This window comes from Argiope bruennichi, chromosome 7 (genome assembly GCF_947563725.1).
Source record: "Argiope bruennichi chromosome 7, qqArgBrue1.1, whole genome shotgun sequence".
NCBI lineage: Eukaryota > Metazoa > Arthropoda > Arachnida > Araneae > Araneidae > Argiope > Argiope bruennichi.
The window spans coordinates 7,666,303-7,719,682 of NC_079157.1; the positions used below are offsets into that span (position 1 = coordinate 7,666,303).

The following is a 53,380-nucleotide window of genomic DNA, read 5'->3' on the forward strand; positions in this document are numbered from 1 at the left end:
CTTTTAAAAGGTTGACCTGCTTTTACCAGTATTGCTTTATTATTACGTATGCTCCTTTGACAGCAATTGCGTTTTTCAAAGGTTGCCGTAGAACTATGGCATCATAGCTGTTCTTTTCATGGAATGTAATTTTTTTCGAAAGAAATTAAATAACTTAATTTTTATAATACGTTGAAAAAAACTTCACTTGCTCTTAATAACAGTTCTGATAAAAGTATTAAAAGTATTTTCTCTTTTCTCCAATGGGGAAATATCACTTCATTCATTCTTAAGTGTTAAACATTGAAGGATTTGACTCCTGTTCTAAGATTAATCCATTATGAAACTGTTTTATGGTGTCAGAAATTAGAAAATAGCAGTTTGTACTTACAAAAATATTGTTTTCATAAAGATTCTATATAAATTAATATGTTTAAAAATTTATTGGTAAATAGTTTATCATTTGGAAATCGCATTGTGGCGGAAACGCTAATTATTCAGCTTGCACACGTGGAATTCCTTTTTGTGAGAACATGATGTTGTTTTGATTAGGAAGTTTTGAAGCCTCAAAAAGCGTAGGCAAGAAAATAGCGATTTACCGCTTTTGAAGCTTCAATTTTTCGCTTTTTGGGTTATTAGAATATAATGCAAGAGATTGTCACATTTGGCTATTTATCGTTAACTATAATTACAACTTGATTTCCAAATTATTCTTTCTCTGAATTCTTACGAATTCTGTTAATTAATTTAAGTCATTAACCAGTGTAAAACGTATTGAAACAATCACGAGACTATCAGATTTCGCATGCATCGATATTTAGAAAAACGCTGTGTTTTTTTGATCAGTCGAGCTCCAAAACTTTGTTTTCCAGTTAGAAAAATTGAAAATAAAAGTTTACAAAAATAATCATTATATAAATATATATATATATATATATATATATATATATAGAGAGAGAGAGAGAGAGAGAGGGGGGGGGGAGGGGGTATAGAGCCCGATAGAGAAGTATCGTGATTGTTTCAAACCGGTTTAAATTGATAAATGACAAATTATTCAATACAAATAATAATTTGAAAAATAATAATGTTCTCACATGATAACTTGAAATTTGCAATCGTAGATTTCATTTTTTTTTTCGTTCTAATGCGGCGAAAAACAGAGGAGAAACAGAAATTTCCACGGGCTGGATGGGACGGCGTAAAGGCTATTAAAATAATCAATAAAGTAATTAATTATTTTTATTTATGCTACTTATTTTACTAGAATTTATGTCATTTATTAATAATTAATGAGAATGCTTATATATGTGTATGCGTGTTGGTTCTCCATATGCCAAAATATTTGATTTATACGAATACGATATATACGAGATTTAGCGCATATTTACTTCAGACAAATGCAACATGCATTTCGAAGTGATTTGTTTTTTTAAATTCTATTTGAATTTTTGATTAATTAAAATTCAAGCAAATTTTTTTTTTCATGTTAACTTCCAAAAATTTTAACGCACAATAACTATATTCTCATAGTTTTAAAGTTCGATTAATTATTTTTTCACTGGTATCATTTTGGTTGCTGGAATATCCTTGAATCTAAAAATAATTCACTTTTTGAAGATATTTTTATGTGCTTTTTATTACAATATCCTCATTGTTATGAATGAAAACCAAGTCATTTTCATTGTTGATTTTAATATTTCCTCTTAGTATTTTTCTTATATTACTGATGCTCACGCTTTCGAAATTTGGCTTATTCTCCAATATTGCATAAATTCTTGTTTAAAGAAAGTTCATAATAAAATTTGTAAATACACTAGCAATTTCAGCTAACGCTTAACTTCAAAATAATTAAATTCAGCATACCAAAGTAATTAAAATTTAGCGCATTTATTTTCAAACATTTTGAAGATATAGATATTTTATCTCGACGTTTTATTTTCTAAATGATGCACATAATTCTTTGAGCCAGATAAATTTTTACAGAATAATAGTCACATATATTATGTAAATTATGATAAAAATTCGATATAGCATCTAAAGAGTCTATACTAAATAATATTCCCCTCTATTTTTTTTCCACGAATATGGCTTCGATTTTTTTTTACGAATATTTTACTGTAAAATAGAAGCTCAACCAGTTTCTTTTCGAACCTGGACTTCAAATTGTAGATGAAAATTATTAGAAAATGAGAGGAGTCTATCTGGTGCAATGAGCATCTATATATACATAAAACGCTACCTTTCATGGCACAGAAATTGGGATTACTAATAATTGTCGAATGGCAACAACTAAATATAAACAAAACATCAAAGGAATTTCAGGTTGCATTATTCAATGAACATTTTTACAGTTGTACTGATTCAAAAGCTTCGTTTAGCTAATGAATGGAGTTCAAAATATCATTAGAAGTGTTCTGAAGATAGTTCACCATGTCACTGAAGAGGACATTCAGTCAGAGAAAAGGAGATATAAAAGAAATCATGAAATAGGCTTCAAACAAAAAGTTCAACCAAGCGCAAAAGTAAGCTTAACCACTGTCAGATAAGTTATCGTAGTAAGACTTAAGATTAATGTACGGTTTCTCGCCAAGCATGTCAAAATCGTGCCAGTCGTCCAAAAACTCTAAAAAAAATCTGCAATCCTGAGCGTACACCAGAAATGCTAACAAACGGCTTTTAAAGTTGCAATAAAAAATTGTCACGTATATATTTGGCAAGAAATCGCTCAAAAAATTTTCAATTTTGCGCCATATATTAATCTTAAGTCTAACCGTAATCCCTATGACTTCCCTTCAAAAACTGATACTTATATCTTAGAAACAATTATTTTAAAGTGCTTTTTGTTTTATATTAAGACTAAAAAAATTACTGTTTTAATAATATAAAATTCATTTTCGTACAATTTTTCATTTCACTTTAATAATATTTTTAATTTAATTTGATGCAATGACAGAAACAATGTTTTCACGGAATGCAGACTTTCCATCAGAACATTCAGGCGCATGCTTTTACCAATCATACAATCTATAGAAGGATTTCCATTTCCGCTTTTATTTCGTAATATATACTCTTTGTAAATTGCAGTAAACTATTTTAATTGAATTCATGTGTTTTAGTCGTATTAAAAAATTAGTTGAAATGTTTTGCTTAAATAAATGCATCCCTTATTAATATTAATTTAACAGTCTAATAAGTTAATAATATGGGTGAACAAACTGGTCGATAAAGACGGCAAGTAACTGAGTAATAATTCTAAAACAGTACTAATTTATAAAACTTGAAAACCAAAAATACCTTGAAGAAGTCTTTAAGATTATGTTACGTACATAATATTTAATTGTAACTTCAAGAAAACTAATAATATCGGAGGAAAAATTAGACACTAAAGGCGACTAATACGAAAGATGAAAGTGGATGTGTGTGCCTATGTTAGCTCTATAAAGCTACAAAATTAGATGAAGATATATTTTGGTGGGTAAAAATGTACATCTTGGAGAAATTTTTCTTAAAATTTTAATTAATCAAAAATTGAGCAAGATTTCAACATTGTCCGCGATAGCTCCCGAAAATATAACTGTACAAAACTAATAATGTTCACTAAATTTTAAAAGTTAAAATATTGTCTATATAATAATAATGATTTATTAATCGTTGCATAGGTTTTCTGAATTTTTTCACATTAAAAAAATAATAATTTCTGTGTTATTTTTATCAAAAAATTGTGTAATTTAATTAAAATTTAAAATTTTTTCAGTGCTAGTCAAAATACAGGGTGTTTATAAAGTCCCGGGCCCATTTTGATGTTTAATAACTCGTAAAATAATAAAGATATAAACAAACTTATGGCATTTATTGATGGAATAACTCATATATTTTCCTTTTCAGGTTTGAATATTTTTACTTTTGTAAATATCGTCTGCACGTGTGGTTAATTTCAGATAATTTCATTTTCCAGTCTAAATATCTGTACTTTTCTAAATATCGTCTGCTTATTAATTGCATTTTTCTCTCTTTTGTTTTTGGCAACTATTGCAATGTTATGTTTACTTTTGATGTGTTTATTCTATGTAGTAATTTTGTATGTGATGTTTTATTCGAGCGGATATTAAGGAGAATGCGTACACCACAAGAGAAAGCACAGATTTTATGGTGGTTCATAGAAATGAAATCGATAGTGCAAGCACAGAGAAATTTCAGAAGAATTTACCAAAAAGATCCTCCATCCAAAAACAGCATCTTGCGGTGGAAAAAGAATTTTCTAGAAATTGGAAGTATCGAAGATAAGAAACGTTCCAGACGTCCTTGCACAAGTGATTTTGATGTTGATCGTGTCAGAGAGACATTTTTACACAATCCTAGAATATCTGTGAGATCAGCGGCAACAGAATTGGATATCCCAATTTCGACGGTGTACAAGGTTATTAAGAAAAAATTAAGACTGCATGCATACAAAGTTCAAATTGTTCAAGTTTTGGAACCGAACGATAGGCCTAGGAGGATGGCCTTTGCAACAGATATGCTAAAGAGGATAGAAGATGATGCTGATTTTCTGAAGAGCATATTGTTCTCCGATGAAGCATCCTTTCATGTTTCTGGCATTGTTAATCACCATAATAAGCAAATGGCTCTGTGGATGCCGACATGCTTGTCGCTACCTGGCGTGAAATTGACTATCGAATTGATATTCTCCGTGCGACGAAGGGGGCACACGTGGAAGTTCATTGACAAGGGTCATGAAACTTTTTGAGTCTATTTAACCATTTATGTTATTAATTTAAATCTATCTTTATTATTTTATGAGTTATTAAACATCAAAATGGGTCCGGGACTTTATAAACACCCTGTATATCTGAATATGTTACATGAAGAATAAGAAATTCTAGCTCCAATACCACGAGCTACTTGGAAGAAAAGTTGTCGAACAGTTACACCTTTAACAGCATTATGATTGCATAGAATTAGATTCTGTTTGGATGTTTCGTATAATTAATGAATAAGTGTAAGGCTATTAAAATGATATAGCTTTGATTTCTGCCGCAATCTAATGCTTATTACTATATTAGTACTATAGTATTATAGATATTGGGTTATGCATTAAAAATGTAATACAAAGTAAATGCAAAGTACACACTTTCCAGATGCTATAGAATAGTAACAGTCAAAGACACGAACCAACTCTACGTACAACATAATGTAACGATGAAGTTTGTGTCTCGTCCTAGAGAGAAGTCACGTTGACGCATGTGTTCCAAGTGAATGCTCAATCGAAATGTCGGCGTCTACAGTGGATATGGGTGTTTGTGTTCAATTTTGCAAAACGAAATCCGCAACTGTTGTGCAATAGCCTTTTCGATCACAAAAGAAATTCCAATTTGAAAATCTATCTATCAATGGCATGGAAAATTTAAAAATACGGGCTGTTTGTGCAACGGTTTAGGTCCTGCATAACTATCTGTATCGCAAAAAATCGTCTTTAAGAGAATTAATAGAAAGTGAGATTAAATTTAGATTAAAAGAAAAAATAAACCATAATAAAATTTTAATTTCTATTGGCAATGATTTGGATATTTTTATTGCTAAATTATCTAGAAAATACCATTGGCCGACGGAAGATTTCGGGGAATGGAAAGAGAGAATTTTAGAGGAAATTAAAATAAAAATGAATACTGATACTGACAGATCTAAAGTACGAGGGATTTATTTTAGCAAAACATTTAAAAACGAAATAAAAAAAATTTAAAGAAAAAATTGTTATTACAGTAATAGATAAATCCGCAAATAATTTGTGTTTAATTTGTAAATATTATTATAAAGAACTTTTAATTAATGAATATAACTCTAACGCAACTTATATTTTAAAGAACACCGGGAAAAAGGAATTAGATAAAAGAATGCTAACTTTCGCAAACAAAACCAAAATTAAGACTTGCTCTCTAAACTATCCTTATTTATTCCAAACAGTTAAATTTCATAAAAATCCATTAAAATTCAGATTCGTTACTTGTAACTCTGGCAGTTATAATTACTATACGGGAAAACATTTCTTTAAATGCCTAAAAACTATCCTGCACAAAATCAAAGATGAAGACAACTTTATAATTTCTAGTAACAATCAAAACAAACTAACTCTAGTAACAAAATTAATACTTATGATTTCGAAATTTTATACACCAATCTACCTCGGGAAAAATTAAGAAAGGCCTGTACTTTTTTATATGACGAATATTTAAATGAAGATGTTATACCTAAAAATAACTGTCTAGAGTTATGTAATTTTAATATTACTGAAAATTATGTTTTTAATGGAATTAATTTTTATAAACAAATAAAGGGCATTCCAATGGGAACAACTTTCTCAAGTGCTTTAGCTAATATTTTCCTACATTACTATGAGAAAAAATAATTAAATAAAATTTAATAAACGGGTGGAGGTATATTGATGACCTACTTTTGATAAACTTAGACAATACTAATATTGTTACCAATTGCTATCCAAAAGATTTAATTCTAACAGAAACAAATAAAAATCAACTTGAGTCTACCTTTCTGGATTTAAAAATCGAAATTGCTTATGATAAAGCAATAGTTGGTATCTACGATAAAAGGGATGAATTCAACTTTAGAATAACAAAACTTTGTAATTATCATTCAAATCTAAACTCTAAAATTTTCAAAAATCTAATTTTCTCACAATTTAACAGAATTAAAAGGGTTTGCAAAATTAAAATTCCTATATTGAAGCATGAAATAACCTCATTAAAAATTTAATTAATAATGAATTTCCAAGAAACTACTGTAATATTAACTTTTTGATTAAACAAAATATAATTTGGGATTAATCCTTTACCTGAAATAAAAATAGAACTTTCTTGCATATTAGATCACTCAATAGATGGCGCTGGGACACTACAATTGTTTTTTTTTCCTTAAATGCATTAGCTTGGGGGTGTTTAAAAAAAGCGGGAATCACAATCGATAGCTTAAAATTTCCTTGCCTGCTGTTGGTATGGCTTTCCTTTTTTGTTTCATTACTAGTTTGAGTGTTATAATATGTGTTTGTTTGTTTGTTTTTTTTTTTTTTTTTTTGCTTATTAGTGGATGTAATCTTCTAATTTATTGTTTTGTATTTTCCTTTCTGTCAAAATAGTATATCTCTTGGGACTAATTTCAGGGGATTTTCGGCTCACGAGGAATCATTATTTTACTTTTTAGTCTGCATTCCTTCACAGAAAAAATCCCTTTTTTTTAAATCCCTGATTGAGGGTTACCCTTGAAAAAGTCTTCAGGTCGGATTCTTTTCTTATTTGGTTTAATTTGAATTTCCTATTAACTTGATTTTTATTACTGTTGTCTCAATTTTATTAACTAAAAATACTCATATCCTATCGATTATTAATATAATGTTTTATTAATTTTAATATAATATTTTGTCATATTTCAGACTAGTTTCATATAATTTGGCTGAAAACTTTGTATTTGGCAATGAAACAACTGAAGAACATTTTTTTAATGCATGTTGTTTCGATAAGTAAACATTATCGAAGTTTAACATTAGCAAAACCGCTGATAAATGTTATAAATCGTAATCAGAATTCTGTAAACGGAGTAAGGCAAAATCATTTTCTTCTTCGTCAATTTGAAATTTGTCTCTTAAATATTCCCATGGCAAAACCTTCATGGTATTTCAACCTTCAAGCATATTTCTTAAATACTACAAATTTTAAGCCGATTCGTCCAATTTTGCTGCAGAAATTCAGAAAAATGAGCAAATCGGAAAATGTTAAGATACATAAAAAACACTATATGGAAAAATTAAAACTAGCATGTGATACTTTCTTTTTTTGGCATATAAATTTAATTAAAATTTCAAATCAAATGTATGGATATGATATGGATAAAAGAGAAAAGTGAAATAGATTCAGAAATTTCAAAATAGTTAAGGAAACATTTTAATATTAATGGTCATACATTTTTGCCCAGTTTAAAAAACAAGCGAAAAACGACGAAATAAATGGTAGCGAAAGATAAAGAAAGTTTCAAATTTTATTGAATTCCACAATACATTTCAAGACAAATTTATTTATTAAACAAGACAAATGTTATCAATATTTTCAAATGGCAGAAAACTTGAAGCGGAATGTGTAAACCATCTGTGATTAGAATTTGCCAGTTCCTTAAAGAAACTGAGATATAAAATCACGTGAAGATACATCAAAATAAAGGTAGTTATTCTAAATAGTTTCAAATTTTTTTGATAAAGACTTGAATATGAGACAATATCAGAAAAATTAATACGGTTATCCAGATTTACGCTTATGAAAAATTTTATCCAATTTAATAATTCAACTTAGAATCAATCTTCGTTTTAGAAACAAATTTATCTTCATTTTACTAATAAAGTACAATATTAAATAAAATTTAATCTCATTAAGAATTCTTGAAATTGTAAATAAGACATGTAAAAGAATTAGGGACAAATGGATTGATCTTACTTTTAAAAACTAAATAAAAGTATATTCTTCTGATACAATCGATCGATTGCTTTATATATCAAGAATAGTAAACTGTATAATATGTTGTCATGCGTATTGAAGTCTTATCATTAAAATTACATAATAAAGAGATATGTTTTTAAAAACTAACAGTTTTTGAATTTAAAACTAAGATAATCATATAAAAGACAATAGATTCAATTTGGAACAATTCATACTTTTTTTGTTGGACTGGAAACAGGAAATCATATATTGAAAGAGAAAAAGTAATTTTTCTGAAAATTATAGATGATGAAAAGTGTTTTAACTTATGTCACATAATCTCCCTTATCGAATGGTTCGATTTCAAAGTTTATAAAACATGCTGACTCCAGCATCATGAATTTAAAAAGTATAGCAATTATTTTTTGTGTTAATTTCGAGCGTTTGCCATTTAGCTTTTATTTGAAAAGGAAATTTATCTTACAAGCTAAGTATTTATTACATGGTTTTTTCTTGTTCTGTGGTTGTTTGCTTTCCTCTCCTTCTTAAGCCCCTTTTAAAATTCTGAATTTTTCGGAAATTCTTCTCTATGATATCAGTAAAAGACCACACTGAGACACCTAGCCAGCAGCCCATTAAGCCACCTATGTAGCTGAACAGCTCCTCGCTCTAATAATGAGAAAAAGCAAAAATGAAGATGTTACATGGAAATATTTTATCATGAATTAGAAGCACTAAATACTATGATAAGTAAGAAGAATAAATAAAACAGATAAATAAAAGAGACAAATCCTTTGTTTAAATGTTTAGTAATTAATATAACATAATTGAATGTGTTACCTGAAACTAAAAGAAAGTGTCAATTTTGTAATTATTTTCTTATGAAAGTTCACATCTATGTGATTAGATAAAAATAAATCTTTTAATTCAATCTGTTTATTTCGTTTCAGTAAGAAATATTTTGTTTTCAGATAAATAATCAGGAAAATATTTATTTCGATGAAGCTCCTGTAATTATATGAAAAGTTCCCATAGAAATGATAATTAATATGCTGCACATAAATATTATAATTTATACTATTATATAAAGCCAGGAACGCACTCGATAAGTTTTATGTTTCGGATCGTTATCCTGATAAAATCGCAAGTTGTTGTCAAAAGAAAGTTTCAGCACATATTGTTATAAATTTTTATTTAAAATGTCGAAGCATTTATTCTGATCCATTCAACTTTCAATAAAATGCAGGGTTCCTGGGCCAGTAGCTGAAAACGAGCCCCAGACCATTACTGAACCATCATCATGCTTCAAACTTGCTTTCAAATTTTTGGTGCGCAATTCCTCGTTCGACTTTCTCTAGATATATGGCTTGCTATCGGACCCAGAAATGTTGAATTTGCTCTCAACAGTAAATAAGACATTTTTCCAATAAGTAAATGCCTTGCTTTCACGCTCCTTGCGAATACAAGTCCTTATTTTGAGAATTTAAGTCTTGTGTCTGATTTTCCTTATTTATAAAAAGCTTTTGTCTGGCTTTTCTTTCATTGAGATCTCCTTATGGAGTACATTTCTTATTGTTGATGGACTGATTCTTTTTCAGCAATAATAAATAGCTTAGGTGCACGAAGGAACATAATTACTTTTTACTTTTCCTATTAAATATCGCTCCTTTGCTTCTTTGGAAAGCTTATTACGGATAGGCTTAGGCTTATTTTCCACCTAATTATTGGTTCTGAAGCGTTTTATGATGCCATAAACCGTTGAATGACTTCTATGGACAATCTCCAATATTTCTGGCGCATACTTTCCATCTTTAGCATACTTAATAACCAATTTTCTTAACCCAATGCTCATTTGTCCCCTTTTTTCTTAACATTTTAATTAATTTAATATTTATTTGCACAGTAAATGAAAATAACACAATTTAGAAATTCCCCTGAACAATTTTAACATTAACCATAAAGACGGCAATAATTTGTATACGGGTTTCAATTATTTGGTGCTTAATTGTAAGATGTCTGAATTCGGCTTACGGACTCTTTTACACAAATTTCACTTTTATGCCTGAATTTTTAATTATAATTTATGAGTAGGCACTATTTGGTTCTGTTTTTAGCTTCACTGTTAAAAAAACCCCTTTTAGTGTTTTTTCTAATTCATTTTAGTGAAAATATTTTGGCAGTGCAAGTCTTTTCCCTATGGTGTCCGAGTATGGCTTGTAGTGAACTGTATGTTCAAGAGTAAAATTTAATTGGCTTATTATACGCGACATTTAAAGTTTGGTGAAACGTTTTGCATTCATCCTCATATTCATGCAGTTTTTTTTATATTAACATAATTTCATATAAATGGACTTACACTAAACATTGGAACATGAGAAAGTACAAATATGTCTGGATTCCGGATGCTCACTTGGATATTCATAGGGCTGCAAAAACACAGAGCCTTATTTAAACATATTTGGCATATATTATTTTTATTATGCCTCAACATTTTGAATAAAAAATATATAAAAATAAATATTTAAACAAAATGCTTTTGCGCCAAAAAAAATAAGATTAGCAACTTTAATAATGGTTTATTTTCTAATTGGTAATTTGATATAATAATAAAAAATATATAAAAATAAATATTTATACAAAATGCTTTTGCACCAAAAAAATAAGATTAGCAACTTTAATAATGGTGAATTTCCTAATTGGTAATTTGATATAATAATAAAAAATATATAAAAATAAATATTTATACAAAATGCTTTTGCACCAAAAAAAATAAGATTAGCAACTTTAATAATGGTGAATTTCCTAATTGGTAATTTGTTGATAAGTATAAGGCTATTCATAAAAAATAAGACATCGACATATTTACAATCTTTATATTTGCAGATTTCGTCTAAATTTTATTTGGTTATTATTGTCTGTGCCAACAAAAAAAAAAAAAAAAAAAAAAAAACTAAAGGCTGAAATATCAAAATTCTTTGAATCAAAAATGTCCTATCAAGGAACATTCTGAAGTGAAGAAGCAATAAAATAAACTTGACACTTTTCAAATTTCCATTCCGGATGTCATATTTCGTAAGTTTTATGATGTGAGCATCAAAGTGCATACCACAAAAGTTCATCTCATCACAGCGCACTACCCTGTAAATTTTAAACTGCAACAACAACAACAAAATATTTAGATACCCTATTTAGGCCTATGGGAGTACATAAGTCAGATTTCGCGAAGATTGTACTCATTGTTTTGATTTTGCGGATGTGAAACCTGGAACACTTCTGCGCTAGAGCTCTGAAAAGTGTAACTAAGCGAGCATTGAAATGAAGGGCAAAAATAAGTAAAATCTTTAATCTTTTAAAATTTTATTTAAAAAAATCGCTATGCCTGTGTAGAAGATTTAACATGATCTAAGATGCATTACAAGAAGGTATGCTCAGATTCGTTATTGGCGGGCAATCTTTGAAGCCTTTTGGGTGTTTCGGGAAAGTTTAGTTACTCTTTGCACGCCATTTTTAATACAATTAATGTGCAAAAAAAACCAACTATAGTTATATTTAAAATAAAAAATAAGCTATAATAGATATATAATTAAAAATATCTACACTATTATATAAAACTAACGTTAGCGAAATTCAAATTAGAGAGCAGGGAATTCCGTGGAGCTCTAAGTAAAGATTGCCAAGATTACAGATTTAAAAAGAAAAGAAAAGAAAAACTCCAAAACTTCAGACCCATAGTAAGGGTTGGTAATTTCCAAGAATTCTGACCCTCCCAAACGCTATTCCTTGAATTGAGTTCATTTTCCACGAGAAAAGGAGAACTGTAAATTAAGACAAAGATGTTCTCTTTCAGGCACGGTGTCCCGCCCATAACATGATCGGTGCAGTGTTTCAGCTGATGGAACTCCTAATTTTATCCAATTATTATACTTATGCTTTCTCTATGAAAAATTCAAAAACATATAGAATGAATACAGCCAACAAAATAACATTGCAATTATTTTTCTAATAATTATTTTTTACTTGAAAAACATTAAAAAAATTCTTGGAAAAAAATGGGTTTTAACATAACTTGCTGTATCAGAAAATTATGGATCAGCTTGATTGAAATTTTAATCTATTATTAAAAAAGAAGGTTATTTTTAAACATATTTTTTCCATCCATAGTTGAATTTAACGATTTTGAAAGCGAGCAAATTTGAAGAGCTGTAAGAATTTAACAAATCCTTAAAGACTGAACGAGGACAAGTATTTTAAATTCAATAAGCAAGATTAAAAATGCTTATCATATAACTAAGGCGATTTATTGCAAAGGCGATGCCATTAATTCATTGGAAGTATTCAAAAATGATAGAGAGCACTCATTTAGCAGCTATAAAATCTAATGAAGCTTCTTGTAGTGAAGGAAAGCTTGTTCAAAAATTTATAAACGAATTTCGAAATGAAAATAGAATAGTAATATAATAGAGACACTTTTTGTAGTTGTAAAGATTACTGCATATTCGGATCCATATTTTATTGCTTAGAACCCAATGTACGAGCTGTATCCAGAAGGCAAAGCGAGGTGGTGAAAGTATCAATATGCAATTTCCACATATTCGCAAATAAATACTTAATATTGTTAAGAGTTTGTAATACATTTTTCTGCTGCGTTAATCTAATCGTCACAAGAGAGAATTACTGGTGTTCTTAATGAAAGCAAAATGGATTAAAGGTCAATGACCACAGATTTTAACGACACACTTGATCACCATTTGATGAATTGTCAGAAAATTAGCGACAGGAGTAAATTTTCTGTAAAACGCAAGAATTACGACCTTATCTATAATAGAAATCGAGACTGAAAATCCTTCTAGGGGATTCCATGTGGGATCAAATCTTGTCAGGAAACTTATATAAGCATAAGAGGCTGAAACGAAGTCAATCTCATAGCATGGACTAAATGTTGCGACTGATTACCGCTATTGTTGCTATTTATTCAGCAATTTGTCTGCTTTGGCTTTTAATTGGTGCCTGAAAGGCACCTATGATGACCCTGCTTGAGATCTGTGGGCATTACTCAAAGTCTGGGAAAATGAATCCGTCCAAGGAAGCTTTAAATGTCTTCTGGGGAAATTAAGTTTGAATTACAGTTTGAAGTTGTAGAAATAAAACCAATCCTGGAAAAGGAGTTAAATATAGTGGATCAACCACCCTGACAGAAATCCTGACGATGAGTGAAGAAACAAAACGATGGAGCTCTTTTGGACAGGAATAAAGATATAGAAATTATCATATAGTTATTATCTTAAAGATAGTTTTTTTTAGATTCTAAGTGGAAGATGAATGATGTTATCTCTTGCGTTTCAGAGAATATCACTCTTACAAAACCTAAAAAAAAACATTCAAAAAAGAATTTAAGGTCATTTACAATCCACATTTCTTTCGATTGTGGGAAGATACATAAGTACTAGCGAGATCTTTGTACAGAATATTATAATTTCAGAGGTCTTGATTTTAAGGCTACCTGCCTATTTTACATTAAAAATGTGCAATTGCCGCTTCTCCTACAGTCTACTAAGCCTTATAAATATCTCTTTAAAGAAATTATTGGGAAGGTTTTCTTTTAGAAAAGATCGATAGGAAATGTATGCTTGTTGATGAAAGTTGCTAACAATATTTATATAAAGACTAATGGATCATCGTATAAATAATAACCTGAATAACAAGAAGAACCAAATTATCAGCTAGATAGCAATCGCATATTACATTGTGCAGTCGGACACGAGCCGAATATTTTTCAGAGTTTAGAGATAGAAAGAAAAGTTGTGAATAAAGACTGATATTTGGATTGAAAGGCGTCCAGCAACTTAGTCATAAAGGCTTAATAGCGCAGCACATGAGATAGCTAATACTCAGTAACTAAAATCACTTCTGTAACAGCAACTATAACATCTTTTAAAAATGACCAATGGCCATAAAACATAGGGCTTCAATTTTAGATTCTTCATAAAGAAACATTGATGCAATGCATGTTTGCTTCAAAAACAAATGAAATAGCGCATGTTTTATATTCTTCGGTGGGCAAAATTTCCCCATCTTTTTCCTGATGTTCTAATACACGTTTTGAATTGTTCGTTTTTGGAGTCAGAGCTATTATTCGTTGTTGAGAATGGTTGCGGAAATATTCAACTCAGTGAACGTACCATATGATTTCAAAAAAGGATTGCACCCCATCGGTTGATTGAATCTAATCCCCATCGAACTTGAATCTAATCACCTACGTTTTCAAGTCCCCGCCACTGAAAATCTTTGAAAAAGTATGAATTCTGTAATAGTTTTCTTATCTCGAATGTCTGTTGATGCTGACAACACATCTCGGAAAAAATAAAAAATGGCATGAGTACACCTGGTTTCGCCAAAGAACGCATTTTTTTTAACTGACGAATGGCTAATCTCATTGATGAGTTCTTTTAAATATTTACATGAGGCAAATAACATTTTTACAAAGCTGGTGATGTTAAAATTACAGGCATAAATTTGTAATGTTCTTTGTTATAAAAGATAAGGAGCAGTTAGCTTGATCTTCCAGTATAAATTCCAAATAAAGCAATAGGGTTTGTCCATGAACTTTTTCTGCACTTGATGTAGGAGAGCAGTTTGTATTTTCTACAGATTCCAAATGCATTTTCAACCAACGCCTTTGGTTTTATCCCTCTGTATAAATAAATGTTTACTAAACAATGACTTGATCTTTCACAGAAAAAAAAGCAGAACCGAAAGTCTTTTTTAGATATAATTGCAGAAAATAGTACCAAATTTAATATCTAAATGTTATTTATGCGAAAATAGAGCAGAAGTAGAATTCATTATTTACAGTCGTACATATATAATATTGCGATTATGTATATAGAATATTTTGATTATTTTGCATTGCAATATAATTATAAAATGATTCACAAAGTATTTTCTTACTGTCCTCTTGCCAAAAGTTCTTGAGCTGTAATCGATCTATTCTGAAAAAGAAAATGAGATATTTATTGCTTAACGCTATAAGAATGCACATTTTTTATTGGACTAATATGAAATACGTTCCAAAGTTATTTTCAAGGCATTCGCGCAACACTTATTTTCCAAAGTATTAATTTCAGTAAATTTAGCTATTAATATTTCTTCTATAGATCACTTGTCGTATTAAATATTTTTGGATTATTCATTTTAATACAATCAACGCACATATATCTATTAGACGTATTTTCTATATTCATGAAATAGAATGCCTGTCAGTCTGAGTTTTTTTATTTAATCTTATAAATTTCTCACTTCATAGGAAATTGAAAGAAAATTTGGTCACAAATGTTCCTAAGCATTAGGAAATATTAAATAACAATTAAAAAGTTTATAGGTATAACATTTATAAATAAATAGGTTTTACGTTTTTCCTTCATAACTTTGGAACATACTATTAAAACATAATTATATTTCAAGTGGATTGAAATTCAAAGAATAAACTTTCCTGTGGCATTGTATTTTTTTCATGAATTTTTCTTTGAATTTCAATCAGTTATTCAAATTTATATTCGACACAATTGGCAGTAAGCCAATTTTTTGTCAAAATATTAAACATATATCTCGGTTTAAAACTTAGTACTTTTTTTTTAGATATTTTCATTTTTCCATCTATCACGTAGAATAAAAGCAAAAAGGAAAGAGCTTTTGCTCAATAATTTATAACTGAAGAAAAATTGGTGCAGTTTCCTTAATTCTGGGTCCTAATTTCATCTCACATTTTAGAACTTTTAAAATTTTAATGTATTCAATTTACATATCATAGAATTCTTTATAAATATATATTCCTGCATTTTTTCTATATATGGTACCAAAAAAAAACTTGGGAAATAACAATAAAATATTTGAATTTTTTTAACATTTTTAAAGTTTTATAATCTACTTACTTTTATATTCTTTTCGTAGAACCTCATATTATACTATATAAAACTGGATATGACTTGTGCTGTTGATATTTATTTTTTATTGTCAAAAAGGCATCTAATTTTTTTTTAAAAAATTGATTTTGATTTCGAATTTTTTAAAAAAACATTCCTACATTTATTCTATACATAGTTGTACAAAAAAAAATATATTTCAAACCATTCATAAAATTCTTTACATCCTAATTCAATAATAGCAAAAGTTGTAAATTCGAAAATAAAATCAGGCCTGAAAAATAAATGTGACATAAATATTTATTCTCTTGTCATACTACAACATCTGTAATATAATTTCATAAAATATTTAGATATAGGCCTGGAATTTGGCAGTAATAGAATGATTCAGTTATCATAACAAATAATAAAAAAAAATATCCGTTTTTCTTATTTCTTTAAAATTATATAAAGAAATATTGAATGTAACAAAGTTAAAATCTTCGTTTTTTGAATTAAAAAATTAAATACTGAAAAAAATGGGATATATAAATTATTATATTTTTAATTTATGCTTACCGTCTTTTCGTGTATAGTAAATTTTGCAATCTTATAATGATATTTCAGCTTCCTAAACAACAGAGGAAAGAAAATATTTGAACGGCATATTGTAAGTATACTATATAAAAATATATTATAAGACATCATTATAGAAAAATGAGGAAAATAATTAAGTGCATCAAAAAATTTTTATTTCTGAAAATGTGTGTTAAATTGTACACATGTGCGATTTAACTAGGCCTTGTAAGAATTGCTTCTTCCGAAATAAGCTTTTAAAAATGTTTGCCCTCAAAGGTATCTTTTTGTTGTTGCAGTGTTTACGTCTCTATAATATTTTTAAATATTTTGTGATTAGATGTTGTTGGGTATCAGGGACATATTGGGTTTAGAACAAATGAGAATGATGCTAAGGCGACCAAAAATCTCAAGGATAATCAACGAAAATTTGGTTCCGTTGATAGATTTTTAACAATCGTTAAAATATCTCATATATCGAGGTCAGTGTGAGAAAATCAATCTAACCATAAGTTGTTTCAAATTCAGCTATCCATCAAAAGTTTTAAAAGCTCTCCCTGTATTAGAAAGTATTTGGCTAGACTTTGTATAATCCCCACTGATTTGACAGAAAATCATTTTTTTGCATTTTGATCTGCCCCTATTTGCAATACTTGTAGTTGCAGTTTAACGATAAAGCTTATTCGTTGTGATTTCAAGAATTTTAATTGTTATGTATGTATGGTGCAACTATTGTAAAGTTACAGAACATTTTAGGAAAAAGGATTCGAGTCTATTAATTTGCTTTTTAATTTTGTCATTTTTCTCAAAATTTATTATTCTTCCCTCTTTGTGATTAGCAGTAATTTTGTGTTTCATCCATGCATTTAGGCCCATAAAAATAAATACCAACAAAATATATGCAATATTTTCTTGATCTGTTTATTATCAAACACGAAGAAGATTTTAAAATCAAGACTGATGTTATAATTGTTTCCGTTTTAAGACTTTTTTTAAACATATTTTTGAATTTTAATTCTTTTTGATTCAAGATGTGATTTTAATTATTTCAAATAAAGAAATTATTAATTAGTTTTAATGTTTTAAAAATTCTTCGATTTATATTTAAAATTAAATTTTGCAAACGTGTGTTTATTTTTATTTAAGAATTTTCATTTGCCGTATTGTACAAAGGTAAAAAATGAAATTTTTGGTTCTTTTCAAATATTGATATTAAATCTTCTTCCGCCGGAGCGCATCTTCCCCGTGATCTGAGCGTCCCGTGCTCTAGTCCTAGTTCGGGCATGGTTGTTCTTTACCCTGTGTTCTATCTGTGAGGTGTGAGAAAGAGTCTCCTTGTAAAAAGGGGTTGTGCAAATGAGTGTGTGAGTGTCATCTTCATATGGGCTAGAAGTTAGACTTCTGCCCTCGGGTGCTTAGGGCCCTTTTTTCTTAGAAGCTACTGCACTTCGTCAGTGGGCTTGTCTAAGTGCCATAAATAACAACAATTAGAAAATCCATTAGATTTTTCATTTAAGGCATTGAAACATTTTGCAAAATTTCTATTATTTATATGGTGATGAACTAAGATTTGCAACGAAAATAACCCCTAGGACAGCAAATATGACAGGGCGAAATAAAACTGAACTTTTGGTTTGCGAAGGATTTACTTAAAGTTAGGAGATACGAGAATATATATAAATATTATATTTCTCAGTTTCAATAATAATTTCTTTTTACTACACCCGTGATCAAAACTTCCTAGATCTTTGTAAAAAATATTATCTGCTTGAAATGCGAAAAAAAGATGTTCACAAGATTTGCAATTGCAAAGTTAAATAATTGATACATTAAAACGAACTGAAAAGGTCCACTGAAAATTATAAGAAATGGTATCATTAAACAAAATGCAAAAAGATTGAGTCTTTAAATGTCAAAAAAGAAACCATTAAGATGGAAAGTATTACTATTCAAACTCAAAAAAAAATCGATTCAATTAGAATACTTAAAAACATAAATAATATAAATAACATCAATCTGAGTAAAATTTGCCATCAACCAAATTTAGTGAGGTAATATTTTCATTTAAAAGATAAAATAAATTACTAGAGACTGATTGTGTTTCAATAAATCTAAGTTGAGCAAGAAATCGAAAAAGAAACTTACTCTAAATACTTTTTAAACATTTTAAATCCAAAAATTTCTTAAAATGAGGCGAATTCGTACTGTTGCTAAAGAGTTACCTTGTTGGTACTTACCTACAGTCTGGTTTACATTTTGCATGACATTTTTCCGTTATCTTTGACATGTCTTCAAATATGTCATAAAAACATTCGTCGTATTCTAGAACAAATTAGTAAAATTTTACTTCGAATAAAAAATGGAACAATTTAAATTATTGTTGTATACATGGTAATTTGTATATAAGTAACGAAAAAACATTACAGAAATAACCCCAAAATCGGCTATTTCCCACCGTGTCAGAGAGCCAAACGTAATTTGAATAAACGAAATCTTTGGTAATTAATTCGAGTATTGAGATGGACATGAAATATAACCCTGTCAATGCTTCTTACAACTTTAAGGTTATCACCCGCCCCTCTATCGAATCCAAACCTAATTGGTTTCTTAGCGTACTCAGGAACGGGTCTTCGCTAAGGATGATGGGGGAAGTTTTGTGAAGTCTCAAGGGATATTTGTAGGGAAATTCAGACGAGGCTAGGATGATGGATCTGTGTCTTGGGTTGTTTACTGTCTTGTTTTAATTGATTCTTTATTTATGTAATTTTTCTGGCACAGCTTCTGATTGTTGTTTTTGATGTAGGATTATAACTATTAAAAGCTTTGTACGCTTCAGCTCATATTTTTGATTTACTTTTTAGTGGTGCTTTTTTTTACGTGTTTGTCAATTTAGATCTGCTTTGTATTTTCCCCTTGTATTTGTGATATTTACTTATTTATCACTTTATATAATGGGATAGATATAGGATTTTAGATATAGGTACATTGTTTGATAATTTTATATGTCTCTGTCTACTATACTATTATATCTATTATGTCATCCGCCCTTTGGGCATTGTGATTTTTTTTTGTGCTTATGTGTGTTATTGCTTTCTATGTATACTTTTCAACTTAATCTCCTGAGCCTAGAATTGGCTTCCTAATTATTTAATCTAAATATTTTTGTCAAATGAACTATAATGTATACCCTTATTCACCGCCTATATTCTGGCGATGACTAATCCTTTTAGTAAATAAATAATGGTTCTTTCCTCGGCGACCTTTAAAGTTTTACACCCTTTCGGGAAGGTGGGTCAGACGTGGGGTAGACCAAGACCAACTTAAAGGGAATGAAATGTTAACAAAGCGTAGGTAACTCAAATTTATACCATTATTATAACCACCGAGATCTTGCTTATTTATTCTTCTCATTTCCTTATATGGTTATCCCTTCATTGGGATTATTATAGAGGTAAACTAATAAGCAAAATATAGTATTCGTTTGATGAATTTCAGTAAGTTGATTTGGCTTTTTTTCATTATCATATCGCATTTCATAGTCTCATAAAAATAGTAGTAAAATAGAAGAAAAATATCTGCTCCAGTAATGACTCTTTTAAGGCGTTTGCAAGCATTTAAAATAAAATTTTCAAATGGAAACGCTGATGAACCCGCCGTTCCATTTTAAATATTTGCCTCTGTCGTGGATGAATCGACGTGAACTTGTGCACTAATGTAATCTGGTGTTCAAAATTAAGAGAATTTGCATATTTTGTCGAATTTTATGAAAAGAATTGGACAAAAATTAAAATTACTAATTAGAAACAAAGATGCAAATCTGGTACTTAGAATACGAAAGCGCACACGTGTTTGTGGACGGATGAAGTCAAGGAAAAGACTTTCTAAGCGCGCTTGCCAAAATCAGCAGTCCGCATTCGCTGTCAGACGCGCCGAATGTCTTGGTTTTTTTTATTGTAGCTATCGGTTAAATTAAAATTCAAACAGTAAAATTGCGTTACCACCAAAGTTCAGAAGATGGAATGAGGTGGAGAATTGTGAATAGACTACAAGCAAGCCAGTCACAAATTCAAATTTGTAGGAATTCAATCAACGCCCAGTTCAGGATACCAGATTCGTCGAAAGAAAGCTGGGCAAAGTTCGTCAAAGAGCTTCGACGGCCAGAAAAAATCGCCATTTATCCTTTAAAGCAAGGCGTAACAGGAATGCTACAGCTTCTCAGCTCTCTAGTGAGTTGTATGCTGCAGTAGGAACCGAGGGTCAAGGGTGACTGTTTCCAGAAGAATTCATGCGGGAGAGCTGTTTGCCAGAAGAACTGTTGTTCCTCTCAGTTTTGCGAATAGAAGAGAACGTTTGAAATAGTACAGAGATCATTGAGTACGGATAAATGGGTAACCGTTCTCTTCACTGATAAGTTTCGATTCAACTTAAACAGGATTTTCACCATACTTTCATGTGGAGAGAATCAGAGACCTAGATACTGGAGGGCTGTCTACACTTCATCTGTGCAATCAAACATTATGGCAGCGGAAGTTTGATGATCTAGGCATGCATCATATTGAATGGCCGCCAAACCTTCATGTCGTTAAATGAGGCACCGTGACTGGTGTGATTTATAGGATGAGGACTTAAAAAGCTATGTTCACCTTTTCAGAAATGTAGTTGGACCTAATTTCATTTTAATGATTGACAAGGAGAAACCATATAGAGCTCATCTGGTTGATAAATTTCTAGAAAATGAGGAAGTTCACCGGATAGATTGTCCAACCAGATCTCCAGATCTCAACCCTATACAGCATGCCTGGACAGGTTTTGGGAGGACAATTGCAAATCGCAACCTCCTCCGAGAACCATAACAGGGTTGCTGAACGAATGGGACCAATTACCACAAGAACGCATAAACTCCCTTATTTCGAATATGAACTCGCTATGCGAGGCCTGTATATCTGCAAGAGGGAACCATACCCTCATTACATTAATACAATTACATACATTACTTCATTTTTTTTGTTCTATTCTTATCTCTGTTTCATACCTTCGAACTCTAATGAGTGTTACGCACCATCATGAATGTGTATTTGAACTGTTAAATTGTTATTTTTTGTATTAAATAAACTATATACAAACTAAATTTCATTAAAATCTGTGCAGTAATTCTGGAAATAATCGACTCAATCTTAAAATTCTCTTAATTTTGAACACCACTGTAAAATGTCTCTACTCCAGATTTGTCAAGATCCACGAAAAATTCAGCCCTCGTTCTTTATTCATGTTGGAATAGGTAAAGAGGTAAGGCATTTGGCTACAAAATTACATGCTACAAACTTAACCATTAATAGTGCGATACTTCTTAACGTAAAATGCAGCATAAAAAAATCAGTGCTTGCTGTGACAATATATGCAGTATTATAATATCTGTTAGCCTATTAAAGCACTAGTAACGAAACATCTTGCCATTAATATTACAGACTAGCTTATAAATTCAATAAATTCATTCCATGAGGGAAATATAAAAACTATACATCCACCTATACGGGTAATGATAAAATACAACTTACCTCCACAATAATTGTCGAGAGTTTCGTACATTCTTAGACCTGCGTTACAATCTCTGCATTTTTTATAATACTCTGCCCTGCATAAATCTAAGCAAATCTGCAGAATATAAGACAATACATACAATGCATATATATATATGTTACGGCCAAAGCCCGAAATCGGCCAATTCGCTTTTTGGCCAACGTTGCTGTAAACTTATCGGTCAATGTCCGATCTTTCTTTGATTTCGGACTTTGGCCGGCCAATTCGCGAAGTGGATTCGGACGATTGGCCAAAGTAGGAAGAAAGAAATCTAGAGCATATTGTGTTACACACTGTAAAATATGAAGTATTTAAAACCAAGCTTGTAATATATAAAAATATGATCTCGTGTTATTCTGTTCTCATATTAAAGAGATAATAGAAATTATTCAGTGAACGTATATACTGTAACAACGTGATAGCTTGAAGATTAGATTTGCTCCCTTCAAAATGACGAATTATATCTTGAGCAAATGCGTTGCGTATCGTGTATGAATACAAAGGCAAATTGAATACTCAATTTGTCAACTACCTTTAACGGTGATCCTTAGTCTTTTTCTGCTCCATAGACCTAATGTTAAAGATCCTAGATCAAATTGTCTCCCGAAATATCGCTTAAAAAATGAAATTTTTTGCAAAGGCAAATAGAAAATATAAATAAATTTTCAGAATTTTTTCCACTCTTACAGCTTAAAACAAATATGAAGGAAAATAGTTTTTATATTATTTAAAGACATTTCTTTGTTGGCACCATCTGTCGAATTTCCCCAACAACATGTCCTTATTTATATTTTATACATAAATGTCATTATATTTATTTTAATTTACTTTTAATATTGTTTTTTTTTATCCTTGTAAAAAAAGTCGTATTTTATGAATCCAATATTTCCAAACGGAATGTAATCTGGAAAATATAGCATTTATGGGGGCAGAAAAAAACTGACGATCACCCTTAAAACATTTCTTGAAAAACCCTGCACTTGTGCGAGCTACCCTAGTTGGCAGCGCATTGGGCTGCAGATTGAACGGTCTGTGTTCGAATCCCTCTGGGTCCAACCATATCAGTCGAGACTTCTTTTTGGAAATTTAGGTTTGCATAATTTCAGCAGATTTGGAAAAACACATACTCGTATTTGAATCCCTGTACGTATTCAAAAAGTGAGTACATGCATTTCTCAAATTTAAGTCTATTGTACTCGGAGATATTATAACTACATGAAGTACTCAAGAATGAGTACATTTTGTTTATTCTTAAGTATTCTGTTTAATGTGCCGCCTACCGATCATTCTACCATTATCATATCGGGCTTTGGCCAAGGATTCTCAGCCACTTCGCGAAATAGCCAGCCAAAGTAGAATATACAATATTAATTGCACGTACTTCGGACTTCCCCAAAACGTGAATTGGCCAGCCAATTCGCGAACTGACCGAACTTCGGGCTTTGGCCGTAACATATACATTTATACATATATTTTATTTAATAAAAAAAAATACTTGCGGAATTTTTCAACCGATATTTTTTAATAGTAAATGATTGCTATATGAGTTATAATTCAAAATAAGAAATGCACATAAAATTATTATAAATTTATATATTTTTTTACATAAATAAAGTATATATATATATATATCGGTCAGTATTAGCAAAAGAATAAATATAGAATCAAAAAGGAAGAAATAAAGAATCCGGCCTGAAGACTTTCTCAAGGGTTACCACAAAATTTCTCAATTTTGCCACAAAGCATTTTTTTTTTTAGATTTACAGTTTGCATATTAAATTTGATTCTGTAGCATCCATTAGTTTTAGCTGCAAATGTATATTAACAAGATATTTTTTTGGGTCCTTTCATAAATACTAAGAGATGGATAAGACCGGGCTTCTTTTAAATGCTATTTATTTATACAGAAATGCACTTTTTGAGCTGTCCGAAAACAATCGAAAATTTCTATCAATGAAATTATGAACATGTTACTATTTTTTTAAAAATATAGTATAAATACTCACTTCTTGTGAACGGGGTCCTGTCATGTTGTTCTCTTTGTTCAGTCCTTCGTAATCCATGCAATCTGTTTGATAAGGATAAGGAAGCAAATGATCTTCTTCCTATAAGTCAAAGAGTTTAATAATTATTAAAATTAATAAATTAATTTTTTTGTTTTCAGTTGTGATCGGAAAATATTTTTCTGAAATGATTGTCTTGAATTTTATCTTAATTCGTTTTAATCTTTTATTCTGATCATTTTTTTCCATGTTTTATTTAAAAACATAGTTGTAGAAGTTACATTACTAAATCGATATTAATCATTTTTTTCACACAAACGGTGTATTTTAATTTTAAGAACAGGGATGAAAAATGCATGAATAAAATGTAATAGAATTTTAGGGCAAAAACTCTAGAAGAAATCGCCTAATCGTGAATGCATTCAATGATATTACATGCTATCCTGTTATTCTTGATTGTTGTTTTTATGAATAATCCCCTTATACATAAAATGAAAAAGCCTAATTTAATGTTAAATTTAGTTCTACTTCTGAAAAGTTCTAATTTAATTTTGATAGATACCGAAAAAATAGTTTGCAGTCATTTCTTTTAAATTTTTAATTTATAAAAGTTATTAACGATGAATGACTGGAAATATATCCCGATATTAAAGTCCGATGAAAACGCTAAACTCAATTTTAATCAGGCGGATGAAAATCTGGATTTTAAACAAATCAAAGAATTATGCCCAGAGAAACTTCCAACATTATTTTCCACCATGTGTTTTACTTTTTTCAGCATCAGTTGAGCAATCTTCAGAAACGCATGCGTGCAAGATATTCTTTTACCACACATTTCTCCTTCAAATTACCATCTATTTTGGTACATATGAATAACTTTTTCGAAAACGACTATTCTCTTCACAAGACATCTAAAATTGTTTTTATGATTGCTTAAAAACATCCAGACGGTTTCTTCTAGGTGTGTTTCTTAAGGATTATGACGTATAATAAATTTTGAAAAAACAAATAAATCTTTGCTCAGTTTTAACCCGTAACTAGAGACATGAATTTCATCACCAGGCCAGAGACACGGAGTCAAAAAGACTTCATTGTTATTTTTCCTTTTTGTCTTTTGTAAACAGTATTGGAATTGATTTTGGAAACACAATACATTTTGGAAATCATGTAATTATCAAAAATATTTAAAATGTTAAATGTTATAATATTAAGTATCGGAAAGATGTTATAAGAAAAATCCAAACAATCTTTTAATGTGTATTTACTTTGCTTATACATTACAGAAATCACTAATTGTTAGAATTTAACAAACAAAAATAAAGAATAAAAAATTTTAAAATACTATTTTAAGAATATATTTTTATTCTTTCTGCATTATTCAAATTTAAAAGCAGCAATATAAAGCAGTACGTCGAGTAATTCCAGCATATCTATAAAGCAGGAATTCCATAAAGCAGCATATCTATAAAGCAGGAATTCCATAAAGCAGCATATCTATAAAGCAGGAATTCCATAAAGCAGCATATCTATAAAGCAGGAATTCCATAAAGCAGCATATCTATAAAGCAGGAATTCCATAAAGCAGCATATCTATAAAGCAGGAATTCCATAAAGCAGCAATGTACCATAACGCCGTGTAATTCCACTGTATCTAAATCACGCAAATCTGACTTCTCTTAATTTCTGTATTTTTTCCTAATTGCTGCAAATTTAAGATTTGTATATTTCGCAATCATGAGCAACATGTTAGTCGATAAAATGTAGATTCAGACTTCAAATTTCAGCCGGACAACTTGGGAGGAATTCTGCGCACCTTCAAAACAATATTGTGGTGAGGCGTCCAGGAATGTGAACTCACTAAGGGCTTCGCTTGAATCTATATTCTCCTTACCCATAGAAATAATTTTCCGAATCAACCATTTCATCTTCCTCTTCTCCTGAATCTACTTCCGATTTTATTTTTCACTTTTTTGTTCACTGTTTTCTTCATAATCGCTTATAATTGTTTCTGCATCGCTAATATCAGAATCATCTTCCGATATTTCGCATTTTTGCATTATAGATTCAAAACCATTGCATTACAGATTCATCAAAATCTAGATCATATGGCCAAATCTTTTTTCCTGGAATGACCTGTTAGAGCATTATTCATTCCTTTTTTAGCAACAATATGTTATTTTAGGAAAAGGAAGCGAATTTCAATGCGGAATACGTGGGAATTAACTAGTGCGTTATATACTTTTTCAGTCACAGTTTCAGAGACGTGGAGTCCATAAATAACAATGACTCCATAAATAACAACAAAAACTTTGGAAAAGAATAACTCGGTTATACGCACGTGCTCATACTTAGACTTTTAGCCAACAGACTGCTAAAAGAACAACTTGAAGGTACTGAGGAAATGATTGTATTCAAGGACAAAATCCATGTGATTAATTAGAGCTAATGAACCATGAAGAGTCATTTTGATTCTCGTCTCCAATTATGGGTCAAAATACATTTCTTTTAATTACCAATAACAATCAAAGTAAAATAGAATCATCCTCTACTTACTAAACGAGTCACTGTTACAAAGTAATGTTTTCCGAGTCTCAGACGTTCCCCACTGTGCACGGGGTTGATTGGCTCGAATGGACTATGAATAGCGAAGTATGCGTGCGGAAAAATCCAAGGTTGAAAAAGAACCTCTGTTGCTACGATATTCAAATGAATATCGAACAGAACCTCAGCGGAATGGACTTGCACACCTAAGTTGAAACGAAAGAATCTATAAATATCGTTTGTTCTCGTGTGTGTCAATAAAAATATTTTAAATTCTCGCAAGGATGTATTTTTTTCAGTTGAATTAAAAACCCTATTTCGCCCTACACATTTATTAAAATATCAAAAATGGATTTTAAATAGAAGTTATTTTTATTACAGCGGTTTCAGAGGTTTTTGAAATACCGAATTAGGGAATCAAAAGTTAGATTTCAACAGTATTTATTTTTCTCTTGAAATCATATAAAGAAAATTTTAATACAATCTTCTATTGTTCTTCTGAGAGACGGACATATGTGACAGATTTTTACCTATTTGACACACTTAAGATCGATGAAAAGTTTCCTAAAAAGAAAAGGTATTGAGTATGGAAAATATTTTTAAATTCATTGTTAAACCAAAAAGAAAAAAATGTACAACGCATCTTAATTTTGAATAGATTTTGAAGCCTGCATACTTTTTGTCTTTTATATAATTGTTTGAAAATATTTATCCATCTGTATATGTGGCCTTACTGTTATTTTAAATTATTTAAAATTATGTCCGATATTTACTTCTTGGTAGTTTTCAGAATATTCGAAATGACGTTTTATCATTTTTAATATTTATTTATTTTTAAATCTTAGTTGTCTTCATATTATTTCGATTATTGTTATAAATATAATGCATTTTTTTCCTGAAAAAAAACCCGGAAATCCTTCACATCCTGAACACCACGATATCGAGAGAAAAAAATGTATTGTTTTATTTTTGTTAGCAATTGAAGGCTATCGGCAAAATTAGTTTTTAATGAGTTTCGAAATATTTTTTCTTTTTTTTATTTTCAAACCATCTTATCCTGAATTAAGTATACCATAAATGTATACTATAAAAACTCAGATCTGGAATGTAACGTAAAGGGTGTCACAAAATTAACGTAAGATTTGAAATCGGCACCATTCATCCAGTAAAGTGTTGGTCACCCTATTAAAAACACCCGTTTGATAGCTGATTGTTTAGGGTTAGTAAAAATTGAGTGTTACACGATAGAACAACGTATTAACACATGATTTGAATTAAATCAAAAATACGTTTTTTTAAAAATTGTTACACTTTTTAATGAATCGTAAAGTACACAGGATTTTGATATGTATGAAATAATACATAATGCAAATGGCCTCTACGCTCTTCCCGACAATGCGTAAAATGCAATGGATATATGCGTATCATTGATGCAACTTTGAATTTTTTTCCTTCAATGCACTCGCGCTTATGAGCTTGTTGGCATAGACCTTTGTCTTCAAATAACCCCATAAAAAGAAATCCAATGGTATTAATTAATACGATCTGGGCGGGGGGGGCAATTCAGAAATTTTCGAACTGTGGCTGCCAGACTTTCATTATTTTTGAAATATTTTTTAAACAATGAAAACACATTGTTCTATCGTGTAACGCTCCTTATCCTATTACTAACCCAAAACTATCAGCTGTCAAATGGGTTTTTAAATAGGGTTGGTTGCCAACACTTTACTGCATGAATGGTGGCAAATTCAAAGCTTGCGTCAATTTTGACACACCCTTTATGATAATGGAAGAAAATATTGAATAGCACTGAATGAGAAACTGTCAATACTCAGAAACAATAATCTATCGCTGTTTCTACAAATTTCCCTTATAACAAAATATTATGTACTCTATGGAGTACCTTGAAATTAAAAAAAAATTCTGAAAATCAGCTTAGTATGCCTTGTCCATTCCCCTACGCTTATTCTGCTTTATGTAAAGGGGGTGTTCAAATGAAAACGTACGAAACGGCCCTATGGTTATAAATGAAGACTTTATTCAAAGTATACAATATAGACCTGTACACAACGGCCCGATTGATTAACGAGCCGAAAAATTCCTTGTTCCCAGAATTCCTGCGGCTGTGACGTGACCCAGTCCTTCACAGCGTCCTCGAATTCGCCGTCCGAGTTGAAGCGCTTCCCTTTCAGTTGTTTATTCAGGGGACCAAACAAATGAAAATTGCAGGGCGACATGTCCGAGATGTAGGGTGAATGGTCGAGCTACTCTCACTTGAACTTGGTCAGTTCCGCGTGTATGACCTTGGAGAATTGTGGACGCGCGTTATCATGGAGCAGAACCACACCCTCCGTAAATAGCCCCGATCTTTTGTTCTTGATGGACCTGCGTAGTCTTCAGAGTATCTCTTCAAACGTCGAATTTTTCAATGTGAACACAACGCCATCCTGTCTTCACATGCACTGCCACATCAATTGGACTGCGCTCTTTATAAGAGCATCTGCTCTCTCTTGCTCATACTGGCGCCCTCGCATGCTCCACTCTACGCCGGAGACTCCAGTCGCATCCCTAGATGTCTAGCTACGTTCTCCCATAGCGGCATAGGCAAATATGTTAACGGTTACATTGTGACGACGTTTCGTACCTTTTCATTTGAACACCTGTTGTAGAAGTGTAAAATAAATGGAAAGGGAAAGAACATTAATGGATTAGACTGAATATTTACCACAACATTTTATGATCAGGATAAATTATTAATTGTTCCAAAACTATTATTTAATATATTCATTATATTAATGAAAAGATAATGAAGAATAGGAAGAATAACTAATTAAAATTAGTGATGCAAAATTATATTAAATGAGGTAATATTTATATAATTATTAAAATGGTTCAAATTGATGACCATACCTTATCAAAGTCATAAATATTTTACCATAACCATACCTTTCAGAATTGCGAGAGATAAGCTGATAGAAAATTTTGATGAACATTTTTTTTGGTGAAATTATTTGAATTATTTCATTTCAAAGCAAAAACATTACAAATAACACTTACCTCGTTTCTCAAAAATCCGCTCTTTTTCATTGTCGTTCAAATGCAAATTATCACTATAACACTTAGCAAACCTTTCACCTTCAATTTTTACAAATGAAGTTTTCAAAGTCCTAAAAAGTTACATTTAAATATCATAAATTACACAGCTTATATAACAATACCTTTTTACTGGAAATTACGTTTGAAAGAAATAAAATTGGAGCGGCAGAAGTAACACCTACATTTAAAAAATCGTGCAATATTGAGAACATAGCTACCTCTTTCAAGATGAGTGATAATGGATATCTCAAATTATTATACATATAAAAGTATACATAACAAAAAAATTAATTTTAAACGTTCGGAGGTTTGCAGTTTTCTGGCATTAAGCGTGAAATCACCAATAACTTAAATCGAAGTCCTGAAATGGCTATCATGTTTGATTATTAATCATTACTCTAAAAGATTGGATCACTCTATCGTTCCAAGCATACTTTTAATATCAGAATTTAATAAGAGTTTCTTCATATCAGTTAATTATAATGTAACTGATACTTTCTTTAATCGACTATACATCGCTTTATGAAAATATGAAAAAGGAAATGTTTATGAAGTACTTTACAAAAAAGAGAAAAAAGTCCAAGAAATGAAAGCGTCGAGCTACAAATTCTATGATGACTTCGCAACTTCAGTCAGAAAAGTTCAGTGACCTTCGAAGAAGCATAAACGCAAGAAACTAGACGGATGAAATTTGGTAAGCGCCTTTCGGATGAAATTTAATTTCAACATTTTCAATAAAGAATTGAAAATGAAGTCCGTGTGTTTTCACTACGTATTAATGCGAACATAATGAATGAGCATAAACGCAAGAAGCACATTACGGAATAAATTTCATTTCAAAGATCGAAATATCAAGAATAGCTCTCTTATTGTTCCTATCTCCAAAATTCCTAGAGATTCCAGTATCATCCATTTTTTGCCAAATGGTCTCAAAAAATTTGTCGCCAAGCCCGTGGATCATTGTTTTGGCCATCTAATAGAGTTTCAGTGGTGGTGGGGTTTTCAGCTGTAACAGAAGCAGTGAATAGAACTGATCGTAAAATGGTCTTTCCATCGATGGAACTGTGCTGAGTAGAAAAGTTGCAGATTCGCAACAATATGCTTTTTCAATGAGCTGCAACAATCACGGCGGAGGAGACAGGCGATGGAATAAGATGGCTCCCAGTTTATTCTGGGATTTCCGGCTTATTCTTTGACATTCGACTGATTCTTTGTAGTAATGAAGTGACACAATCGATGATGAAATTTTATGTAATGTAGTGTAAACATTAAACTATAACGTTTAAATAAATGATTACGATTAAGATTAAGATTATCTCAAACGAAGTATTGTCGCAGACAAAATATCTATCAGCCTTGTAGACAGAGATATTTTTTCCCATTAAATAATTGTTTGTTTGTTTGTTTGTTTCTTATGGCACTTGCCACTGACAAGCCCGCTGTTACGAAGACAGCGATTTAAGCCTGAGGGGGACGTCTCTTATTTTTTATAGCAGCGCCAACTAGGGCCAAGAGTACGACTTTGCCACTCACGCATCATTCATTCGCTTGCACAACCCCTTTTTACAGGAGGGCACATTCACACATCTCACAGATAGAACAACAGAAGAACAACCATGCCCAAACCGGGACTCGAACCCTTGACGCCCAGATCACGGGGAAGACGCGCTACCCCTATGCCAGGACGCCGACTTAAATAATTGTAAACAATGATATAAAAATGAAAGTATAATGTCTTTACAAAGAGTCAACAAAAAAAAGCCATACCTTGGGTTAGGCTTAATTAAAAAAGGAACAGTATAGCTGTCGTTAGTCACCAGCTCTATTGCTTTCGAATGTATTGTATCTGCATCATTATCTGTGTAGAACCCAAGCATCGGAAGCTACATAAAAATTAATAAGAAGAAAAGGCAATTAATTGCAAATATGGTAGTAAATTTTGTTAATATTTTATAGAATAAGACAATAAAAAAATTTCATATTTGAAAATTAATTCATTCAGAAAACTACTGAAATCAGAGAGTCAATATACTTTAAATATTTACAAAAATTTATTTAAAAGCTTTTAAAGTGTAACGGCTCTGTATTTATATGCCAAATTATACTTATTCCTACAGCAAGTTCCATCATTGTCTTTTCCTGAAGTATGGACGAAAAAATGAAAAAGTCTGAAGTAGAAAATTCATTAATAAAATTAATTGATGGAGGAAATTAATTTATAAAATTAATTAATAAGAAAATAATGGTAATTGATAAAATTAATGAATGTTATTTTTGCAATTATCAATTAAAGATTAGATCGAGATAGGTTTTTTTTTTATGTGCATCTTCTAATACTTGTGGAAACAGATTAACAAAATACGTTCTTAATGAAAAATCATCGTTTCAATAAAATAAATGCAAACAAAATAAACTGCATGTATTTTAAAAGTTCATCAAAGTAATTAAGAAGCTACGCAATATTGGCGAGCACAACTTCAAGTAACATGAAGTTTGAATCTTTAACTACAATTAAAACTGAAACGCGAAATTGGAATAACAATTTAAAGGGAATCAAACATTTGGCCGGAATTAGTATACGTTGATATTATATGAGACCAGATGTACATTACGACAATTTATTTTTAAAATTTACTGTTAACTCTATAATTACCAGAGACCGGCATCATTTTGACTGATTATAGATTCTGGGCATACATTCATTCAGAAATCGGCAAGTTATCTTGACTCTTCCGGCAGTTTTAAATGTTAGTTATGCTGCAGCGAAAATATTTATTCAAAATTCTTCAATAATAATATGATTTCATACTACCGCAAACTGCGTGTACACGGGATATCTCACAAAAGTAGATCAAACATGTATTTCCTTAACTATTGCAATGAGACATTTATTTCCAATTGCAATGTTATATCATATAAGTGTGATGCTTTGGTTCAGAAAAAGAGAAATATATAAAAAGTAGGAAAATATGCCCCCCCCCCACCTCCGTATAGAAATATTTTCAAAGAGTAAAATATTTTCCTTACATTAATCTATAAAAACTCACAATCCCATGCTTCTATCTATAAAATTTGCTGCGATATTAAAAGACAAATTTATTGATTTAGAATTATTTTTCCATACTTCTGAGAGGTGTTTCGGCTGTAATTTTCAGGGATAATATACACATCATAAAATATTATAAAATGATCAGAATCAGAAAATAATAATGCATTTATTAATTGATAATTTTAAAAAATGGTCGGATAATTAAGTAACTGATGTACTTGAAAACGTGCCCAAAATTAATATCATCAACGCCTATAAGAAAACGCATTATTTTAACAATATTTCCGCATATGCGATCGAATTCATTTTTCTGACATAAAGATCGACTGCTTAATTCATCTGTAAACTTCTATAAAGCAGCTACCACAATATTACTAATAACTACTTTCACTATTTTTATTACAATTACATCTACTTTCGAATTTATATTCATATCAGAAGAAGCAAAATATTTGATAAACAATAACTTAAAAAAGGTGGAAAAGATCCATTACATAGTTAAAATGCAGAAACCTCTTGTTCCCGCATATTAATGTTGCAAATCATTTACTCTGCAAATAATCTTCACATTAACGGCTTTCGGGCTAACATATGTCTTTCCATTTAATGAAATCTTTCACAGTCGTGTGAAAAATACAAATTGTGACAAGAAAACAGCAGCGTTCTACTAGTTGTTCATTATTCCGTAAGTGTGCAGCGAACCTCAATTGCTGTCGCTGTTCCTGATTATAATTGCGCAGTGCATACAGTATTCGTGAATTGTTCTTGGGGTATGCTTACTGTTTTTTTTTAAATGTACCACTGTGAAGATTTCAAAATGAATGGCAACCGAAAGAAAAATTACTGTAACTATGGAGGAGTAACTACACGCTATATAGTGACTAGACTCTGGAGTAACTGCAGAAACCGGCAACTGCTTCTATGGTTCATCAGTACATATTCACACTCTACTTGGTTTGGGATAAATGGTGGGCTTAGTACTCAATAAGAAGTGAGAAAATAAGTATTATAGCAGTGAGTTTTGGTATTAAATTTTTGTTTTGTATAGTGGACAAAGAAACGAGTTCATAGAACTCCTGCATATCCGGCTTCTTTGTTATTCGGTCTATCCTTCTACTACATTAGGTAAGATAATTGGGAGTGCACTATATATGAAAAAAACTAGATATACTTTCTTAAGTCAGTCTCCAGTTGCAATTTTAAATCCATTTCATTTAAAAAAAAAACTCGCTTGAAAAGCGATAAAGTATACTTACCCGTGAAAAGCCAGTTCCATCACATAAATAAATATAATGGAAACAGAAATTATATGAGGGAGTAGAGACGTTCTGACACAGTGAAGAGTATTGGTCGCAGAACTTGTTTCTGGAGGTGCTGAAAAATCACATAAAGCCTTACAGCAAGATGAAAAGCAAGGATCATTAAGAAACTAATTTCAATTTTCAATTTTTAAATAATTTAAGCTGTTTTTGTGATTTTACGTATGCGCATTCACTTTCTTGTCTCATTAGCGTACGATAGGAGCCACGTTTAGATTGCAGAGTATAGCTTAGGCTGCATTTTAAGCATTTAAAGTGTTTAAAAAATTGAATATCCCGTGGAGTGTGAGTTCCGCTCTATCATCCACGTTTTTAATGCTTGGTAGCCAATCGAAATGTGCAGATAGTTTGATGAAATTTGCAAACAAAATGCGAAGAGTGAATCGATAGTAGGAATGCAAAGTTTCAATGAAGGATGTGAAAATGTTCACGATGAAGAACGAATTGGGCGGCGGTCTCAATGATAATTGCTCACATAAGTTGAAGGAGAACGAAAATTGAAGAACCATTATTATGATGCTGTCAATGCACTTTCCGTAAATTTCCTGCTTACTTTTTCATCATCGAAGGCGGTATTTTTTTGATTTAAGGACTTGCAAAACTCTTACCCCAATATGTGAATGCTTGAAAAATGGTAACAACTGTTGAGAGTTAACTTAAATATTGAACACTATTATGCAATAATAATGTTTCTCTAAAAATCATTTCGTTTCTATTTTAATTGAATAACGAAACTTCTTGTCTGATCAACCTTTGTATAAGGAAGAAGGAGTCTATGATTCGTTTCAATGAAAAATTCTTGCAAATGAATGCGGTGTATGGTTATATAAGATAAACTAGAATTTTCATTTTAAACATACTAAAGTTATCAACATTATTACATATTCACGCAATTACATACATTAAAATATTTTGTCATAAATTAAAATATTTTAATTACATAAATTAAAATATTTTGTATTATACCCGAAACATCGAGAATTTTCCCGACCCGTCCAGTAGGAACCGAGATACGCCTCGAACGTTCCTGATTGGTTGAGAGGCTTCTAGCCCGGCCTCCTGAGACCTATAAAAGGAAGCAGACGCAGCTGCCAGAGTAGTCGTAGTCGGAAGCGACAGAGTAGAGTAGTCGGAATCGGCGGTGAAGAACTGGTCTTCGAGGGATTAGCAGAGAGCGACGGAGTCAAGCTAGTGCTGAACTAAGCTGTGCGCTACTGTCTGCAGTAGAGTCTTGTTGTATGTTGCTGTGTATGCTTCACGTCTCGGCTGAAGATAATTGTCTTCTATGTTGTATATAGTTGTCGTCTTTGTGCTGTCCTGTGTGTCTTCGTGTAATATATATATATATATATATATATATATATATATATATGTCGAGTGGAAAATATTCTCACAGGTTTTAATTTTAATGTTTTGGGCATAATTAATAACTATTTAATAGCTATCATGTATGTTGCATACCATGATCTCTTCAAATGATTATACTTATCTAATTATTATAAAATATATATTGATCTATGTTATCTATAATTATCTAATTAAATATATAGTTATTATTATTATTTTTATCATACAAATTCTCACTTACTTCTCGTAGCATACAGTAAAAGCAGGTATAGGAAATGTATCTCGTGTTGAAAATGAAGTTTTTTCGATTTTGATATTGGTTGGATATTCGTAGAATCGCTTCAAGAACTCACTTGACTGGTACAGTAGAACAATAGTGCAAACTGAGAAAGTTAGAACATTCAGAATTCTCCATTGCAAGCTGACTCTGAAAATTGAATTGCATTTCTTTCTTGCTTCCAGACATGAACTTTTCCGTTCTGAGCAGATTTCTGCTGACGATAGAGCTGCAACGGTTGATCCCAACTGTTAAAAGACAGAAATTGAAATTATTGTTAAAATTAATCAATGCTTCTGTATATTTTCTTTCGTATTTTTAGTTTAATCAATTCCATTTGCTTTTTTTAACCGTAAAATTACACGTATTTCGCCAATCAATCAACATATATATATATATATATATATATATGAAACAATTTTAGGAATCCTGTCGGCTTTTTAATATGTAACATTATTTTATGTGAAGCAGGATGTAATTTTGAAGACAGTGAAGAAACTTTTTATCTATTTAAATTCTTTTTAATCCATCGGGAAAGCATAATTATTTACAAGCAGAGACGCGGACAAGACGTCCGTCACAGCGCAGACAAAAGCCGAAGTGGGGAAGAAGCGCGAAATAAATTATCCCTCGCATTATATAACCCTAGATTTTTATAGGGAAAATATTTCTTCATTGTGCTAATATATTAATAAGATTCTGATAGGTATTTCTGACGCATGTCAATCACATGTAAGGGAAACACAGGGATCTTTTAAGAAAGAATGCGCTTACTGGACATTTTTACCCCTTCACGCCGAGCGTGTGAAAGTATCGGCGTTTAGCTGACTAAGCAATTTTATAAAGCTTCTCTTGAATTAATTAAGTAGAGACAGTGGAATTGGATCACGAAATAAGAGAATATTTTAGAATGAAGTTACTATGGGCTAAATTAAGATAAAATCTTGAAAATTAATTAAATTGAAATTAGAGATAAAATATCATTATATATATATATATATATATATATATATATATATATATATATATATATACAAGACTTTTCGGCAATCAATTTGGAATAATCATCAAACCCCAGCAATTTTAATAGTATTACTTATCTGTTAATTGTATATCGTCTTTCGCGATACTATGACATCAGTTTTTTATTTGTCATGTAAATATAGCAGCTAATAAACTAAATTCTGGGGTAAATAATCAAACAGCAAATAAATTGATATCTTTAAAAAGATAAAATTAAAATTCTATGTTTGGAACAAAATTGATTTTCCTGTTGTAATATTTTTTTAAAAAATCACGGGAAAATGCCAAAACACACTTGATTAAATTTGACTCTCTTAATTGTTAAAACCTAATTGAAAACTGAAATTTTTCTATAGATAGCATTCCTATCCCCCATAGGATTTCTATCCCAAATTTGATACCTCTAGATCAAATAGTTGGCCACCTACAAACACACGAACACACATACAAGCACGCATTCATTCTGTTTTATTATTCACCAGTTTTATTGATATAGCAGCATTTTATGAAGGTTATCAAAATAATATCATCACTCTCAATATATTTAATGTCTTTGACGACTTCTTCCCTCGGGTGCTCAGGGGTCTTTATCCTCAGAAGCTATTGCATCCCCATTCCGTGGTAACGCGGACACGACATCCTCATCAATGTCTTTGACAGATTTTTAGTAATAAAAATACAAGAGGATTCTTCGTTTGCATGAAGATAGAATATATAGGGTTCCGAAATAAATTGAAGCAGTGTTTATTTATTTAACTATTATAATTAGGTATATAATTCTAATTCCAAAATTCCATCAAATAAGGTACTGAAATGTACACAAATATGTTGGCTTTCCCTGAAAGTAAAACTAAAAGGAAGAAAATTTGCATCTTTATAAAGTTTCAATACATATTAAAAGACAAGTTTATTGACTTTCGGCGAGATTTTCATCGTAATTTTAAAGCATAATATGCCTATCACGAAAGATTAATACCAAATGTATTAATTTCAAAATGCTGAAATAATTTATTAATGAATTAACACTCGTTCAAAATTTAAGTTTCTCACAACTATGAAAAATTGCATCTTTTATGCAATATTTATAAATATATGATCGAGCTCATTACTTGTGAAAACAGGCGTTTTGAATTTGTAGTGAAAGATCCACTGAGAAATCCAATCCATCTCTCAGTTCAGATATAAGGCCCATGAAAATCAATTGAATATACGGGTCACCAAACAGTATACTTTTATACAAAATGAAAACACTTTTTCAAAGTGTCACAGCACACATAAACAGAAAACTGCCATTGATGACAATTCCCTCGCGGAATGAAGAAATTAGTTTAGTTTGTTATATTATCGTTCCGTTTTAAAGCAACACTAGGGCTATTTTGGGACAGACCTCGTAGTTTTAAACCGCTGTCAGATGATTAGAACGACACCTGACCTGGGAACCACCTCTCCAAACTTCCACATCACACGAGCGGAAGGACGTTTCGCCCCCGATGGATTTAGCGTTCACCAGACCTTCTTACATGAAGATTCTTCGGTGGGATCGGGATCAACAGTTTTCGAACCCGAGACCTTACCACCCTTCCACCGCGGTCTTCAAAAGGAAGAGATATTTACCGTTCTAAAATTAATAGTATTGAAGATAAAAAAAATTTTTCCATATCGATAAAAGCAACATTCATTTTCAAAATTGCATTTTTCAGGAAAGAGAGATTTGGTTTTACCCTCTAAGATCCAAATGTACAAATGCCGTCATTGTTGATATCGATCTCGTAATTGTATATTTTATAGATGCCAATTATTAAATTAAAATATTCACTTCACTATCGGTTTTGGCATGTTGGGTTCTGGACAGGAAGTAGCTAGTAGCCTAAAAATTAAAAAAATGTTGTTTTTTAGGGTTTGTGTCTCAAAAATGAGGTGTTTATTGATATTTCATATGATTTTAGTGAATATTTATAGTGAATTTTAGTGTCCTATAAGGGCATCCATATGCTGCTCTTGTATTAATTTATCTAACATGCTATATAAAAGACGCCGAACCATTTTAACGGTAAACTCCAATGCATATTTTGAATGCAGAATAAGAAAAGGAATATCATTGCATTGATACCATACAGATTGATATTAGACGACTCTCGCATTTACTTTGACGCTTAAAAGCTCTTAATGAAGTAATGGATCAAATAGGCATAATGTGACTACATTACAGAAGTGTTAAATGCCTATCGTAAGATGAAATTCAAAATTATTTTAAAAAGAGGAAAAGAAAATTAGGTTATGAATTCATTAGTTTGGCTACATTAGCATCCTATTCGAAAGCTACATTAAAGTTATTTTGTGACGGACTTCGTCATTTTAATCACCGATCATATGATGAGGATAACATCACACCTGATATCCCATGTTTAGCATACACCCCATACTAACGGGGGAACGTTTTGACAACGACATTTGACTTAACATACATCAGATGAACGTACACCAGCCCCAGTAGCATGATGGATCTATAATGTAAACGGGGTTTGAACATTGAATTCCCAAACCCCGAAGACGATGTCGCAGCACTCACATTATGCATCAGATATTAATTTGAAATTAAACATTAACAGCATTTTGGCCAGTAAGCCGGTGAAATTGATTTCATATTGGCAGAAAATAACAAATCAAAGTATCTCTTTCTTATTATAAAAGTATTATTCTTTTAAAAGTTTCATATATTTTTAGTAATAAAATACAAAATCACTTATATCCGATGCGATTTATGTAATTATTATAATAAGTGTAACTATTAACTATAGCAGTATGTAATCTATAACTATATAATCTTAACTATAGCAGTTTTAAAATTTGTTTCTTATGATAGATAACCGAAAATATTAAATGCATACAGAAATCCGTAAACCTGTAATATTAAAATCTCTACTAATATTCGAAATAAAGATGAATGCATATGCATGCCCTTCTCGCTCTAGAGGACAGATCGTTTGACATAACGCAATCAAACGATATATATTCTAAAGGGAAAAAAATGTGTATTTAGTAACCTTTTTTTAAAATCTTAATGAATTGAAATAGTGGTATATTTTACACGAAACATTCAGAAAATATTATAACACAAAAATAATTTCTGAGTTAGCTTAAAATATAAAATATCATCTTTTCAATAACACCAATGATTTTCTATATTTAATTTTTAAAAATATTTTAAAAGTATTTTACAACAATTTTCTATTTTTTAGTGAAACTCGAATCTTTTTCATTATTTCTGAGAATATTTCATCCATATCTTTTTTCCATTATGAATGGCTAAGATATGGAGATTCAATTTATCATTTCATATTGAATAGGCTTATGAATAAAAGGTGCTTTTAATATATTTTTTTAAAATTTTGTTGTATTTACATTGAACATTTATGTTCATTCATGTGATATAACTGAATGTATAAAGAAAAAGTATAAAACTAAAGAAATGTAAATTTTAATTGAACGACAAAAGGCGTCTAAAAAATATGGGCTATTTATAAAAATTTGTTTAAAATATTTTTCGAAGAAACTTTTTTAAAATTAAGTTACACTAAATACTAATTTTTAACAGCCCTTAATACAGGAAGACTAATTGGTTATCAAAGCGGCAGTATTTAATATGAGGAAAATTATTACTTGAAACTCTGCATCGACGAATCTTTATTTTTAATCCAGATTTCACAAATCACTAAATAAAAATATAATGCCTGTATTAGAAACATTAATTTTATCATCCGATTTTTCAATGCTGTTTTAAAAACATGAATTTTTTTTCACTTACTTCAGAAGCCATTACTTGTGCTTTTTCATGCAAATAAGCTCAATAAAAGGAAAAAATTAAATAACCGGTTGTTGTATCGCAGGCACTCATGAAAAATAAGCCCCCGTAGCTACAAATGAACCTTTTTATAAAAGGCAGGTGAAAGTGTAATAATAATATACTTAATGGGTGTTACTGTCCATAAGGCAGAACTCCATTTCGGTTTTTCTGAACAAAAGAGGCATTTATTTATTCGAACATCCTCATTCAATAGCCTTTTCACTCACTGGACATTTCTATGAGTATTCTTTATTTAGGCGATAATTATGCCAAAAGCTTTCAAAATGTATTCTATATATTTCAAGGTAGGTTTAATAAGTAATTGCATTTGTTTATCTAATATTTACATTTACCAGCTACATTTTGAAATGACTCTTTGGGGCAGGTCGATGAATTCTGTTGATGTTGGACATCACGCAGTACATTAGGTGCCAAATTTTCAAAAGTGTTTTTTTTTAATTTCTTATCTCTAGAAGTAATACGGTAGGAATTTATTTTTATAGTTCAAACATTTAGTAATTTTTAAATAAGGATGTATATTTGACAGCAATTAGTTCTCGAACAAAGAAATAAATTCAAATGAGATTAAGGTTTTAGGTAAACTTGCAATGAAAAAAATTATTTCAAAGTTTTAAATCGTTTTATATAAACTCGATATTTTTCTAAGGTAATTATCTTAACAATAAAGCAATATTGAATTTAAGAAGCCTTTCTCTTAAGGCGACATTCCAAAATGTTTACTGCATGTTTCCAAAATCCCCAAATTAATTTTAATTTTTAACTTTATCCTACTCATTATCATTATTTATATGTTACCGTTAGAGCTTGAAAGCTACTAAAGTGCAAATTACTTAGCTAATCTGCGGACTCACTGATTTGCTCCGTAGAAGTGCGGAATCAAGACTTTTCGCATTTTAAGGAGGTAACTTGCACATTGCACCAAATCATTGACGCTTACAAGCTTGTTTCTTTCCTTTCCCTATCCTCCTCCCATCAGTTTGAGTTTGGTCTTTGCCGTTTGCTTTTATCTCTCATAATTTGCATCGGCTGCCAGTTCGTTGCATAACTAATTCTATTTTCAAATTTATTTCTGCCGGTTAGGGCGAGAATTTCCTTTATGATTGTTTTAAAGTGCAGTTTCCTTAAGTGCAATAACATTTTTAACCGTTCGATAGGTTAATTTGAAGATCTAAATGTACCTCAAACAGGTGAGAAACAGGTCTCAAAAGCCAACTGCTATGCGATTTAAAGCATCGCCAATCTTTAGATGCACTAATAATTTTATCATCTGTTTCACAAATTCATTTCCTTAATTGCTGTTTCTAATAGCACTTCCCATGAACAAGCTCGCTGACTAAGTCAGCGATTTTAAGCCGAGGGTGCGTTTCTTGTTTTTAGTAGTGCCAGGAGTACGTCTTAGCTACCCACGCATCGCATTCGCTTGCACATCCCCTTTATACAGAGGGGCCATTCACATATCTCAGAGATAGAACAATCATGCCCTAACTGGGACTCGAACCCAGGACGCCCAGATCACAGGGAAGATGCGCTACCCCTATGCCAGAACGCCGGCTCTCAATTGTAATAATATGTTAAACCGTTTGATTCTTTGTATTATAGTTTTTCAATTGATTTATGATTGATTTTATGAACGTAAATCAACGCTGTTGTTTGTTTGATTGTATTAACAAGATTCCTTAGATATCGAAAAATAAATAAAAAATAACATTACATTAATTTCCTTAATTGCAATAATATTTTAAACTGTTTGATTCTTTGTATTGAAGTGTTACAAACGATTGAGGATTTATTCTCAACTAACGGTTGATTGTTCGATTGTATTAACTTGATTCTTTAGATATTAAAATATAAATAAACAGCATTTAATTAAAGGGTACAGAAACGTTGTTATTGTTATAGCATAGATCTTATTTTCACTTTAACGAATGCCTAGTAGGTATTGTGTAGATTATTCGGTAATTCGCTGATTACCTAGGTAATTTGATAAATGAAACAATCTTCAGCACTTTATCGGATCACTCTAGTTAATGAACAAATTTGCAGATTAACTGATTTTTGCTCTTTGGCGGTAATGTATACTGTTACCATTAAAAATGATGTATGCAGATAAGTTAAAAATGATGTATCTTGACCGCTTCATTCGTTCCATACTAATTTTATAGAACAAACTTATTTCTGAAAAGAGAACTTTTTTTAAATGTACATATAGAATAATGAAAAAGCTTGAATTTGCAATCATTGTTTGCTGTCTAATTACATATTTCATAAGTAAAATTCACAACAACTCCATTGTTTCTTCATACTTTAAAAAAAATAAATTACCACGTAATAAAAGCTTCTGATAAAAAAATACTTAAATATTCATTTCGAAACTTTTAATTTTCCAACATAGCTTGCAGTCATTGATATAATCTATACTACTATTATAAATGTGAAAGTTTAAATGGATAGATGGATGTTTGTTAGTCAATCACGCAGAACGACTGAACGGAATTGGATGAAATTTTGCACAGAGATGGATTATAGTCTGGAATTGGACATAAGCTACTATTTGTTCCGGTTAATTGAGTGGTTAATTTTTTATTAATTAAAAACTAACTTTCCCGCCAAAAGTCTTCATTTCCCTCCGCCAAATGAGTAGGGCTTCAGTTGTTGTTTTCCCACGGTATAGAGGCTAGGCTTTATATGATTTTGATCGATTATTTCAAATGATTCTGTTTATTTACTTAGTGTTTGATGCATTTAAAATTAAAAATTGTTATTTAATCGATTTTTCGGATTCATTCTGAAGTACTTTAAAATTAAAATAAAAGAGAATAAAGGAAATTAAAAATTTCTAATCCGCATAGCATTACCCCAAATGGAGTAGAAAAATTCACGCATTTGCGTTACGCTAATTGATGGTGAAAATTCACGCATGTGCAGTGTGTGTTCTGATTGTTGACAACTGTATTTTTATTTTAATTAAAAGTTTAAAAATTATGTGCATGTTAATATAAATAATGAAGAATGGTTATGTGAGAGGGCAGTGTTGTCGCCAAATAACAAGTGAGTCAATAAAATAAACAAAAAAAAATTTAAACATGATCATCGGAAATTCAAAACTATACACATCCATAGAAACTGTGATGGCTAATGACTATAGTACTGCCTACCCCGTTGAATTTCTCAACTCCTGAGAGTTAAAAGGTGCTTCGCATAAGCTGGAGCTTAAATTTGGCGTTCCAGCTCTGCTGATGCGAAATCTTGATGCAAAGAATGTGCAACGGCACCAGGCTTCGTATCAGAGAGTTTGGCAGTAATATTATAAAAGCTACCATTATTACAGGAGCTGCTAAAGGAGGCAGCGTTTTAATTAACCGCATACCTGTTATTCAAAACAATTTGCCATTTTGTTTCAAGAGGTTGCAATTTCGCTTAAAATTGGCTTTTACAATGACGATCAACAAATCCCAGGGCTAAACCAGGGCTTAATGTTGTATACATTATTGTATTGGAATAAAAATAAATGTTGAAATTATCCCTTAGACCTTTTTCAATCAGTTACAAGTTTCTTGATTATATCATATCAGACTTCGCTTTCAACAACACTATAATGATACGGTTTGATAACATTTTGCATTTTGATCAGACCGTCAATTCTCATACATACACATCAAAATTTCCACGCGAACGGAGTCGCGGGTAATAGCTAGTTATTATATGTTTTATAGTTAAAACAGTGATTGGGTTATTTCTATTAAAATGTGAAATTTAAATCAATTCGTAAAATTTCTTAATATTTATTTCAAGCATCAGAATTCTAATTCGTTTCAAATTTATTGGTGTTTTTTTTTTTGTAATTTATACCTACATTTATTTTCCCTAACATAAAAAAGAAACAACATAAGATTTTTTTTAATATGTCCCCAATAGAAATAATTCGTAGATTTGTTTTTTTCAAATATTTACTTCTTTCTTCTTCAACAGCTATTCTAATGGATGTAAGAGGTTGTCGTCTGCATCTGAAGTAAAATATGCGAAACCACATATTGCTTCTTATTTCTTGCCCAAAATTAATTGTACACCTAGTATCTTTGAAACTGAACTATTAATACATTTGTGTTTATCTTTGAAGAGCTTTATATAGAGCTTTATATATATATATATATATATATATATATATATATATATATATATATATATATATATATATATATATATATATATATATATATATATATATATATATATATATATATATATATATATATATATATATATATATATATATATATATATATATATATATATATATATATATATATATATATATATATATATATATATATATATATATATTCTTTTTTTGCTCAATATTGAATAAATTTTTATACTGATCAAAGATAGCGTGTCAAAATATCTTGGAATATCATCAGAGACATTTATATTTCTATTGATTATTGTAATGACCAAATACATTTCGTCCACTTTCATTATTAATTGACGATTTTACAATTGCCATTTTATTTTGAGCTCTAGAGTGCATTGATTCTTCATACAATTACTACTAAAAATCATTACGTATTGTCTTAAGATATAATATAGTATTATTTTGCATGATAATGTGAACGAAATTTACTACAATATTTGTTTTATTTTATTGAATGTTTCAGTAAACCAAAAGAAAGGATTCTGTGATATTTGACTAATCTTATTAGTAGGAGTGAGAAATTGGTTTAGGAATGTCGCCAAAATATTTTTTTGCTTCATGCATACGAAGCATAAAAATAGAAAATATTGTAACGGTTTCAAAATTTTTTTTAAAAAAAAGCAATGTTTTTGATTTATCGAACAAGGGATTTTTTTTGAAATATCAGATTGTGAGTGCGATATTTCGAAATTAATGAATATAACGAAGAAATGGATGTAACTGGGATATGGAAACTAGCGTATCGAAAATCCATATTTTGGGATAACTATATTTCTACATGAACATGTATGTGAACATGATAAAAAAATTCTCAAAATGTGAAACAGATAAAATCTAGCATTTTTATCATTAGAATTAGAGATCTGAGGAGTCGCTGCATCCGTATGAAAATTCTTATTGAAATATTAGTTAATTAAAATAAGCAAAACATTAATGCTTACGTAGCAGACAGTTTTAAAATGTTGTAAGGTAGACTCCGATCAATATGACTCACAATCTGTCTAAAGCTAAAGTTTCTAAGACCTTTTCAATTCTACTCGCTTTTTCCAAGATATTTTTTTAGAATTATAGAACATCGTTTATAGCAATTTCTTGAAATTTAGCATTGAAAGATCCTGTTTTATTAAATTTATGAAATGTTTTTATTTTTGTATAGTTTTTTTATATATAATATGCTTGTTCCTTTTTCAAACCTGAAGAACTTTCCTAGTTTTATTTCGAATTGTTCTAAGAGAAAATGTTCCAATGAATAAGAAAAATCCGCTTATTATTAATTTGATTTTTTTGTTTTTGTTTTTTCAAAAATATTTATGAAATAAGCAGAGGACATAAACAAATAAAATGAGATATATTTTTATTTCCACATTAGTTTTCTTAAAGCTTAGATAATTACATCATATATCTGATTTAGAAGTCAACATACACACACAAAGAGAAAATCATTTGGCATAAATTCTTCAGGGTTGTATTGAAATTTAACAAATTTTGCATCGTTATCTCTAATTTAAGAAAATTGTCACAAAATTAAACACCATTTAAGAAATTTTGATTTTGCGCACTTTATTCTGGTGAGTTGAAAAAATGGTAGGCTGTGCTGGAGAAGTTGTTCTTTTGTTCGGTACTATTCATGGAAGGACTCTTCGGAAAACATTTTCTGCTATTCCTGGAAAAGCCCATACGGAGACTACGAGCCAAAAACCTACAAAATTTATTATATTAATTATCTATTAAACCCTATTTTGAATGAAATTTAATTTTTTTTTAAATATTACAGAAGTAGATACTGTATTTTGAGCACTTGACTCTTCTCCTATATTTTCATCCTGGGTACCTGCATTTTGATACATACTTATCGTCCATGTAATGTTGTAAATGGCTTGACATATCTAGTTTCATTTCTTTTTAATTGGGAAGGGGCAATTTGTCTTGCTCTTTTAGAGATATTTTACCAGATGGTGGTAATGAAATCACCAATGGTCTTTTAGTTGCACTTCCATCATTTGATGACTCTTCTTCTATTAATCTGTTTTCGTTCAAAGATGATTTTGTTTACTTGTTCTTGATTTCCTTTCTTGCTGATGGTGAGAATTCCCTCATATTTCAACAGGGACCGAATTATATGCATTCGAAATTGCAATATGTTCGGCTTCATTCCTGACAGCTCTGCTTGTCGCTTTGCCAACATTTTATAGTATGTCCAGCAATTGACAACTACTAAATTTACAAATGCGTGAATACTCGCATCGGTCATCTTTTGTAATTGCTGCCTACTGGTAATATGCAAAATAATGGTCGATGCCTCCCATATTATATGCTTTCACAATAGCAGATTATTTTATATCAGCTTTTTGTTTCCATTATTTTGTCTGTCTTCTGCCTATTCCAATTGACTCATTACCTATACATGTGGATAATAGCCACGGATTTATTATCCTTCTACTTGACAAGGCACATTTGACTATCGTCTGTGACCCATTCATCCGATTTGCCAGGTTTCATAATTTCCGATACATGAGAAATTCTGCGGCTTCCCCTAAAATCACTTTTTCTAAAAGTTCAATAACCTCCTTTTGAATTAAAGCAATTTGACTCGAAAAAAATTATTATTAGCTTATAAAATTCCGTATATTCTATACATGATGTCGAATTGAAACATCAATTACTAACTATAAGACAGCTATAAAATTAAATCTCTTACGCAAGTTAAAAAATAAATATTTTTAAATTTATATCTTATTACATTACAGAACATAAGAATTATTTATTATAAAAAATATAAACCATATATTCAAGAACAAGAAATACAAGTTGAAAAAAAGCGCTCAAAACATAAACATCGCAATGGATTGCAAGCAGTCAGGAAATGGTCGCGAAAATGCTTGAGGTACACATATATATGTATTTTAGTTAAATTTGTATTTTCACCGATTCTATTATAGATTACAAGATATAATTTGGTAATGACTTTAACCAGACACTTAGTATTTTATAAAAAAAGTATGCAAGTTTTTATTTTAATAATAAATATTAAAAAATGTACTTATATTTGCTGTGTTTTCTGCTCAACGCCATTTTCGTTATGTCTCTAATTAATAGCGATGGATATGGAGAAAAAAATATATATCTAACTGCGGTGCTATTTATTGATGCAAAATGGAAGCTACGTTCATAAATATTAAAATGCATGCATTATTTCGTTGAAATTTTACTTTATCGGATAAGTAGCTGGATATCTTTTAGATTAGTATCTTTTTAGAATGTTTAATGCTCTATTCCGTCTTAAATAGAATTTCTTTTACAGTGATGGAAATCATCAGCCCGAAACACAGATCAGCATACGGCATCAGAGTCAACTTAAGGCTGGATCCTCGGTTATCTTTGCCTGCCGGGAATCGCCTGGCTTTTAAGAGATTGGATTTATTTGCAAATCGTGCTCATTTTACCATTTATTTTCCATCTGTCCTCCTGGTGGTAAGAACTTGCGTTATGTTCAATTCATAATCCCTTTTTTGAGATTTTTCCGTAAGAGGAGAATAATTTCTCTTAAAGGTGGAGGAGGATTTTTTTGGCAAATTAACCTCCACATTTACTTAAAAATGTGACTTCGATACTTATATACAAAATACATAAAGGTCTGCTATATGAATAATGCGGGTCTGGTGCATGTTAAATCTGATGTTGAGTTTCAAACATCTTGCAGTTGTTATAGAAATTTAGACTTTGTCCTCGTCATTTGGTCACGGCTCAACATGACAACAAACAATTCCAATAATAGCCTTCATATGACTACAAAATGGAATGATAATGCAACTAAATTCAATTGAAATTAGAATGTTTCTGGCACTTAGTTGTCCCAAAGAATATTTTATCACTACAACGTATAAAATGGATTAGAGATTAAATAACACTTTCTCCCCTTCCTTATTCTTCAAGTAATTATTTAGCAAAAACTATAGCATGTGTCAGTATTTGCTACCCATTTGCCTTGTGTTAATGATTGAAAAAATCCATAATTTAGCTCCATGATTTGGCATTCTCTATATCAGTTAATTGATGGATAATATGTGTACTGTGGTGGTATGTAGATTATTATGATCCATGCAGGAAGCAACAGGACGAAGGTTTTTAGGAACATTTCTTTTAATAATCACATTCACACACTAAACAAGCACAAACACAAAGACAAGACATTCACGCGCGCGGCTTCACAGTTCAGCGTCATATCCCATTCTAATTAAAATCGCAATGCACTATGGGATGACATATGGGATGGCCTAATCAGCCATCGCCATCTAGTATCCAAAAGAGAAGATAAGAGTAATGCAACTGCTACAGTACGTGATTTCATTTCCCAAATGTAAACAAACGAATACGATCTAATTCGAGTCTTATCAAAAATCTCAATCTTGCTGTTCAATTTTATTAAACAAATGAAAGAAATTAAACAATCAAATGAATCAATCGAGTAAAGGTTCAAACATTTTGTCGCAAAATTCTCAGCTTGCTTCCATAATTGTGATGACAAGAAGAGACTGAAAACACGAATATAACCCACATGAGATAGTTGGTATATAATTAAATTTTGATCTGTAACTACATTAGTTTTTTTTAAATATATTTATTTTAAAAAAAAAAACTCTTGGACATAACTTAACTTTTTAAATAACTTTTGCTTGTTATTTTAAAATTCAATATTTATCATTTTTAAATTTTTGGTTCATTTGCCCTTTAAATATATCTTAATAATGACTTCATTATATAAAATGGCCCTTTCCAAGAATAATAAATTTTATTTTGTGCTAAAGCGAAAACATGGAAAGGAAATCAACTATAGATTTTTAATTCCTGATTTACTTTTTTTTTAATGATAATAGGGAAACGACGGTTCACCATAAATGTTTTATTTATGAATTCAAATAAATCGTTTTCAGCTTTCTCTTTGCATATTTGAACTCTTACCTCCCATTTTTACACTATAATTCACTTGTGTAATTTGTTAGTTTCATTTGATCATTGAATTTGTTTTCCTGATGATTATAAAAAATAAGAAACAAATCTTTGTAAATCCCAACAAATTTTTATTCTGGTGATTTTTATAAAAATATCAGTTACAGATCAATTAAGATGAACCATAATTCTTTTACAATAGATTTATTGTTGTAGTTACTGATCATTGCAGAGGACTGTAGTAATTGTTAGTTGTGCAATTGAAGTAAATCTTGATTGCAATGAAAAAAGCGAACCTAGAATTTTTCTTTTCGTGGAAAACCAGTTTAAACCGGTTTTAATGAATCACGTAACTATCAGATTACGCATGCATCTCTATTTATAAAACAATGGTGGTTCCCCTCCCCCATTTCAAAATCGTTCCAGCTCCAAAACTTTCTCGAGGCCGGAAATATTTTTTCTGCGAAAATCCGGTTTAAACAGGTTTGAAAGATCATGTGACTATTATATACGCAATGATCAAGTTTTAGAAAAGCGATTTGTTTTCTCATGTCAAAATCGTTCACTTTCCAAAACTTTTTGTCCTGCAGAAAAATTGTAAATTAAAAAAAAAAATTATATAACATGTTTACATTTTCGGCACCTCGCCTCGCTGTTTCGCGTCCATTCCCATTTTCTTCTCTTTGGTTCTTCGGTCGATAACTTCTCACGACGCTGCCCTTTATTCGCCAGGTGGGAGAATCAGGTACGGGACGAACATTCACACCAAGTTGTAACATTTTGTTGATGATAAGTCACCAAATGTTACAACCTTCTTTATCATTTTCTAGGAACCCTAAAAGCGAACAATTGATGCCTCATAAGTGATACATCGCCAATTTTCTGCCCGTGCATTTTGGGGCCTTAAAAACTCAAACCAAAACAACTTCATGTTCTCATATGAAAATCATAAATTCTGAAATTAAATAAGCTGTAAACTGTAAATGTTAAATTTTGACTTCAAGCTAGAATAAATAATCACGTGAAAAAAATAAATGATTAATATTTTATAATGTTCGAAAGCGTGATTTAAAACTCTGAATAAGTTATTATCGTCGAACCAAAACAAAACATCGTGTTCTCACATAATAAAATTAAAAAAAAAAAATGTTACAAATTCATACAATGTATAAAATTCCTTTTTTTTTTGTCCCAATTTAAATCAGAGTGTTATCGTCTGAAGTTTTATAACAATAATGAGGAACGGCTAGTCTAAATGAGTTGATAAAAATTCTTTGATGCAGGAAAATCTTTCTATCATACATCATTAAATAAATAGTTGATACGGAAAAAATCATTGGCGTCCGTAGGAAATCCTGTCGATACAACTACGTTCAGTGGTGGCGGAGTGGTCGGCTGTACGCAAGAAGAAGAAGGTGTCCGTAGGAAACGTGAAAACTGTCAAAACCGATGAATATACGGAGGGCACAGAAGCGTGTGAAGGTCATTTGAAATTATTCTTCTGTTGGCTGCTTTCCAAGCTGAATTTTGTGCGATTTCTTTTACAAATTCTAAAAGAAAGCCTATTCCGAATAATTAAAGATAAAGGCTTTACTTTAAATTCAAAACTGGAACAAAACTTTAAAATACTATAAACTAATCTTCTGCAAAATTCTTTTGTTTTCCGTAAATTTGTCAAATATTTTATCTTGAAATATACTTCGATTTAAATTCATTTAGTTTAACTTGTAACATGTACATTATTAACTACATATATACACTTTAATTTAAATATTAAAAGATTTATATCAAATTAAATTAGGAATATTACAATATAATATCTTTTATTCATGCAATATTCTAAAGAGTAGATTAATATAGAATTAGTTGTGAATAAATTAAATTGATTTTAACTACTTTTGTGATTAAATTTAAGTGTTTGTCTTGGAATATAAATGGATATTTAAGTTTAATATACCGAACTAGGCAGAATGCTAAGCATTATAGTTTTCTTATATTATATTTTATATTTCATCTTCCCATATTTTAATTATATTTTATCTCTACAGTTTAAAAAAAATCGTTACCAAAAAAAATATGAATCTTAATCACAGTTTTTCTTTAACAAATTTTATTGTTAAATTGGGCAATGCAGTAGCTGAAACAAAATAATTTATAAATTAGTAGTATTTAGAAAAATATTTTAATTCGTAGCCAGTATTGAACTATATAATCTTTATTCTCAAATAACAAGCATCGTTTAATCGAAATAAGTGGCATCGGAGAATTTTTAACTCGGTCGAATTTGTAACTTCAATAATAAACGCGTCATTTGATGGCGGATATTACATATCTGTGTTATGCATTAAATTAATTCTGGAGTTGTTTTTAAATAGTATGAAAACTTTTAGATTTTATATTCAGAATACCCTCAGCATATAAAGTTACAAACTGGCTTTGTCGACCGAAGCTTCTTTAGCATATTAATAGTATTAATGTAGTCAAAACAAACAGCTTTGATGAACAACATCTTATCATACAAATTGAATAAGACCTTTTAAAACGCACTTTCATAATAAACTTTGAGAATCCTGAATAATTAGCTATACTGACAAAACATCAAAACTAATAGGCGAAATCGGAATATTTCCTGGAGCTGGATATTCAGTTAATGCCTTATTTTGCGATATCTGTTAAAAAAATGAGGACAGTAGGGTGTTAATGGTCATTTGTGATGTATATATGAAACGTTTATTTGGAAAATGGGGCAAATCCATTTTTTGTTATTGCGAGATATTTAAAGGTTTGCGTTTCAATAAATTTAAAAATATTGGTAAGTATTAACAGATATATTTTTTGTGCTTTGTGGAACCAGATAATGCAAGTTTATAATCCAATAGTGTTTACGGTGCTGACTAAAAAAATAAGAGTTCCATTATAACTAAATTACTTGCCTCATTTTCAAAATGAAAGAATTATTGCAATCATTCATTTAATTGAGAAACAATATTTCAGTTGCATCAGCCTTTTTTTAAGAATAAAAACAAAAAAATATTTAAATTATTATAAATATTTATTCATTTGATAAAAAGAGAAACAAAACAAAGAATATTCTAGTAGAAAATATAACATAATAACAAACAATTCAGTCTTATTAAAAATTTCAATGAAATTATATATTTCAGTTTATACCTAGGTATAATCAATTTGAATTTTATTCAATATTTAACATTTTAAA

The 53,380-nt window shown here is 30.4% G+C and overlaps 1 protein-coding gene across 1 annotated transcript; it reads right to left on the bottom strand.

Annotated features, from left to right (window-relative positions):
• Nucleotides 1-8,573: 8,573 nt before the first annotated feature.
• Nucleotides 8,574-41,046, bottom strand: LOC129976336 (uncharacterized). Its single transcript, XM_056089848.1, has 13 exons — nt 40,965-41,046; nt 36,101-36,384; nt 34,450-34,567; nt 31,912-32,027; nt 30,106-30,215; nt 27,061-27,254; nt 24,511-24,609; nt 22,483-22,579; nt 19,165-19,249; nt 16,931-16,982; nt 15,402-15,442; nt 10,810-10,879; nt 8,574-9,122 (listed from the first exon to the last, which is right to left on the bottom strand). Exons 1-13 carry the CDS (start codon nt 40,974-40,976, stop codon nt 8,952-8,954), a joined length of 1,449 nt encoding a protein of 482 aa, XP_055945823.1. The 5' UTR covers nt 40,977-41,046; the 3' UTR covers nt 8,574-8,951.
• Between the last annotated feature and the right edge of the window lie 12,334 nt (nt 41,047-53,380).

Excerpts from the sequence above, each read along its gene's own strand:
- LOC129976336 (XM_056089848.1), bottom strand. Across the intron at positions 30,216-31,911 it reads TTAATTAAGCCTAACCCAAG|GACTTTGAAAACTTCATTTG; the intron begins GTATGGCTTTTT and ends GTAACTTTTTAG. Across the intron at positions 27,255-30,105 it reads GCGGATTTTTGAGAAACGAG|GTGTGCAAGTCCATTCCGCT; the intron begins GTAAGTGTTATT and ends GTTTCAACTTAG.